Here is a 70,313-nt window from a genome sequence, read left to right on the forward strand (position 1 = left end):
AAGTGTTTAACCAGTGGGGACACTTGGACTACTTGAGTCCCGCTTCTGCAGCTACTCAGGGTATCCTTGGCAACTGGTTAGGCGAGAGCTGAGCTTCCCAGAGCTCGGCTCTCAGATGGAGGACACACAAAGGTTATACTTTCAAAGCTCTTTGTGTCTGTCAGCTAGTGTCTGTAGGCAATATGTGGTTTTTAGAGAGCCTGTTGAATTACAAGCAAGATGTGGGTGGCCAGATTCTTTCCCTTGAATAGAAATAGTATAGTCTTTACACTAATGTCTGATTTTAATTTAATAGCTCTCTGGTTAAGAGGTACCATATAACATTATCTTAACTCTAGTTTAAGAGAGACCTGAAGGGTTACTCTTTCTTTGTATCTTTATACCGGAATCCATCACTTCTCTGTTCACAGGCTCTCCCTGAAGGCCTTAGTGGGCCAATTGTAACGTCGAATCCAACGACTGGATTCTCTTGACTTTTCTTGCAGTCTTGGGTATTTGCTGGAAGCTGTTTTAGTACAAACTAGTTGTACCTAAGAGTATACCCCAAGGAAATCATTAGGAACACCTAAAAGAAGCTGAAGAAATTTATCTCAGCATCACTCATCGTAGGAAAACATTGGAAACACCTAAGATGCCCAGCAATGAGGACGTGGTTGACGAGGTTAGAAGACACCATAAGAGGGAGTTTTATAGAGCCATTCCAAGTGGCCTTTAGGGAAAGTTGTTTGTTTTTTTTAGATAATGAGGAGATTCTTTTTTTAAAAAATAAATTTATTTATTTACTCTTGGCTACGTTGGGTCTTTGTTGCTGCACGCGGGCTTTCTCTAGTTGCGGTGAGTGGGGGCTACTCTTCATTGCAGTGCGCAGGCTTCTCATTGCAGTGGCTTCTCTTGTTACGGAGCATGGGCTCTAGGCACGCAGGCTTCAGTAGTTGTGGCGCACGAGCTCAGTAGTTGTGGCACACAGGCTTAGCTGCTCCGCGTCATGTGGGATCTTCCCGGACCAGGGCTCGAACCCGCATCCCCTGCATTGGCAGGCGGATTCTTAACCACTGCGCCACCAGGGAAGTCCCTATGGAAAGTTTTTAATGGAAGACATAGGAAAATGTTTATGATATAGTTAACGCAGGACATAAAAATTGTATGTTGAGCCCGATCTTGACTTAAATTTGAGAAGATATATAGATGAAGACTGAAAGGAAATGGTCCAAGTGGATAATTGTACCAAAGTTGTTCCTTGGGAGTGGGACTATAAGTGATTTTTATTTTATTCTTTATATTTTCCCATATTTTCCAATTTTTCACAGTACATACTAATAACTTCAATTTAGGTAGAAATGTTACTTAGCAAAAGTAAAGGCAAAACCTCATAGGTCCAGGGAGGTGATCCTGGTAGAACCTTTAAATTGGAAATTGGTAAGAAGAGAAATCAGCTGGATATTAATGTTTAGCACTAAGATAACATTTCATGGGAGACTTTTAAGGTGTATTATAGCACCTGAGCTCATTTTCATGCCATCCCTGTGTGGTAGGCGATAGGAATTGTAATAATTTTGTGGATGGGAAAAAAAAAAAAACCAGGCACAGAATGAACACTGTATTTTGCTTCTACTGATGTTTTTAAGCTGTGAAATTTGGGCCCACATAAGGACATATTGCCACTGTTCCTCATTCATACACACACAGACATTTAGGATTGGCAGGAACCGTAGAAATAGCATGTTCTCCACTACCTCGCAAAGAGGAAACTGAGGGGAAACACTGAGTTAGCCTAGTATTTGGAAAGATCATTCCCGTGCCTACTTGTTCAGTATGGAGGATCTTCCAAAGGAGATTTTTGCTTTAATATATAACATTATTCTTGCTGAGAACCTTCAAAAGAAAAAGGAGGGACGCTGAATGATTACAGAAGTAGACTGGAGATGGGGCAAGTAGGAAGGCTACTGGCAGCTGGAGAAAGTAGGCCTGACTCCTGGATTCCCCACTGGGTCAGTGTCTCTGGGGCTCTTCTCATCCCCTTGTAACAGTCAGACTATCACATCTCCTCCTCAGTGGCCCTCCAGTCTCCTGCCACTGGTGTCTCCAGAACACTGGCCCATCTATGGTAACTCTTATATTTGAGATTAAGGTTATGCTCCCCTTAGAGTGATAACAGAATTCTAAGCTTCTCTCCATCCCAGTTTTCTGAGGTAGTTTTAAAAGGTGGTCCCAGTCCAGATTCAGAGAAGGCAAATACACATATTCCCCAACAGTTACCATCTCTGGTGTTTTTTTATCAGTGCTTAACTGAAGGTGAACTTTTTTCATGCATCCAGGAGTTTGAGGAAATTCCAGAAAAGGCAAATGTTCATGTGAAGATGGAACTTTTGGAGTTTAATAGGTATGTGGGTTTGAATGGAGGTTCTCTCTTTGGCTAATTGACCCTCAGTTTCTTCAAAGTGTAGAAAGAAGGTAATCAGGATAACATAATGGTGCTAGGTTAGTCAGGATAGGATGCGCTGTGCTGCAGTAACAAGGAAATCTGGAAATATCAGTAGTTTGGTACAGCAAAAATTGAGTTTTTGCTCATGTAAAATCTGATGTGCATTACCAAGTCCCAACTCAATCTGGTGACTCTGGAATGCAGGTGCTGTCCATCCAGTGTTGCCACCCTCTAACAGGTGGCCTCTAGGGTCACGAGTTGGGGAAGCAAGAGCTAAAGGGTCATGCACTGTCTCTTAAATGTTGTTCTGGAAATGACATGTCACTTCCTCTCATGTTTCATTGACTCCAACTAGCCATATGGCTTTGCCTACCTGCAAGGGGATTGGATATTTAGGAGAAAACATGGGCCACTGAGTGTGCAGTAAATGTTTCTGCCAGCTTACTGACATTAATTGAGCCCTTCCTATGTGTCAGGCGCTTTTATAAATGCTTTACACTCTGATCCCATTTAGCCTTAAGCCTTATGAAGTAGTTACTAATATCTCCATTGTACAGATGTACACTGAGCCACTGAGAGGTTAGGCTACTTGCCAAAGTATCACAGCTAGTAAGTGATAGAGCCAGGATTTAACACCAAATAGTCTGACTTCAGGGCCTGAGTTCTTCACCTCTATGCTTATTGCCTCCCTAAGAATATCTCTCCTGGAGGGGTTTCTGTAAAATTATAGGCAATGTAAATAAAACACCTGGCATGCGATGTCTGACATGTAATAGTTCCTCACATGAGACAACTCTTTTTTTTCTATTAGCATTGTTGTTATTGGCTACCTCAAATACTTTCGAGTCAAGACAGAGTATAATTATATGATTATGTGATAGAGCTTTATTAAAAGGTATCTCTTTTGTTGAGGCACGTGGGGCTGCAAGGAATGCTTTAATATAACCTTGCAGAGAAGTATCAAGTAATTACCATCATATGGAAGTATTTTAGCAAGTCATGCCCATTCTTACTCTGTCATGGCATGAAAGCAAAGTTTATATTTTAATTACTGGCCTGCCATGTCTCATTACTGGAATCTGCAAGGCTGCTCTGAGCAAAATGTAAGGACACAACAGTAGTTTATCTTGTATTCGTTTTAATTAAACATTAGCACTGATCCTGACTTGTTCTCCGGGTAGTTAGAGCAAAAACACTGTGCTGTAAAGTGATTTCTGAACCTCTTTGTGAAGCCAGCAATATATTTGGTGTTGAAGTGACTCCCTTGCCTCTTTCCTGCCAGGAGTTGATTGATAGCACTCCTGCCCTTTCTCAGGTAGCCTCAGACAGCCTGAGGTATGGGCCAGTGAGCAGGCAACACGACCCCGAGGAAAGGAACTGTTTTGAATTCTCTAGATTTGCATAGACCAGCAAAGGATATCACTGAGTCTGTAGAAGGACTGGGGCAGTCAATGGTGCAAATAAACGTGTGTGACTCTGGTGGTTGGTGACATTCCTCCCCAGTGGGAGATGGAAGGCAGAATCTTGGTACTTGAGAACTATTTCTAATTCTCCCCTCCCACTGGGAGTTGAGGGATGGCTCCTTTTTATTCCTTACCTCTCTCAGAAGCCCAATTTCTGCCATAGACCGCTGACCATTGTCTCTGACAAAAGAAGATGCACTCCTAGGAATCTCTCACTCATTCAACTGTGGACGGTGAGGTGCTCTGCTCAGCGATGGGCCAGGATAGAAAGAGAAAGAGACACACTGCCCCCGCTCTATCACACACAGATACATAAACAATAAACTAAGCGAGTTAGAACTTCAAAAGTGCTAAATAGAGATACCCAGGGGAGTGCAGAGGAAAGGGTAATTAACTCCAAGATCCGTCTATGGGATCACTAAATCACATATGTGGATACCTGAGAGTCCTTTTCTACTAATCAGAACCCACAGGTATTACTGTTTCTAAGGACTAAATAGGTCATGATCGGTAACGTAATTCCCCAGTATCATTTTAGCTTTCAGTGATTATCATTCTGAAGGATCTTCGGGTTAGGTATTGAGACTTTTGGCATTTTGGAAATAATGTCAGCCAGATATTGCATACATTTTGGCAAGTCTTTAAAAAAGGGTATTCTGCAAAATAGCATGTATTCTGTGGTTACGACTATACAAAAGTACCTATGTATCTGTCCAGCATCCAGACGGTAATATGCATGGTGAAGAGAGTTGTTTTTTGTTCTTTTTCATTTGGCTGTGCTGGGTCTTAGTGGCAGCATGCAGGATCTTCGCAGCCACGTGTGGGATTCTTTAGTTGTGGCATGTGAGATCTTTAGTTGCAGCATGCAGGATCTTTTAGTTGTGGTACGTGGGATCCTTTAGTCGCGGCAAGCGGGCTCTTTTAGCTGCAGCATGCAGGATCTAGTTCCCTGACCAGAGAGCGACCCCGGGCCCCCTGCATTGGGAGCATGGAGCCTTAACCACTAGACCACCAGGGAAGTCCCAGGAACAGTCACACTTAATGGAAATTCTGGCCTTTGGGCAGAGAACTTGAAAGGGGTTTTAAAACAGAAACACATTTTTAGGGAAAAACAGGAAGCTTTTTAGAAGTCAGTAGATCCGGGTCTAATTAGGGATCTGCTATTGATATTTTTCAAACATCAGAGCAAAACTAAGAACATTCTAAATGTAAGAAAGAAGAATTCCCCCATAACACACAAATGCCACAAACCAAACCATCTTGTGATTTGTTCCTTATACTGTAATATTGGCTCATATATATACACAACATTTAACACAGCTTTAGATACATTTATACAGTTTTCTTCCCGCAGAAGACTATAAGTATTTTTACTTATACTGTACAATATTGTTTCAAGTATTCAGAGAAGGATTTACTGACTACATTTTAAAACCTGGTTACTCTGGTATCCTTGTTGACGCACGATTTGACCTTGTCTTAAAAAAAAAATAATGTCGAGATTGTAGCTGAAAAAAGAAATGTCAGTCTTGTCATCTTTGACTTGAACGGACGTGAGGAAACGCGCCGGTCACAGGTGACCTGGACCGCCACCACTCGGGGACACCATGGCAGGGCTTCTGTGGCAGAGGGTACTTGGCCTAAGGTTCTTCCTAACACGTCTGAGCCTTTAATCTGTGAAGCTGACATTCTAGAAAGCTCAGCCGCAAATGGAGATCCAGCACAGAGCCCGCGCCAGAATCCTCTGGTGTCTTGTCCTGGTGAAAACAGGGTACGTGTTGGCAACACAGGCAATGCTGTGAGGTTCACAGTGCAGCCTCTAGGAGCCTGCCTGGCCTGTCCAACCTTAGCCTGAGCTTCACCGTTTACACCACGTCGCTTTTTGAAACGTAAGCTCCTGACCATTCCCTGTTCTGCTCTGATTCAACCTGCAGAGCCAGATCTCTCCATCTCCGTCTGGCCCTGGAAGAGCGGCCTGCACCCTCGCCTTTGCCGCGCTGGGCCAACTGGAACCGCCGAACAGACACCCACCGGATTGCCGCAGATCCCGGCCAGCGGCAGTTGGAGGCACGGCGCCATCTAGTGGAGAAACAAAATCCCCCATTGCTTTTTTTTTTTTAATTAGCAGAGCATCCTTGAAGCAGACCGAAGAATCAGCGGCCCTCATTTGATACCAAAGGTGCTTGAGAACCAGAGAAGGAAATGGATTTCCCGAATGTCACACAGCCGGCTAGTGGCTGCATCAACACTACAGAACCTCATCATTGGAGCCTTGGTTCAGCATTCTTTGCACTATCCCGCAGTAAAGAAACCAGAAGATAAGACAGCTTCTCGTTTCTGTTGAGCATTTCAGACCTCTTCCGAGGTGGAGGTGAACTCATGCGGCGGCCAGTTCTGAAGAGAAGGCTCACTGATGTATTGTCCCGTAGCATGCCTCGGCTGGACTGCCCGTGATGGGTGCAAGGCCGGAGCAAATCCAGTTGTCTGCCTTGCTCCCCTCCCCCACAGAGCTGCCGGGAAACTCAGCACACGATCAGACCACATCCATTGCACTGGGTTACTGAGCAGAAGATGCCACAGGTCACCTGTGCCCGGAGGGGAGCGAAGAGAAAGAGCGTGTGGGCCGCCAGCCCCAGGCTTCCCCAGCCCTTCTTCCTTTTTCCTTGGAGCATTTTTTGCACCTTCGTGGTGGTCCCCAGGTGCTTCCCGGTCCTTCCAGGTCCCCAGATCCCGGAGGAGGGATGCGAGTGGGAGGGGGTGTGGCACCCCTGTTTCTTGCATTCTGGAGACTGCTGTCAGGAATTGCGCGGCATGTGGGCTCCTCAGGCAGTCTACAGCCAAAAGGCAACCAGACCGGGTAGATCGTGGAGAGGGAAATGCACGCTGCATTATTCAGTGTCAGCTTGAGGGGTGGAGGGAAAGGTGAAAGCCGTTGCCTAACTTCATTCCCTCGAAATAAAATCCTAAATGTTGACTTGAAACATATGGCTGTGCTTTGGGAGAAATCTTTAAGTCTAGTTTCTCGTGGATGCCCTAAAATAGCCAAAGAATTTCTTGGTTGCATTCTCTTTCTTCAGAGTCTGGGCCTTCCCTTGACTCCTAGACCATCATTTCAGCAGGAAGGATGATCCCATCTTGCTTTAAATCCAAGGTCACTGGCAGCTATTAAGTTGTCAATGTGAGTATGAAGGGCGTGCTATTAACCTTGGTGCTCCCTCCTTTCATTTAATGTCTTTAAAGCTGATTAGAGGAAGGGGAAGTTTTCATTTGTTTTTCTAACCCAGGGAATCTGACTTAGGGACTTTTGTGGACTGGAATGTCCTGAACTGGCCAAGATTGATAAAACCTTCAGTGCCCAGGGCCCTGGCTGAGTCACGGTGCAGCATCACATGGCCTGGTTTACTCCGGGTGAAAACATCCTAAGTTCAGGAGATGACAGAACTCTGGCTGAGGCTGCACTGCAGCCCCCGAGCAGAAAGCCCAGCCCCAGGCAAGGTCCTGCATCCATCTGCCTCACATCTCCTCCCCAGCCTCACTGCCCTGTTCCCCAAAAGTCATCCTTCTCCAAAGCGTGTGGTTAAACCTGGGCTTCGTGGCCGTGTCCAGGAGTCTGCTGACATGTAGAAGCCTAGACAGTCCTGCTTTTCAGCCCAACGCATCCCTGGGAAAGGGGCTATAAAGAGTATTTTTGTGATGTAGATATTTCCCACAGGGACACCGTTATAATCAGGGCACCTCTCTAACCGGAGACCTGGCACCACACGAATCCCCATGATAGCCAGCAGCAGGTCATAAAAGCCAATATGTCCCCAGGCCTCAGTAATCATCTCTCAGAAGAAAGTCTCTGACAAGCCCTTTGCTCTGGATTCTGGCAGGGCTCTCAGCTCATTACTCAGTGTTCCTGAGCTGAGTTGTCCCTCCCCAGCAGCACAGGCCAGGGCCTCATCCCCCCCTCTCCTGGCTTCGATCTTCATCCCCTAGTTGTTCCACACTGGCCGGCGCTTCTCCTTTCCTCACCAAATGCCTTTAACTAAAAGACGTTAGAGCAGTTCACAATGTCCTATGCCCTCCTTCCCTACAGCCCCGTAACCCGCGTGACATAACCCACGCTGTGACGAGCAGCCCCCCAGATCGTCCTAACAGCCCCCCTCCCCAAGTTATTGAACCTGAACTGTGATTACGTGTACAGAAACCCCCTATGTAATGCACTTACAGGTCTAAAACAGCCAGAAAATACACCCGATCCATTAGGCTTTATGAGAAAAAGGTACCTAAATAGGGCATTCATTTATTCCAAAGATATTTATTGACTTCTTTCTATGTGCCAGACACTTTCCAAGGCACTCGGATGTAGCTGTGAATAAAACAGATAAAAACCCGAAAATGGCTTGAGAGGGGAAGGCATAATGGCATTTGTCTAATGACTGGAAAGACCATTGGCTTGGGAATCAGGAAGTCTGTGGAGCCGGTCCAGATGCTCCCACTAACCGGCTAAGGCACTTCTCCGTCTCTGATCCAGACTCCTCACCGGAGTCCTTCTCTGTGACCATCTAAGGGCACTTTGATTTGTGAGCCTCCTTCTACTGTGGAGTCTTTGGCTTCCCAACCAAGAGAGCAGAGCTCCCCTGCCTCTCCCTAAGTGGGGCATCATTCACGCCAGCTCCCCACTCTGCCCTCGCAATTCTTTTCTGCTTTGACTATTCTTTGGTCTTAAGAAAAAGAGAAAAGAGAGCACCTCTCTACCGGGTTACCCTGCCTGCCTTCCCGCCTTATCCTCCCCGGTAGCCTCCCTTCTCCGTTTTCCTGTGGTCACAAATATTTTCCAAGAGCACTCAAATGACCCCTTCTTCAAAGATGGTTGTTGCAGGAGGCCGCCTCTTTGGGGTCACGGTGATGGCTTCGGGGCCATCTGTTCCCCTGGGCACCTCAGGGAGGCCAGCGGACAGATTCCAGGGCGGGATTCTGCACAGTTGGTGCAACAGAACCACTGGAAACCAATTAACAGGCTGAAAACCAGAGAAAGGATGGTGGCCAAAGAACAGGCACCCCGTGGTAAACAATTACCAGTGTGGGCAGGGACAGCTATGTAGGTCAGCTCCCAGTCAGGAAATAGTTTTACAAGAGCAAAGTGCCAGTCCCTTCTGGAAGCAGAATCTAGGTAAAGGTTTGCTTTCTATCTTTGGGCAGATGACCACCTGGTTGCCCTGCAACTCCCCTTGGTTTCAGAGACATCTGGCCTTGGCTTCTACCTCCCTGCCAAAAGCAAGTGGCTCTGCTCCCTTCTAACCTTGACCTTCTGGAGGACGGTCACGAGAGCGAGTGCTACATCCTGCTTTATGAACCAGGTCCGGACAGGGCGCCTGTACTGCACTCTCACCTTCTGAGGACACTGGATGTTTTCTGGCACAGGTGTAGGAGATGCTTTCTCATTTGTTTTTGAGCGCCCATGCTCACCCTTGTAAAGATTTGCCAGTTTCAGATGAATATTTGGGGAACTCAGAAATTAAGATCAACATCCAAGCACTAAGGACTGTCCTGGCAGGGATTTGGTCAAGCAGGACAGGAGACTCTGGGGTTCAGATCCACTTGGGCGTGAAATCAAGTCCCACGAGCCATTTGGGGCTCATACTCAGAGGTTCAGGTGACCTTTAACCTCTGTGACCTTTAACTTCCTCACATGGCATGGGTACAGGCTTTTACAGGCTACAACGTGCTTCCATACTTATTCTCTCTCTTTGGATCCTCAGAACAGTTTTGGAAAGTGGGCAGGGCAGGTGTTAACATCTCCACTTTGTAGAGAAGGAAACAGGCTCAAAAATGCTGCAGGCAAATGGCATTATGTTGTTCTTTTTTATGGCTGAATAATATTCCATTGTATATATGTGCCACATCTTCTCTATCCATTCCTCTGTCGATGGACATTTAGGTTGCTTCCGTGTCCTGGCTATTGTAAACAGTGCTGCAATGAACACTGGGGTGCATGTGTCTTCTTGAATTACGGTTTTTCTTCAGGTATATGCCCAGGAGTGGGATTGCTGGGTTATATGGTATTTCCATTTTTAGTTTCGTAAGAAATTTCCATACTGTTCTCCATAGTGGCTGTACCAATTTACATTCCCACCAACACTGCAAGAGGGTTCCCTTTTCTCACATCCTCTCCAGCATTTATTGTTTGTAGATGTTTTTCGTGATGGCCATTTGCAGCAACATAGATGGACCTAGAGATTGTCATACTGAGTGAAGTAAGTCAGACACAGAAAGACAAATGTCCTATGATATCACTTATATGTGGAATCTAAAAAAAGGGTATAAATGAACTTATTTACAAAACAGAAGTAGAGTCACAGATGTAGAAAGCAACCTTATGGTTACCGGGGGGGGGGGAAGTAGAGGGGAGGGATAAATTGGGAGATTGGGATTGACATATACACACTACTATATATAAAATAAATAACTAATAAGAACCTGCTGTATAGCACAGGGAACTCTACTCAATGCTCTGTAATGGCCTATATGGGAAAAGAATCTAAAAAAAAAAAGAGTGGATATATGTATATGTATAACTGATTCACTTTGCTGTGTACCTGAAACTAACACAACATTGTAAATCAACTACACTCCAATAAAATTAAAAAAAATAAATAAAAGGCTCGGGGCATGTTTGCTGAGCTCATATGTGACAGTCAAGCCCTGGGGGGGGGGCGCGGGGCGGGGCCGTGGGGGCGTGGTCTCCTGCTGAGGCCGGGTCAGATAAGCAGTTGTACTCACGAAAGCATATGTCTGCCATCTCTTTTGACCTTATTCTAGGAAATTCTTTAGGTTTACTAGTAACTCATGGAGGCTGCTCCCAGCACATTGCTTGGTAGGCCAGAGCCACAGAACCCTGATGGGCATTTTTCCAGGTAGTTCCTGACTCTGCTTCAACAAGACCAGAGCGAAACTGCATCCCCTAAACGTCTGTGGTTTCCCAGGGAAGCGACAGCTGCTGTTTGCTAAGAGCTTCAGAGGCTCTGCTCTCTGGTCCCCACTCGGGTGCAGCTTTGCCCTGAAGCTGTTTCCCTCGCTGACACACTTTGGCCTCCGACTTATGTGGAAGTGTTGACCTAACCCCAAGACTCTCCCCTTCTCAGGCACTGCTCGGGGCAGCTCTCTGGGCAAACGGCCCTAGTGATGGTCAGACCTTCTGCTGGCCTTTTCACAGAAGAACAAAGAACCGTCATCCTCAACCCAGCAACATAAACCTCCCCCCATGAAAAACACCTGCTAACAGCTAGTCCTGCAGCCTTCCTTCAGATGATACATGAGGAAGTTTGCCAATGCGATTGTCTGGAATCCTAATCTTAGTCAACTTTGCCTTCCTAAGTGAGTTGTCTTCCTAAGTGAATTGCAGTAGAATCCTGCTTGGACTTACCTCCAACCAGCTGGACCAGCTGTAGCTCCCACTGGCCTCCCCCAATACTTTCCATGCAGTAAGTGCTCGGGTGAAACAGTTCGCTTTCCAGGCCCTCTCTAGGGCCTTGTTACCGAGGGGTAAATGTTCGGGGCCAAGAAATTCATTGCGTGCCTGTAGGAATCTAACGTCTTTTTAAAACCAGGAATTGAGAAGTGTAACTAATGAGCACACTGTAAAAGCAGAGTGACCACCTCATTAAAGCTCAGAGCCATTGCCCAGGTTGGGCAGAAATGAAAATCCCCAAAGAAAGGCCACCCCGTCCATTAATGAAGCACTTTACAAAAAAGTGTGGTAAGTATTCGGCAGACATTTTGATAGACAAAGAGCATTTACCAGAGGCCTTAAAAATAAAGCCCTGGGGCTTCCCTGGTGGCGCAGTGGTTGAGAGTCCGCCTGCCGATGCAGGGGACACAGGTTCGTGCCCCGGTCCGGGAAGATCCCACATGCCGCGGAGTGGCTGGGCCCGTGAGCCATGGCCGCTGAGCCTGCGCGTCCGGAGCCTGTGCTCCGCAACGGGAGAGGCCGCAACAGTGAGAGGCCCGCGTACCGCAAAAATAAAAAAAAAATAAAGCCCTGATTTCTGGTGGCATGTGTGGGGGGATGAGAGAGGAGAGGAGGAAGAGGTTTCCAGCATGATGTACTCTATGTATCAAAGAGCCTCTAGTTTGGGATTTCAGGGTTCAGATGATTCTCAACTGTTCCTCCCTTCTCGGCAAGGACTCTTCTTCCATGTTGGCATTTGCTGATTCTTCTGGAGCCCACCCCTGCTGTTGTCGTGCGGTTGAAAGAGAGAATCCACAGAAACCTTGAACTTGAGAGCCTGGCACACAGCAAGCGTTTAGGGTATTTGTTGCCTGGGCGATTCATGATATCATCTTTGGGGGAGGAGACATGTCCCTTTTGCAAATTGGGGAAGGAGAGGCAGGGGTCAGGGAGGCCTGCTGTCCACGGTCCCTGCAGAAGGTCTCAGCTGCCTCAGGCTTGTGTGTCAGGGCCAGTCTGACTGTAGCAACAGTGCTGGAGAAAGGCCAGCCTGCAGGGCGGTGGGCCGCTGGCCAGGGTGCGTCCCCCTGCAGCCCAGCCCTCCTCTGAGCACTCTGGCACTCTGGGTTGTGCTCAGACAGCAATGCTGACCCACCAGCATGGTTGTAAACAGTGAATCTCCACGCTGTCCTCTATAAAGAACCTTGTCAATTGTCGAGTGGCTTGGGGTGAGCTGTACGTACTTTTTGCTGCAAGAGCCTTAGCTCAGGGCCTCCAAACCTATCTTCCGGTCTCACCCTCCTTTATCCTTCACACAGTCACCAACAGGCCTTTCTAGAACCAACTTCTGATGATACACACCTCTTTGGAAATCTCTGCAGGCTCCCCTTTGCCTACAGGGTCAAGGGCACAGTCCTTAGCATGGACTTCAGGGTCCTCTACAATCACCCCACCAAACACTCCCCCAGAAGGACGCACCCCAGCCACTCTGTGCTCACCATTCACAGCAGGGCAGGACTTTCCCGGCACCATGCTCGTCCCACTGCCTGGAAGGCTGTCCCCTCCCCCCTTCTCTGCCTGGCAACCTCCTGCTTCATCATTCAAGACTCAGCTGCAAGGTGACACCTCCTCTATGTGGCCTCCCCTGACTTTCTCAAGCAGAGGTTCACACACTCCTTGGTGAGCAGGAACCTCCTGCCTGGTGAAGGTCAAGATGTTTCCTGTTATACAAGGGCCAGCTCCTGCCTACCAGCCACCCCGCCAGCCCCAGCTTCTGCGTGGGGCTTGGGTACCGCTGACCAGTGTAGCCTGGCCTTGGGAAATGTCACATGCTCTCTGTTTCAGCCTCCTTAGAAGACTCAGGATAAACATTTACCACAGAAATTGTCCTAGACCTGGAAATTGTAACTGAAGATTAGGGGATATTAAATACTGTTAAAACATCTCATCATTTTTGTGATAACGAAACAGAGAAGCACGGGGACCTAGAACTGAAATGTGCTCTGAACTGTAGCAGGGATTCTCAGCTGAGGGTGGGAACAGAGGCATTTCGGAGTCACCCACAGGGCTTTTCTTACACAGATTGGATGCTGGTGCCCCTCCCCCCAGAGTCCACCCACCCCTGTGCCCCGCTCGGACCCACCCTAGTCACTGAGCTTCAGAGTCACCTGTGTGCTGGGCACAGTGACGCTTCCTTGCTGAATCTCTGCTGCCTCCCTACAAAAGGGAGGGGATGATGTCAGCCTCAGAGGAATACCCTGAAGGTTAAATGAGAATCTACCTATGAGGTTCTTAGTAGGCACCAAAAAGAAGTTAGTTCCATTCTCCTGTCCCTCCCTCACTTCAGCTAGAAATTTGCCCCAGGTCCCACAGGCGGCCATGGAAGGGAGTCCTCAGCTGTGATGGGTGAGACCAGAGGGTGGGATGCCTGGGGCCAAATGCAGCCCCTTTTCCTCTTCTTTCTACTGCCTAGGGAAAAGCTCTTCCCACAGACACTTCATAGCAAGGGGTTCCGTAGATACTCACTCGTGTCTGTGACCGAGTACTAGGTGCAGAGGTGGCGCCTTTGCCCCACCATCTCTGGTCAGTGCCCTGTGGGTCCGCCGGCTTTCATCACTGGGGTGTAGACGGGCCTGGAACGGCTGAGGTGCTCTTCCAGGAAGTACACCAGGTGGCGCTGTGGAGTAACCAGAGGGTCCAAAGGGAGGGACCGTAGAAGGAGCACTTGGAGGGGCAGCAGCATCCCGACTAGGAGGCTATACTGGGGGTGACAGAGAGCCCTTGATGGCCCTCTGCTCAGGAACCCTGACGGAACACCCCTTTGACTCATTTGAGCACAAGCCAGAGCCCCTCCCTCCGTGTCCCTTGCAGAGTTGTTGACAAGAGCGTTGACCATGTGCCACATTCAATTCTAGGTGTGGTTTAACCCGTTTAATTCTCACAACCCTGAGAGCTGAGCACACAATCTGCCCTAATGAAAAACACTGGGCAGCTGAGGCACAGAGAGGTGACATAACTTGGCCCAGGTGACCCAGCCAGTAGCTGGGAGGCCTGGGATTAAGCCCAGGTGGTCTGGCCTCCTTACACAAAGAGCTGATTTCGCTCCCGCAGCCTAAATAACTTTCAGGTTATCTCCAGTGGTTCTAGGGTAAGTCAGCAGCCCTGGCTTCGGGAAGATACCTCAGGAGGATGAAGATTCCACTTCCTCTTGGATAATAGGCCTTTAGATTGCCATTTTCAAGAGGCCCAAACCCAGCATACCTGGGGCGCGCTCTTGGGCAGTGGGGCTCCCATTCACTTATTCCGTACAAGTTTACCATCCAGGCAGGGGGTGCCAGGGGTACAGACGGGCAAGGTCTCAGGCCTCGTGGACTTTATACTGGGGTTGGGGAAACAGCTAACAAGCAAATCCATAAGTAAGAAAATTTCAGGTAATAATAAAAAAGAAAGTAAAGGCAGGTTAACAGGGTAGAGACTGAACGATAGTTGGAAGAGGGGAGGGAAGGGGTGAGCACGTTGGTGCAGCAAGGTCACTCTGTATGAAGTCTGAACTGCACATTTCCTAATTCTGTGATCTCCTTCAGGCGGAGAAAATGTCATCGGACTTTTGCACAGCAACCTCTGCGTACACCCACTCGTATAATCACCCTCTCCTGGAGTAGAGTCAGCTTAGGCACAGGCTCTGCACTAAACGAGGGAAGACTTATTCTCTAAGTGCCAGAGGTTCTGGAGCTCGGGCAGGCTGTCTGTGTGCCTTGCTTGCCCACCTGGCCCCAGGTGTAAATGGTGCAGAAACGCAGGCCCGTTCGGGCTGGGTAGCTGGCCCTGTCAGAGGACAATTGTTGAACTTGAACCTCAGTTTTGAGCCTTTTGCAGGAGGAGCCTGTTCATGCTTACAGCTTGGCAGCAGTGCTTGCTTTTAGCCAAATCTCCAGTTACGAGTAATAAAGACCCAGTCCCTGGTGGGCAGCAGAGCCATAGAATTGAAGGGGTCCTGAGAGATTGCCCAGCCTCTGTCTTCAGACAGGGAATGTATAAACCACCCTGGTCCCAAGGCACTATCTCGCTTCCTGAATGTATCTAAGGACAGAGATCATAGAGGGACCCCAGATGCATTCACCCACTCATGTCCTCAGGGTGAGGGCTCTGCCTCCAGTCAGGGCGTCTTCATTCAGAAATGTGGTCTCTGAAAGGGACCCAGCAGGGCCCATTAAAGTATTGGGTTACTTATCCGGTGGCTGTCTCCGCTACTGACTGGGCTTCTGTTCTTGTGAAAATGGGAAGCCTATAGAGAACAGGAACCTCCCTGTCTTCACGGTCCCTCACTGCTAAGAATGTATTATCTTGATTAGGGTAATGAGAGATGTGCTCTGAAATATGTGGATGAGGACCAGAGCAGATGGACGGAATTAATTTGTGTTTGCCAGCTCTACCCAGAGCACTGCAAGGGCTTTGAAAACCATGCCAAGCTCCTTGGGAATGGCATCATGGAGACATGCCACTGTGAACTGGATGAAGGGCTTGGGTGACCCAAATGACCTGTCAGTTCTACGTCTTGGATGCTGAATATTTGTTTTGTTTTGAAAGCAGGATCTTTAACAGTTTCATTTGGGGAACGTTGGCACCTACCAGGGGCAGCCCCATTGCTAGGTACACAGAGAAGCACAGCATAAATGAGTCATGCGCCGGTGTTGAAGGGCCTCGCAAACTTGTCAAAGAGGCCAGCTGTGCGCCGGTTCTGGGACATCGCTGCTCCCTTGGCTGGTTCTCTCCTACCCGGCCCTCGGAGCCTTCAGAAGCTTCCCCCATCCTCCATCTGTGATTCCATAATATCCTTTAATGTGTTCATTAATCCCCCAAACACTTACTGTGTGCCAGGCACTGCTTAGATGCTTGTGCTAATCTGGTGATATGACAGTTTTCTGTGCACCCATCGGCCTCCCTTACTGCACGGGGGCTCCTTTAGGGCCGTGAGCACATCTTCCTTCTTGTGTTCCCAGTCCCTGGAGCAAAGCCACTGCTCCATAAACGTCTGTGGAACAAATGAAGAGAGAAATGACAACAAGAGGGGTAGTTCCTAAAATAAAAATGAGCACTTATCCCTATTTTTACGGGTGTCAGAACATTCTCCATAAAACGTTACTTCTTCTGATTCTTCACCACAGCCCCTTGGGAAGATGGAGGCTTGGGTCAAATACGAGCCCCCCAGGAGCAGATGGGGTTCTTGATGCCAAACCCTGTGCTCTTTTACTCCACATAGGAGTGTTTCTTCTATGAGAACTTGGAGGGGGGCGGGTATTGAGCTGGGGAAGCCCAGGGAAGAGAGAGTTCGCTCCCTGCAGAGAACTTCAGAGAAGGCTGGGCCTGAGGCTGCAACTGAGAGGCTGCTCCTGACAAGCAGAGTGGGGGGTGGGGGGGCGGGAAGCCCATGGCCCAGGGCAGGTTCCAAGGCCAGTCACTGGCCTGGCCTGCTGAGAGGGAGCTGAAGAGAATCAAAGACCGTAGGTGTTGGAAGGGACCTTGAAATGACCCAGCCCAGCAGTTCTTAGCCTGGGGACACTTAGCATTCCCTGGAGGCGGTTCTAAAAGGGTGGTTCCCAGGCTCCAACCCCAGGCACTTTAATTCAGAAGATCTGGGGCGAATCCTTCTAAAACTCTCCAGAGCCCTTGGGATGCTGAGACCCCTTTTAAAGTCCATTCCTCAGGGTTTTTTGTTTTTTGTTTTTTTGCCTATTGAACACAGCCTTTGAGTTCAAAAGCCGTTTGGGAGGCATCATGGCTACACCGCGTCAAAGGCTTGCTAGGGGTAGTCTGAATTTTCCCCAATACTTGCAGCCTCACCCTTGTCTGTCAGCTGCATCCCCCACCTCGTCCCCCACATCCCCCCCCCACCCCACCCCCCCCTCTACAAACTGGCCTTCCCACTCCTCTGGCTGAAAATGAAGGAGCAGCCTCTGCTGTTGACTGTCAGTGTGTATGTTGATTTGGTCTCTCTTGAGCACCGGGCTCACACCTGAATTTCCTGGAGACGGGACGGAGGACTCTAGACTGGTTGGTGCCGGATGCCTTGCCTGGCCTGGCCTTGGGGGAATGACTGCAGGAGTGGAGCACAGCCTGAACAGCCGGAACCAAGTCTGAGAGCATCTTCAGTCAGTCCTGGGAGTGTCTCCTTGATGGCCCTTTCCGGTACAGATAGCAGTGAGGGCAAATGCTCTCTGCAGGGTGAACTGATTTCCTGAGCTCCCACACTGGCCCTTGCCTCAGTCTGCCTCTTGTTCCTCCTCCATCTTCTTTTTAAATCCAAATTAAAAGGTGTTAGAAGACTGTGGCAGGGTAGCCTGGGTCCTCAGACTGATCATTCATGGCTTTGACCAGGCTCCTGGGCAGCTGAGCATGCAGACCTCCTTCCAAGACTATTTGTCGTAGATCATTAGGAATATTTTCTGCCACTATGGAGTGTAGCTGGTTTCAGACTACTGTCAAATGAGATAAAAGACGAGTATTATACTCACCACATATGATTTTTAAAAATTTATATGCCTCTTCCCTCTAGACGGGAAATTCCTGGACAGCAAAGACCCACCTGATTTCATCTTTATGCCCCGTGTCTGGTGCATGTACATGTCCATTTTGTTGGTTCAATGAAAAGATATGTATTTAAGATTTGATTCATAAAAATCCGATATGCGTACCGTTCAGTTCATGACTAAATATATTTTGAAAAGTGTAATGTTTATATCAACTATGATGCATATAGCAACAAATATGAATATTAAGAACAAATTTCTCTCTCAGCCCCCCACCATCAGTCCCCACTTTCATAGGGTCCCAGATTATGACAACAAATTAAATGCACCTTGAGGGACTCCCTGGTGGCACAGTTGTTAAGAATCCACCTGCCAATGCAGGGGACACGGGTTTGATCCCTGGTTGGGGAAGAACCTACATGCCATGGAGCAACTAAGCCCGTGTGCCACAACTACTAAAGCCTGAGCTTTAGAGCCCACGAGCCACAACTATGGAGCCTGCGTGCCACAACTACTGAGCCCGTGCACCGCAACTACTGAGCCCACGTGCCTAGACCCCATGCTCTGCGACAAGATAAGCCACCTCAATGAGAAGCCCGTGCATGGCAATGAAGGTAGCCCCTGCTCGCCACACCTGGAGAAAGCCCACGCAGAAATGAAGACCCAATGCAGCCAAAAAATAAAAATTAAAAAAAAAATTAAAGCGAACCTTGAGTTTTTAATCTTAATATTAAAAATATTTTGAAAGACATGCAAAAAGTGTTAATATTTAATAGTAATCAAAGACATGAAAAATATTTTTAGAAAGCATTTAGTTTCTTTTTTCAACAAAAGTAAAGAAAATTATAACAAGAAGTAACCTCAAAACTGAAGATGCTGCATGAAACTGTTAGGTGCTTGTTATATAATCCTTCAAAAAGCAAAGCAGAATCCATAAAGTTTATATATATATATATAAAATTGGACCTACCTATTCCTAGTCCTGCGAATCTGTCCTAAAGAAATAATTCAAAAGATGCAAAAAGTTACATAAATGAAGATTTTAGCATTGACTTCTGTAGAAAAACAAAAACAAAACCTGGAAATATGTAAATGTTCCCCAAAAGGGAAATAGCTTAATAAATTACAGTACATCAACATGTTGAAGTATTACTCAGTCTTAGAATAATTATGAAGACTATAGAAATTTGGAAAAAGAATATAAAACTGCTGTTTTTGCTAGGATTACAAATGCTAAAAATATGCATGTGTGCCTACTGACAAGAAGGTAATGTGCAAACTAACGTAATCTTTAAGAATGAGATAATATACATCAAGATGTTAACAACGGTTGTCTCTGACTGCAAGGATCATGGACGATTTTTAGTTTCCTCTTCAATCTTCCCTGTATTCTTCATGTTTCCCATTATTAAAAGAAAAAAAAGCCTGTGTTTTGTTTTGGGGGCAGGGTGTAATGGATCCTGCAGAGTAAACCTCTTCTGTCTGGAAAAGTCATTTATGATGACGGTGCATACTATGGGTTAGCGTTTACTTCACTACTGTTTTTACAGTAAAATTAATACTTCTTGAAAAAGTAAATGGATTCGATATCCAGAAGCTGACTGCTTCTCAGGACGTCTGTGGCTACCTCTCCAGTCTTCATTGCTCACTTGGATTGTAGAAGTAATAGCTTCTACTTGTTCTTCCATCTTCTGCGCTTGTCTGTGCTCAGCACAGCAGCCAGAGTGCTCATGTGAACACATATGTCCGTAGACTCCTCCGCCCAGCACCCTGCAGTGGCTCCCGTTCTACCCAGAGCTGCAGCCCCTAAAAGGTCCCAAATGATCTGTCTCTCCGCCCCCATCTCCAACAGCTCAGCCCCTTCCTCCCACCAGCCACACTGACTGCCCTTCCCTCCAACAGGCTAGATGTGCTCCCGCCTTAGGACCTGTGCGTCCCCTCCGCCAGGAGCAGGCTCCCCGCCCCCGGAGCCCCGCCCCCGCCCCCAGGAGCATCGCTGAGTCTCATTTTCAAGTTCTTCGCTCAGATGTTGCTTTGTCTGTGAGGTCTGCCTTGACCACCCACCCCCCCCCGTGTAAGATCTCATCCTCTGCAACCCCCATGCTCTCCAGATCCCCCTCACCCTCTGCTTTTCCATTTTCCATCACCTGTATCCTTTTCTATCATACTATATTATTTATTATGTATATTGTTCCTTTTCTGTCTCCAGGCATTTGAATGTAACCTCCATAAGGGCAGGGAATTTGTGCCTGCTCTGTTCACTGATAGACCTAATAAGTGCCTGGCCTATAGGTGCCTATAGATACATTTTGAATTAATTTGTTACAGCTAATTTGAATAAGGTGAGCTCCTGCTAGGAGCTCCATTAAGAAGGAGAAATGTGAGCTGAGGTCCAGGCCTGGGTTGGGGAAACTAACAAAGCTCTATTGGGTCTGGATCCAGAGTCTTTGGGACATGGCCCATTCAAGTATGATCTGGGTTGACCCTGCAGTACATCCAGGGGCTGTATGCAGGGCTGGCATGGAGACAGCAGGTGATTTCCAGACTGTGCTTCCCAGTAGGGAGGATGAAAGTTGCCACCATTCTCCCACGGTCTGTCGGCAGGTGGCTGGCCACTCTTATTAACAGTGGGCTGGGGCTAAAGCAGACCCAGGATGTCTGTCGGTGGTACTCACCAACCACAGTAGACCCACGATCCCCACCTCTCTGCTAGAGGGCAGATGCCAGAGAGGTGCAGCTCTCAGCAGGTCCAAGGCCCTACAGCACAGCTCTCCTCAGTGTAAAGAACAGAAGAACAGGTGGGCGTGGAAGTTATGAAACTAGGAGCTTTGTTAATTACACCAAAGGACAGTGGTTTTATTTGCCCTCATGAGAGGAAATGCACCCCAAATCAGCCGCTGGGTTTGGCTGAATGGAATGGAGGCAGGAGAGGGAGGGAGAGAAGAAGAGGTAAACAATGTATTATTTTACTGGAACAAGGATTTCTCATAAAGTAACCTTGGCGGTAATTATACCCCTAGAGTTAGATGGTAATTGACTTAACCTATACATTAAGTGAAATAGCAAACTTTTTAGTTGCATCTCTTGATTAAAGCAATTGACAGCTTTGAAATTCTCTACACACTTTGTCCAAAAACTTTCATGCATTTCCTTCCTCTGCACATTGCTTCTGGTCAGGGTTTTTCCCCTGCCTACCATGTATTGGTCTTGTGGCTGTCAGGTTTGTTTTTGTTTTTGCAGAAACAGTCCACATTGGTGAGGTGGTCAAGCTAAGTCCACTTGGGTAAATTCCAATTTGTCAAACTATCTTTCCTTTTCTTTTTCCTTAAGAAAATGGACTGTGTATCCAGCATCTGACCGTCTCTCATAACATTTATGGCTACGCCCCTGGCCCAAGCCACCACCATCTCTCCTCTGGTTACTGTCAACGTCCAGTAGTTGGTCTCCCATCTTCCACCCTGACCCCTACAGTCTGTTCTCAACACAGCAGCCAAAGCGCTCCTCTGAGCATGACTGGGAACGAGGCTCACTTCATTGTACCCATCGGCAGTTGTCCCATCAGTTGTTCAGCTTCGTGGGATGGGATTTAAATGGGTCCAAAAATACTTTCGGAGGTGTGTGCTTGTGCACCAGCTGTTCAGGATTTCTGCTGTTTCCTCAGCTCTTTGAAGGTAGAGGCACACAGAGGGACGTCAGCAAGGGCTGGTAGAAACTGTCCTCACCAGGGAAGGAAAATGTCACATCACCGGTGCAGACGCAAAATAAAACACCCAATTTTATTTTTTATAATTGAGTGACGGTCTTGTTTGTTGGTGAGTCACCAAAAGTCTGCTCCACTTGGATGGCCAACTCCTCTGCAGTGGCCCCCGACCCTCTCTGCTTCTATGGTGGGGTTTGGTCGGTTCTGATTTCAGGGCGAGGGTAAACGTGCTCAAAGTTTTAACTTTATGGTGGTGTGTTGCCTCGGTGGACTAAGAAAACGGATATTCCTGCTTAATTCTCAGAATGATTTCCACACGAATGAAGTAAAATGATCTAGTTTTCTTTGCAATTCTGTTTAAAAGGGATAAAAGTAGATCCACTGACCGTGTAAAAGGCTCGTCTAAAATATACCCCAAACCACGGGAAACTGAATACCCCTCTACCTCAACATATTATGAAGACAACTAAAAATCGTGTAAAGAGAAACCTTTTTGCCTCTTGGGGCAGGGTGGCTTTATTTGACAGTAGACACCCCTTTCAAATGGTGATAAGAGCATGAACAAAAGCAAAGTCTAGTGCGTGGAATGCCTTACTTTTGTCATGCCTGATAGTGAGACTGATCTGTCACTAGTCTTGAAAGTTTCTCATTGGAATGGAAGCCTCAAGGCTTGTCTTGCTTTTTTTTTTTGTTTGTGAAGGATTTTCTGTGGGGAGCTCAGGGGTGACCGTTGGCTCATGGTCCCGTTCACCTCGCTTCTTCAGCAGGGCTGCCCTGGATTCATGGCTGTGGGCTGGGTCCCCGGGTACTTTCAGGGCAAGGGCTGTTGTTGTGTTAGAAGCACCTGCCATCTGTTGGTGAAAATTTTTTGGATTCTACGTGATGAGTCACTTCTTTCTTGTGCTGTTCCTTCTGCTGCCAGGATGAATTTACCTACTGGATTTTATCAGGGGATGGAGTGGAATCTCTCATCATGAAGCTTTGTCCTATGCAAAGTCCATGTCCCTAATGAGTGATCTTCCTGGTGCCATCACTAGTAGAGGTGGGGAGGAGTGTCTTCTGTATTCCCGCAAGGTGGGGAGAAGACCCGGCAGCCATCCAGTCTGGCCCTCACTCTAGGGCCCTCCCAGATAAAGCTACAGCTGCTGCCCTCAGCTGGTTGGAGTTGACAGTCCAAGGTGGTTCCACATTGTCTTGCCGATGCTCCCTTGCTAGGGCGCCTATGCCTGTGAGCCGGTGTGGCACAGGGCAGACCCTCAATGACTGTGGGTTAAATGAATGACTCAGGTCTGTGACCGCAAAGTGGGCCAACTTCAGACCTACCAGGGCCACCAAGAGTTAGGCCCTGGGCTCAGCTTAGCTCATTAGGCCAGGGTACCTGATTGGCACTACCACCTACAGAGCCAAGAACGCTGAAGCTCTGATACAGTGTGTTCTTGCCAACCTCAAAAGAAGAGTACGTGGAATGATTTGGGGAAGAAATTCAGGCGTTTCTTCCCCTACAGGCCAGCTTAGTGCTCTGATATGAGCTGAAAGTAGGAGCTTTCGGAAGGGTGGGCATCTAGAGTGCCTGGGGAAGAGGACTTGGATCAAACAGCAGGGCCAAGTGCTTTGCCAAGGAGAGAACTGAAGATGGGGTTCACAACGCCCTCTGTCCATTAGCGTGGGTGGCCGAAGCCTTGGGCTGAAATAGGAAGATGCACTTCTCCACTGACTCAGTTTCACGCAAATCGGTTTTTATTATTAGTATTGTCATCTTTTGTCCCCGCAGAAAAAGTTTATTTGAAACAAAAGATGTGTTTCAAATCTAGCTTTGTTCACATATCCCCAAATATCCTAAAATATTCCTATGCTTTATGCCTTCCATTTTGTTCCCACTACCCCCAAAATTCTAAGCTAAACAGCAGTAGCAAACCCCTAAGTGCAGAACATTCTAACTCCTCCAAGCATGCTCCATTTCACTGCAATTTTCTAAAGATTTCCTGCCTGGAGAAATTACCAAGTCCCAGGTGGGTGGGATTTTATTCTTACCACAGAGTAGGTGGTAAGAATAAAATGTGGGAGTCTCTTCCCCCAGCCTCCTAGATCAGAGGCAGAGTTCCGTGCTCGAGTCCTGGGTAGGAGGCGAAATCCCTGGACTGTGCGTACCAGGCTCGAGTCACCAGGCCCTTCTGTGTGGTCAGCAGCCGGGGGATGCGGCCAGTGGCCTGGGCCTGCCCAAGGCGCCACCAGCCCCAGCTGACCTTTGCAGTCAGAGGAGCGGCTGACCAAATGGCATTAAGAAATTTTGCAAAACATTCCAAAATAACCTATTCTGGAACGATCTGGGTGGCGTGGGATGCAGTTAGGACAAGTCGAGCCTTCTTCAGAGGAAAGGATGTTGGTGTTCATCTCCAGGGCCAAGTATCAATTTGCTGGGAGTAACATTTCCAACCACAGGCCTCACCTATGCACGAGATGCACTCGTTGCTATGCTTCTAGAAGTCCTGCCTTCTCTGTGTACCTAGCAAGTAGGGGTGCGTATCAGTACTCAGGGCTTTGTGATGGCTGGGCTCTGGGAGGACAGGTGTTCTCCACTCTGAACGGTGATTTGGCCATAAAGGGGATCCAGGTGAGATGTGGGAGCCTTGCTGAGCTTACAACACGAGGGAACTTTGGAGAATTTCCATGTCACCATTTCAGAGCTGGAAAAGCAAGACTCCGGGGTCTGCCACACAGCTACGGGTGTCATGCTGATCGACCAGACATTTATTTGGGCACATGGTCTCAGCGTAGGCACAGCAAAGCGACACCAAACCGAGGCGCCCTCTTCCTCCGGGTGATTCGAAATCAGAACACGGGGGCACCCCTGTCATCTCAAGGGGGCGTCCGTGTTTGGAGTAGGGGAGACCCTGAAACTGGGGGATAAAACAATGTATCCACACCCAGATAAGCCAAAGGGGCCTTTCCTACAAGCTTGTGCAGACGTGTAGGTTTGTGCCATTTAAAAACAAAAGATGCCATCACTGACAAAAGCAAAGGATGTAAGATTACACTGGCTTTTCTGTTTGGGGAAAATTTTGTGCAGAGAGTAGCTACCAAAAATTGTAAACCTCGTCAGTCTCTATTAAAAATAAAGTAGCTCCTGGCAAATCCCTGCTTATGGGAGGGATTCACTTTCCAGTTCTGGGGCTCTTTCCGAAATGTTGGTGTATTGGGGGATTTGTATTAGCTGAAGACCTATTCTTTCCTCTGAAACCACTTCACACAAACGGTAATCCCTGAGAAACTCGAGCCACCGAGCTTGGCAAAGGGGCTGCTCCCAAAATAGGGTCAAGTGCCCGCTTCTTAAAGATGCTTGCAAGAAACACAAATGCCAGTGCAGTATTTCCTGAACCCTGGTTATTTACCAGACCAGAATCCTCTCTGGGAAGTGTTTAATCCCGCATCGAATACAGAAAGGCAAACCATTGGCTTCAAGGGAGCGCAAGTTCATTGTAAAGGTAAGCAGGTGCTTCAGAAAGGACCCAAGGAGGAGAGGAGAAGGCCTGGTCACAGCTGTTCCAGGAATAGCCTTGGTCACTTGCCAGTTCACTCCCGTGGTGGAGAGAACTTAACAACTGGAAGAGAATCCTCTTAACGCATTTGGTGCCTGCGTAGATTTCACTGCGTCAAAGAAAATGCTCTGAGGGTGAGTGTCCCAAGAGTCACAGCCGCGCCAGATTCACATGGCACTTGGAACCAAGCTGCCTGGGAGGCCGTGGCGCCCAAGCATGCTCCTTGCTCAGAGACCCAGGACCCCAGCTGGGTGGCTGCGGACTCAGGGCCATCCCTCCCCATCTTCCTGTGAGATGCCCAGCACCGACTTGTGGAGGATTCCGCACTCCTGCAGAGACTTGGTGAGGTCAGAGAAATGTCTCCTGGGCACCTCCATCGTTTCAATGCTGCGGTGTCGGTAGGTGGCCTTGTTCTTGTGTTCGGCCACGGCGACAACGGTGTATAAGTCATCAGTTGGCCGGAAATGGTGGACAAACCTCCGTCCGGATGGTGATCTGACGGCAAGCAGCAGCCTAGGCTCTTGATCCGACGGTTCCTCCAGGTCTCTGGCCCTGTAGGAGCTTTGTCTCTTGGTCCGCTCGATGAATTTCCTCTCCGGGGAACGAGGCTGAGCTCGGGAATCTTCTTCACTCATCTTCACGGTGCGGGTCTCCGCTTGGTAAAGAGCCTGGGTGCTGCTCAGCTGCAGGGAACCAGCCTTTTTAGCAACTGTTTCCAGGGCCCCCTCCTCCAGGGTCTTCCTGTTGATGGAAGGAAGGACTGGGTATTTATTGAGGGAAGAGGATGCCCCTATGGGCACCTGCTGCAGCAGCTCCGGGATCTCATCGGGGGCTCCCTGATTCGGAGATTTGGGTGTGCAGGCTCCCGGTTTCTGGCTGCTCGGCGACTCGCAGGGAATGGCTGGAGGTGAAGATGGCGTGAGGCTGCAGCATCCCTCCATGCCTGCGGGCTTACGCAGACTTGGCCGAGGACGTCTCTTGGCGGACTTGGGCCTCGTGACGCGCATGTTTAGTGAGTCTGGCTGCCAAATGAAGCTGTCAGCTGCTGTGCTGACAACAGTGCTGCATTCAGGGGGGGCGATGTTCACAGGGGCTTCTGTGGCCATTGCTCCTCAAGACCCCTAAGGAAGCAAAAGAGAGGAGGCTGTGGGTTAAATGTTCTAGGACTTCCGGACCTGAGCCATTCACTTCCCAGGATCCAGAATAAGGACCGGCCACAATGGGGGCGGGAGGGGGTGTGCAGAGGAGCTTCTCTCTGGATTTCTGGCATCTGGAGAAGGGCACCAGCTGCAGTTCATTCATTCCTTCATTCCAGGCATTGGAATATATCAGTGAACCAAAGTCCTTGCAACTTAAATTATTATAGTGAGAAGAGGCTGGTGTTAAATCCACAAGTAAATAGATATTTTCAACGACTACTAACTGCTATGGGGAAAATAAAGTATTGCACCAGCGAGTGACTAATTCTTATTCTTACAGGGGGTTGGGAGGGCTTTAACCTGAGAGACCAGATTGATGAGAAGGAATAAGCGCTGTTACAATAGAGAGCAGGGCTCAGCTAACTTTTTCTCTAAATGGTTTTGGCTTTGGGAGCCACGTGGTCTCTGATCCAACCACTCACCCCTGCCCCTGTAGCACAAGAACAGCCATAGACAATATGTAAGCAAGGGACTGCGGCTGTGTTCCCAGGCAACTTTATTTACAAGGACAGGGGTGGGCCCCATTTGGCCCACAGGCTGTGGTTTGCCCACCCTTGCTCTAGGGGGAAAGTGTCCCAGCTGAGGGAAGAGCCAGGGTCCAGTCCTGAGGGCGGAATCTGCTGGCTCCCAGGGTGGGGCGCTCCGCCCTACACTGTCCACAGACCTGGAGGCCCAGAAGAGAGCGTTACCCGTGGCTGCCTTTGCTCAGAAGAGAGAAAGTATCCCTGTTCAGTTACCCAGCAGGGAATCCAAGCTCAGCTTCACTCAAGAGCTGAGAGCTATATATATGTGTTAGCAGACGGTATTTGTTTTTCTCTTTCTGACTTACTTCACCCTGTATGACAGACTCTAGGTCCATCCACCTCACTACAAATAACTCAGTTTCACTTCTTTTTATGGCTAATATTCCATTGTATATATGTGCCACATATGGAATCTGAAAAAAAGAAAAAAAGGTTATGAAGAACCTAGGGGCAGGACGGGAATAAAAACACAGACCTACTAGAGAATGGACTTGAGGACACGGGGAGGGGGAAGGGTAAGCTGGGACGAAGTGAGAGAGTGGCATGGACATATATACACTACCAAATGTAAAATAGCTAGCTAGTGGGAAGCAACCGCATAGCACAGGGAGATCAGCTCGGTGCTTTGTGTCCACCTAGAGGGGTGGGATAGGGAGGGTGGGAGGGAGACACAAGAGGGAGGGGATATGGGGATATATGTATACGTATAGCTGATTCACTTTGTTACACAGCCAAAACTAATACACCATTGTAAAGCAATTATACTCCAATAAAGATGATAAAAAAAAAGAGCTGAGAGCTTGAGCTTCCTGCCACAGGTGGCGGGGGGCTCCCGCCCCGTATTCACTGGGGAATCACCACCCTCTGCCTCCCCATTTTCCCCGTTCCCCCTCCATATACTCCATTTTCCTTTCTACTGGCTCTTCATTCAACCTTGCTAGGCGGCTCTGTGCAAGTCACTTCATGCAACATCCCTCGGCTGCCCTCACTTTGTCATCAGGCTGGGGGAGAGGAGAAGGAGACCCCACTGCTGGTCCACCCACTGGCCAGATCTCACAGGGGGGCACTCGGCTTCTAGACCAGGGTTGGCAATCCCTTTCCGTAAATGGCCAGAGAGTAAATATTTTCGGCTTCGTGGGCCACAGTCTGTCACAACTACTCATCTCTGCCCTTGTGGTGTGAACGCCGCCCGCCATAGACAGTGTGTAAATGAACAGGTGTGGCTTTGTCCCAAGAGAACTGCCTTTATGGACACTGGCATTTGAATTTCATATCATTTTCATGCAGCACAAAATCTTCTTCTTTTTATTTTTTCCAACCATTAAAAGTGTAAAAGGTATTGTTAGCTCATGAGCCCAACCCAGGTCTGTGACACCCAGTCCTGTTCTCCAGGACCAGACTTGGCCTCTCCCCCAGCACTGGTCACATTCAGTCTCTTCGTTAGCTGCTGACATTTCTTCTTCCCAACCACCTTGTCAACACTTTGAGGGCCTCTGTGTTTGGACCTCCCACACCCTGTATTTGGGGGTGTGCACGAGTGCACTTCCTGAAGCACGGTGGGAGGCGTGTTTCTCTTGCGGGCCTGGAACTGCCAAGTCAGGCCCCCTCCCCTGTCCTCGCCATCTTCACAGCACCTTCGCTAACACGCTTCTGATCACCTTTTCTTCCCAGTCCCTGGTTACATCCTTCCCAGGACGCTGCAACGTGTTGGGCTCCCTGCCTCCTCTGAATCCTGACCACCACTGCGACTGCGGCTCTCTCCACCTGCAGCCTGACCAGCCCTCTCCCAGCCCTCGAAAGACCTTCTGGTAGCTTCCCAGAGCCTCCCCAGGAAGCAGCACGTTTGGGAGGTGTCGTGAGACCTAGGTTCTATTTCAGGCCCTGCCAAGAGCTAGCTGGATGACCATGGGACAATCATTCTACCTTTCTCATACATTGCTTTCCTCATCTATAGAATTAGCTGTATGACCTTGAAAACATTGTTTAACTGCCTCTAAACATCAGTCTCTATCTGCAACATGAGGACAGTAACACGAAACATCACAGGTAAGGCCGTGAAACCAGGCTTGGCACACAGTAAAGGCTTCATTTTTCTGCTTTTGGTTTTTGTTTTCTGTTTATTTAGTGCTTTCGATTGTTTTAGGTCCAAAAGTCTTACCTGTTGCTTCAGAGCTTTTCCCCAGGGTGTCCGTGGCGGGTCTACTCCCAGTCACCTCTAATCGGCTGGGTGACTCAGGGGACCCGTGCCTGCCCCGCCCACTGCACAGAAATGCCGGAAGGTTGACTCCAATGAGCTACTGCCTCCAAAAATGCATTCTAATATGTCCCTTCTGATCCCATACTTTTATTTATTTATTTAGTTAGTTAGTTATATATTGGCCACGCCACATGGCTTGTGGGATCTTAGTTCCCCGACCAGGGATCAAACCTGGGCCCTCGGCAGTGAAACCGTGGAGTCCTAACCACTGGACCGCCAGGGTCCCCCTAATCCCACACTTTAATCGTATACTTACCTCCCATTCACTTACTCCAAGCTACCTTCATCACACAATGCTGAGCAATGCAATTCAAGCCCCTTAGCTCCGCACCCTAATATTCCCATTCTGTGCATATTACCATCATTGTCTAATTTTAGGGCGTATCCCCTTCCTCACCACTAAAACCACAACCAAACAAAACACAGTATCCCTGTGTATTCCTGAAGGCCTACTCAGTTCAAAGTCTGCCCTGTCAGAAAGAGAAAAACAAATACCATATGCTAACACATATATGGAATCTTAAAAAAAAAAATGGTTCTGAAGAAACTAGGGGCAGGACAGGAGTAAGACGCAGATGTAGAGAATGGACTTGAGGACACGGGGAGGGGGAAGGGTAAGCTGGGACGAAGTGAGAGAGTGGCATGGACATATATACACTGCCAAATGTAAAACAGCTAGCTAGTGGGAAGCAGCCGCATAGCACAGGGAGATCAGCTCGGTGCTTTGTGACCACCTAGACGGGTGGGATAGGGAGGGTGGGAGGGAGATGCAAGAGGGAGGGGATATGGGGATATATGTATACATATAGCTGATTCACTTTGTTATAAAGCAGAAACTAACACACCATTGTAAAGCAATTATACTCCAATAAAGATGTTAAAAAAAGAAGAAAAAGAAGTCTGCCCTGTCTTTCTTGACTGCAAGGCCTCTGTGTTTGCTGCATTCTGCTCACAGGCCATGTCTTTCCTCACTCCCATTTTCCCACTTCTAGTCTTTCACACTCAATCTGGCTGCTGGGAGTTCGGGAGCCTTCTCCTTGGCATCAAACAAGCCTGCCCAGCTCCTTGTTAATTTAATCTATTTTCTGATCAACTGTGAAGAATGTGTGGGGGGGTTCCCTTTAATTTTAGTCAAAGTCTTTCACTTGTAATTAAGCAGCTCTGCACTTAACTCAGGGTGGCATGGGGAGGTCATAACTGCCCAACTGTTCTGCCAAAGAGAAGCTTAACTGGGAGACCAGCTCCCCCTCTCTGCCCACCCTTCCCCGTCGAAGAAGGGCTGTTAATTTGCCACAGCTTCTACCCAGTTATCACAGACTTGGCTTCTAATTCCCACACACGCCTCGGGAAGGCTTAACTGTCAGTAAGTTTGGTAACTTAGAAACCTCTTCCTTAACAACTTTGATGAGGAAAGTCATGTGTTCTCACAGGCTCCCTGCTGGATTATTTTTAACAGTAAAACTTGAGTGTGTGCATGCACTTTCTATACCTTTTGGTACTATATAATTATCCATGTTCAGGGGGTGTCATATCCAAGACACCCTGGTCATAAGATAACATGACTGTGAGCTATCTCGGAGAAAAACCTCAATTATGACTAATCCCTATAAGCCCACTCATGGTTATTTAGAGATTAACACCTCCTTCAGGTAAAACCGTTCCATCAAACCTGCTTTCATAACCCGCTGCCTCCTGCCGAGAGCAGGAACCATCTGTTACATGGAGGGAACATCAACTCTCCCCAGCTTCTCCCACATCGAGAGGGGAGGTGGGGGAAACAGGTGTTTGGGGACCTGGGCCAACGGTGTCTTTATATTCACACCTTGGGTCTCAAACTCTGCCTTCCCGCCTCACTCCAGGGAGGCTTCTGCTGCATCCATCATCAACCCTGCTCAGCTCATCTCACCACCTCTAGGCCTGGCAGACTCTCAACCACAAAGTGATTTGACAAGATCTAGGCATAGGCTTCCATCAAGCTGCCTGTTGAATAAGCAAGTGGCCTGTTTACTTAAACATAATAGCTGCACCCCAGGGGCCTGCTAGGAGTCAGGAAACAAACATTGATAACGGTTCCCAAGGAACTGCCAAAAGGGCAGGTGCCCATTCCTTAAGATTACTCACCAAATCAACTGGAAAGAAGAACTGGATAGGAGAAGCTAACGCCATCTTCCGGCTTTCCAAAGGCTCCCACCTCCCACCACGGAGTCAGACCACCCTATTTCACTCACAACCCAAACCTAAGCCTACAATAAATGCAATAAAATATAACTACCCACATATGATCTGCTGGTATATACCAAGGATGCATACATTTGAATTGGTCTTTTAAAAATGTTTGTCAGTTAATACTATCCTCTACCAATCCCCACCCCTCCTTGTGAGGCTTTGAGGATGAAAACGCTCAGGAGAACAAACCGGAGATAGTAGCTGGCCTGAGAATGAGAAAACTTTGGTACCATTCCCAGTTCTACCCAGGACTAAAGATTAGAATACGCTGTCCTACGCAGAGTGCCATGTTTAAAAGGGGGAGTTGAGAAATTGGACCACAAGCCACCAAGTGATCAAAGGTCTGGAAAAGGAACTGGGCATGATTCCAGCAGCAGTGGGGAGGGGGGATTAGAGGTAGGTGGAGAAGAAGAGCTCAGTTCTTTTCAAGTACTGTTAGTTCTAGAAGGAGGCAAGATTAGGCGGCAGGATGGATGTGGGGGAGGGGCAAGAAAGAGCCTCTAGAAAGTGCGAGTTGACCTGGGTGAAACAGCGGGGGTCTGGGGGGAGGCTCAGATCTGGTTCCGATCTCTCCGTGTGACAGGACATCCCCTTGTCCCTCGGAGTCTGTGTTCGGTCTGTACTGCCCAGCCAGGAGGCCATGACCCAGCGGTTTCCTAGGGCCCTCGGCTTCCGAAAAGCCCGGGAGCTGTCCCATTCCGGCAACGGTGAGCTCTGGCCGGGCTGGCTCTGCCCCTGGGGAGCAGCCGCTTCCCTCCTGGCCCCTGACCTGTCTCCCGGGCTTCGCCCCTGGGGCCGAGTCTGGGGAGGCCCGCCCGGGCGACAGGCCCCGGGGGACTCGGGGCTGGCCTCTCCCGGCCCCTCCCACGCCCCCAGGAGGCCGAGGACAAACCCGCGGGCCGGCGGCCGGCCGCGCTCACCTAGCGGCGCCGCTCCATCCGCCGCCGTCGCCGGGCACTGTCCCGCGGGTAAACAGCCTGGGTCTCCCGGGCAACCGCGCCGGTGGGCGGCCACGTGCTTCCGGTCTGGCCGGAACCGGCCCGGCCTGGGGGGAGGGGGAGGGGCGGGGTAGGGTTGGGGGGAGGGGCGGGGGTAGGGTTGGGGGGAGGGGCGGGGGTAGGGTTGGGGCTGGGCTCGGCCCCGGGAGGCGACGGGGTGGGGACTCAGGCCTGGCCTCTGCTGCCTCCTCTTTTCCTCACCTAGCCTCCCTGCCTTGCTGCACATCTCCTGGGGGAGAGGGCGTCCAGGGGTTGGAGAGCCCTGGCCAGGAGGCTGGGGGTGGCAGGCCCGCCTGCCTCAAACCCCTTTCGTGACCTTGGCTCAGGCCCTGACCCTCTCAGTGTCCCTGATCGGCAGATGAAGCTGCTGAGATGACTGATTCTTGTGAATCCTAGAATCTGAGCAGCTGCTTTTAGGGCATCTGTTTGAGGCCGCCCTTTCGACACCCGTTCCTTGACCTCCTCATTTCCCTATCAGCCTAGCACTCCCGGGCCACATCCGAAATCTTGCTGTAGCTACATCTGCACCTGCTTTGACCCTCCTGACCCTGACTTCTTCCGCAACTCCAGCCACTTCTACCATGCTTGTCATTCAACATCTTCCAGAGGCCCGTCCATTGCCTTTCTGCTTTCTCCATATGAACCTGCTTCTTCCCTACCTGGTTGAGTTCAAGCTCCATTACCTCAGCTATTCCCTTGCAAGAAGCTGTGCCCTTGTCTTGCTGTCTTTCCATCACTCCCACCTGAGGAAACCCCAACCAGTCCACCTACACCAAAGTCCTGAAGAAATCTTGACCAGCCACAGGCATTGATGTCATGGAAACATGGGGTCTCCAACCTCCTTTGGACGCTCAATCCTACACAGAAATCCTCCCACTTTCCCCAGCCCAGTTTTGACTCCTTTCTTCTCAGTGGCTATTTCAAACCTTGTCCTCTCTCCCAAAATCTCTCACCTCTCCTCGTTCCTCCTCCTTCTCAGAAGATATCCTTACTTCCCTCCTCAGAGAGAAGATAGAAGCCATCATATGGAAACTTTCTCAGCTTTCTGCCCTCAGACCTACAAACTTGCCTACTTTCGTCTCCTTGCTTTCCTTCCTCCCTCCTGTTCCGATGGGAGGGAACCCATCCTCTGATTCTGTCCGAGATTCACCGCTGCTCCAGGGCTGCCCTGAAGCCTGTCCCTGGCCACAGGGTCACACCTGTACGCACCCTCATCGTACTCCAGGCCCTTGCTCCTGCTGTCCCCTCTGCCTACAAGATTCTTCTCCACGCTCCCCAACTTCTCATCCTCTTTCTTTGCCTAATGGCCACTTACCCTTCAGATCCCAACTTAATAGACAAAGGTTTTCTTCCAAGATGGAATTAAGATAGCTTCAGAAGGAGTCCTAACTGGACACTTGTCTGCCAGGCCCTGTTCTAGACTCTTGGAATTTGCAGAGGAATAACTAGTGACTGTATTATTAGAAGATAATGTTAGGAGACATTCAAGAACCATATCATCAGATGAAAAAAATTCAGATTCACTACCTAGCATAATGGCAAAATGTTTGCTACCTTGTCTATCCCAGATGCATGGATACAGGACTGTAATAGAGTGCACCTCTAACCCTCCTGCAAGATGTTCACAATTGGCTGAGAAGACGAGTCGCACAGTCATAAGGAGCTACCAATCAGATTCCTTTCAGTACAATCGGAGCCAAGGGTGAAAGAGCAGCACAGGTTGGACATGATTATGTGCCACGTGATTGGCACGGACAGGAAGTTCTCTGGGGGCCTGGGAAAGATGGGATTGTTTCAGCGGTGGTGTTTCTTCCCATCTCAGAAAAGAAGAACCTGATCTGTGGGAGCTGCTGGTGAGGCCCTGGGTTGGGCAGGTCCCCTGGTAGGGTCACCCCCTCACCCACCCTGCACATCTAGGGAGGCATCTAAGGACCCAAGAAGGTGCAGGAGCTAGAGGTTTTAGGAGCTGAAGGTTTTAAAGCTCTGTGCTGGAGGCTTATTTCTTGTAAATGATTCTGTCAGAAATATCTAAGCAAGACTCTTCAGCCCTTCAACGCCCACCCAAAAAAGATTAAAGCGGATTCTTCATCAGCTATTTTAATATCACCTAAGAATTATGCAATCTTTTGGAAAATCAGATTGGCTTCTTACCCCATTTGTGTGCGTGAGTGTGTTTGTGTGCGTGGATGTGTCCCCATGTGTGCACACAGTGAAACGGTGCTTATGCCTAGGGTCTGTTTAGTCTTCAGCAGTGTGTGCCTTTTGCTCCCAGGGGCCATGGAATGCACAGCCCTAGGGGGAGGCTGGAGGGAAGGGAAAGAAAAGAAGCTGGCCAGACAACTGCTGTGCCTGCCTGCTCTTTAAAGAGAGGGCTGACTCCGCTACCTTTGTCTCTCCGCCTTTTTTGAAGAGGATGTCTTTAAAGGATGAACCCTTTAATGCCAGGTCTTCAGCACACATACAAAGTGGATTCTTAGTAAACGTGGCCAAAGGTCACTGCCCTGCCAGCTTAAATGTGGATTCACCTCCTTCCCATACATGGGTCTCTCTACTCCACAGCTCTCTTCCTGGGCTCCAGCCAGCTTGTCCCCCAAATGGGCCCTCAGCCTTTTCACCTCCAGGGTCTTTGCGTGTGCCTGCCTGACCCTGCTCCCTTCCTTGAAGTTAATCCAAATTTACTGATCCTTCAAGGCCCATCTTAAAAGTCACCATTTTCTTGAAGGCCTTTCCTGACCACACACACCCCCCCCACCCCGACACACACACCCCTCCTGTGCTTTCTCTGATCCCTTTTGGTCCAGTGGAAGATGCCCAAGATGGCTCCATGGACCCCCACTAGGTCAACTCCTCTAATCTTCAGGACTCTCCTCCCTGCCAATGTAGTTGTAGAAAACAATTGAATCTCAGGGCCCCCCAAGTTAACGATTGGCAGAGCACTTTTAGAACCCCAGTCCAGCTGATTCCAAAGCCCACCCTGTACCCCAGAGGCCCATCCCCCACCCCAGTATTCCCACCTGGCACTTTACCTGTACCTGCCTATTGCGCTGGTCATGGGGTTGCAGGCGTGACCTCTGGGGTCAAGGCTTGAGTTTTTTTTTGAACTAGCAACTTGTAGATTTTGGAGTCTGTACCCAGTGCCCTACTCTGTCTGTCCTCAATCCCATTAGACATGTCGATTGAGACCACGGATAACCTTCAAGCAGAAGGTGAACTGGGTGGATCTTCTGGTTAAGAGGCCAAGAGGCTGCCACAGTTAGTCATGCCTCCCGATGAATCAGCTTCCTGAGGGCACTGCAAGAGAGAAGTTTCTAGAAAATGAAATTCACCCCTTGACATACTGCAGTTGTTTTTTTCTTAAATATTATTTCTGCCATATTATTGGAAAACTTCCAAAAATGTATTGCCTACTCTTCCCAGTGTTCTGCAGCAAAACATACCAGACATGGTAACTCAACTTGGCTACTGTTGACCAAGTGCTTTTGCCATCGGGAGCTTGTTGAATCTTGCCGGCAATCTGTCGGGGGCCTGGACTATTGTCTCCATCTCACAGATGAAGACCCTGAGGCTCAGGGAGCTGCAGTGGCTGTGACAGGAAGTGGCATCTCTGCACACTACAACCTTTTCTCGGGGCTTGGAAGGCAATAACTACGCTCCAGGTGCAATACTGTTGACGTGGCTAGAGCCATCTGCCCTGCACTCCTGGCCCCAGGTTTACGGGCTTGGTCAGTTATCCTTTTAATCATTCCTCTCTCTCCCTTGCCTTCCTGCTAAGAGCAGCCACTCTTTTTTCTAATTTCTGTTCAACTTCTGGGTCTGAGCAAAAGAGGCTGATGCTCTTGCTAGAATTTTGTCTAAAATAAGAGCATTGTGCCATGGGCTTGGCTGCTCAGGGGCGTCTTCGGTTTTGTTTTCTCAGCTGTGTGTTGGATAGGTACAGGGTTTGGCCCAGTGACCCACAGGTAAGCAAGAGAACTGCGAAGGGGTTAGGGGTGCTGTCTTTGGAGTCAGACACACCTGGACTAAGCCCTGGCTCTGTCAATTTGCGGGGCAACCTACCTACCCTCTGCCCGTCTCTCTCCCCTCATCTGTGAACTGGGCTTGATCATCTGTGCCTCTTTGGGAGGACTGAAAGAGGATTCGAGGAGATAATCCACGTACCAGGCTGAGCCCCATTCTGCTCCTCAATGGATTGTAGTTTCGTTTTTATTTCTGTGACTTGAAGCATGATAGGCCTTGGATCATTCATTCATTCATTCACCCCTCAAATATTTATTACTGCCCATCTCTCAGTGCCTAGTTTCCTTTATCTTCAAAACGAGGATAATAACAGGAGTTATCTAGCTGAGGACTAGATATGAGGACTTAAAGAGTAAATATATGTGAAGTGCTCAGAATTGTGCCAGGTGTAAAATAAACGTGATACACATGTCAACCGTCATCACCATTAGTACCAGTTTGTGCCAGGCACTGTGCTAGTTAGACGCTAGGTGAACAAACTAGAATGACCTTTGACTTGTGGATCTTGTAGGCTCTTTCCTCCTTATTTTCTCCAGGGGGAGAAAAGCCAACAATTGTTTCATCACTGCCCATGTAAGATGAAGTAATGGGTTTGAGAGAGTCACTCCTAGGGACCTGCCAGCTTGCTGGCTGCTGCCCTAGAGGCTGGCGTAAGAGTCACGCCTCCCTCCCTCCGTCCCTCCGTCTCCCCCTTCATCAAGTCTCTGGGCCCCTAGCCCTGTGCTCTTAGCTTTGGTTCAGCACGATTCAAAGCATCCGTAAACGATTACTCAAAGGGAGAGAACCATGTCTGTCTTGTCTAAGTCACAGCTGTGGAGGTCAGCATCTATGAAAAGGCTCTGTAACTTTCAAGATGCCACCCAGACAAGAGGTTTAGGTAGGGAGCCCGGCGAGGTGGATTTGAAGTTAGGGAACAGAGCTTAGTCCTGGCCCCACCACTTGGTAGCCGTGTGGAACTGTTTCAGGTCACCTCTCCTCTCTGAGTTGGTTTCTCAATTGTCAAATGAAGAAGTGATAGGTCCTGCCTGGTAGGATTGTAGTGAGAAGGAAGTAGGAGCAGAATACAAATGTAAGGTCATTCAAGGCCCCCTCAAACGCCTCCGTCCTTTTGGAGGTGAGTCCACTGCTCCTTTCTCTGAGCTCAAAGGCATTTATGTATGCAACCACTAGAGCAGTGCTCATCAGTCTGCACAGGCTTAGACTGGCCTCCCCGGACACAGACTCTGAGATGGAGAAGTGCATTGCCAGGGGGCTCCCTGGAGAGACACCTGTGCGGATGTGAACCAGGCGAAGTTGGAGAGCAGGAGAAGCTGACACGTGGAGACAGTTGCTAAGGCCACAGCTGGTCCCCCAGCGAGCTCTGGAAGACCTGGGATGGCCTTTCAGAGCTGTCCTGAAGGACCCAAGGGGGTGGCCCTTTATTTATTTATTTTATTGAAGTATAGTTGGCATACAATATCATGTTAAGTTCAGGGGGTTACCAGAGTGACTGAGGAAATGCATTAGGAAACGATCACCATGATAAGTCTATTAACCATCTGTCACCACTCAAAATTATTACGTATTATTAACTATATTCCTTGTGCTGTATATTACATCCCCGTGATATTTTATAACTGGAAGCTTGTATCTCTTAATGCCCTTCACCTCTTTCATCCAACCCTCCACCTCCCTCCCCTCTGGTAACCACCTGTTTGTTCTCCATATTTATGACTCTGTTTCTGTTTTGTTTTGTTTGTTCATTTGTTTTGTTTTTTAGATACCACATATAAGTGAAATTATATGGTATTTGTCTTTCTTTTTATGACTTATTTCAGCTGGCCTAATGCCCTCTAGGCCCATCCATGTTGTTGCAAATGGCAAAAATTTTAATTTTTTTATGGCTGAGTAATATTTCATTATATATATATATATACTTAGGTTGCTTTCATACCTTGGCTACTGAAAATAATGAACATATGGGTCATCTGCGTTTTTGGATTAGTGTGGAATAGCTGGATCGTATGGTAGTTCAACTTTTAATATTTTGAGGAACCTCCATACTGTTTTCCACTGAGGCTGCACCAATTTACATTCCCACCCACAGTGCACGAGAGTTCCCTTTTCTCAACATCCTGGGGGTGGGGGTTTTGCCCTTTAAATCATCACCTCGACCAGGGGCTACTCCTCCCCCCATCACCTGGCGGAGTCATAACCTTCGACCAGACAGAGGCAATTCCCAGTGAATGAGTGACAGTGTCAGGAACAGCTGATATCCCATCCCTAAAGAGAGGACCTGCCAGAAGCTATGCCAAGCATTCAGGATCAATGGAGAATGAATAGAATTTCTGCACATGGGACTTTCGATCTATATATGGTCTATATTTACCTATTTGGTCTCTGGTCAGCTTGGAGGCCCACCTTGGGCCACAATCTTGTCTCATTAGAAGAATGCATAGTTAGTGCTTAATAAGGGTCTGTACCATCTCATTACCGGTAGTGCACCCAGGTCCCTTTCTTTGTCTCTCCAAAGTGTCACCACCCGATCTTTTGAAAGATATGAGTCCCTTCATCATGGGCTAAACCAACACACAGTTAATTTTTTCACACTCAAAAGAGACAAAGGAAGCCAGCCTGTAAGATGGAACCTCATTTAAAAACATCCCGTGCAGCATCTGAAACGAAGGCTGCCTGGGACCAGGCCCGGTCAGGGCCCAGCCTCGAAGCGTCCACCAGAAACTTGCCAACGAGGGCGAAAATGGCAAACTCTCCCAGGACGCTTCAGCAAGTCGCTCATTTTGAAATTTTCCTGGGAAACTTCGCCACGGAGTGCAAACCTAGCTGAAGCTCTACACCTGCCAAATCCTCTAGGCTCTGCTGAGCTAGGGTTCATAGTCCAGGTCTTGACCTTATCAGAGTTAGCCTGATTTATGATGGAGTGCATAAAAACCACTTGTATTTAAAGAGAGCTGTTGACTAACTAGTGGGGGCTCCATGTGAGGATGTGGGACCCTGAGCCCACATTCTCCTCTGTCGTCCTGTGGGAAGTGTGCTGGATATGGCTACCATTACCATTGCTAATAATATTGGTTTGGCCAAAAAGTTCGTTCGGGTTTTTCTATAAGATGCTATAATAAGAAGGGTGTGGTCGCCTGGTACAGCATTTTATAGTGCCAAGCAGTTTTACTTGCATTATTTTAGTTGGTCCCCACAAGTCTGTGCAGTAGGGGACTGTCTGAGCACAAGGAAGTTGTCCAAACTCTCTGGGCCTCAGTTTCTCCATCTCTAAGCTGATAATAGAGCCTCTTAGGTTATTGTGAGGATTAAATAATGTAACACGCATGAAGCCCTCTAGAAAATAGCACCTGGCATGTACGAATTTTTTTCTTTTCTCTCTCTCTCTTTTTTTTTTTTTTAAAAGAATTTACTTTATTAGAAATAAAAATGGGACTTCCTTGGTGGTGCAATGGTTAAGAATCTGCCTGCCACTGCAGGAGACCCAGGTTTGAGCCCTGGTCCAGGAAGAGCCCAAATGCCACAGAGCAACTAAACCCATGTGCCACAACTACTGAGCCCGTGTGCCACAACTACTGAAGCCTACATGCCACAACTGCTGAAGCCTGCATGCCTAGAGCCTGTGCTCTGCAACAAAGAGAAGCCACCGCAATGAGGAGCCCGCAGACCGCAACAAAGAGTAGCCCCCTGGGCTTCCCTGGTGGCACAGTGGTTGAGAGTCCGCCTGCCGATGCAGGGGACATGGGTTCGTGCCCCTGTCCGGGAAGATCCCACATGCCGCGGAGCGGCTGGGCCCGTGAGCCATGGCCGCTGAGCCTGCGCGTCCGGAGCCTGTGCTCCACAGTGGGAGAGGCCACAGCGGTGAGAGGCCCGCGTACCGCAAAAAAAAAAAAAAAAAAAAGAGTAGCCCCTGCTCGTCGCAACTAGAGAAAGCCTGCGCACATCAACGAAGGCCCAACGCAGCCGAAAAATAAAGAAATAAATAAATTTATTTTAAAAAAATAAATAATAAATTGTTATGATGCAATGATCTGCTAAGTGTTTTTTCTTTTTTTAATTGAAGTTTAATCAATTCACAATGTTGTGTTAGTTTCAGGTGTACAGTAAAGTGATTTAGTTATACATACACGTATACCTAGTCTTTTTCAGATTCTTTTCCCGTGTAGGTTATTACAGAGTTTTGAGTAGAGTTCCCTGTGGTTTATCTATTTTTTAAAAAATTTTATTTATTTATTTTTGGCTGTGTTGGGTCTTCGTTTCTGTGCGAGGGCTTTCTCTAGTTGCGGCAAGCAGGGGCCACTCTTCATCGCGGTGTGCGGGCCTCTCACTATCGCGGCCTCTCTTGTTGTGGAGCACAGGCTCCAGACGCGCAGGCTCAGTAGTTGTGGCTCACGGGCCTAGTTGCTCCGCGGCATGTGGGATCCTCCCAGACCAGAGCTCGAACCCGTGTCCCCTGCATTGGCAGGCAGATTCTCAACCACTGCGCCACTAGGGAAGCCCCAGTTTTGGTCTCTTTAGGAGAGGAAAGCCAGATTCAGAGGGGATAAGTTTATGAATAAGATACCTGGGCATCAAGGAAGGAAAACAGAGGGGGACTACCACGCAAATGGGGCCAGACCTTCCCACACTGGATTTCCAACACGAGCCATATAGCATTTGCCTGTCAACTTGGCAACAGAGGAAATACTGAATCTTCAAAAGAAAAAAAAAAAAAAAAAAGATGAAGGCATAGTGTTGCCAAAGAAAGAAATTAAAAAAAAAAAAAAAGCCTTGCACTTTTCAAACAATTGAGCCCTTCTCATCTTTATATTTAGGTCTAAATAACCGAGGGATTATCATATTCAGAGATAATTAGGTTTGAAAAAGGTCTCTTTGCTCCGAGCCCTCCACTGAGGGCTTTTGAAGGCCTGCACTGTGTTGGGGTTTCACATCCACGTGGACCCCCTCATTTTGGTTATTTCCTCCCCAAACAGAAGTTCAGCTGGCAGAGCCCTCGAAAGCAGAGGAAAGTGTGATCCTGGTGCCTCGGACCCCCTGGTGCCTCGGACCCCCTGGTCTCCTCAGGAATGAAGGTTTTCGGGGTTCTCGTGGTCTTTGTCTCCTGCCGTAAGTAGTAACAGCTGAGTGAGCTCAAAGGCGCTGTCCTGTCTGTGTGTCTGTGTCCGGGGTGGCCCCTCCTCAGGTAGCGTCAGGTGAGGGGAAATCAGGTGTCACTCAAAGGGGAATCGGGAGTGGAACGGCGCCCAGCAAAGTCCTCCTGCTTCTGCTTCTTCTACAAAATGGGTTGATCTTGGTGTTGGGATCTCACAGAACGTCTAGAAAATCAAAGGTTGCTAACCATTTGCTAAGAAAGAGGGCATTTGACAATTGTTTTACCACACACACACCATTCAGAAGTCTTTTTTTCATTTGAATGCTAGCTGTCTTTAGTTAAAGTCTTGTGGATTCCAGAACAAAAATGCAGACATATATCTAGCTAATTTAGGAATGAGTAATTCTCATCAGAAAGCCATTCTTACGGTGACCTATGGAATAATTAGTAATTATAAGTCATTGCTACCGGGAGATCCGATTACCTACCTCTGCAAAGTGAAAGAGAACTTACTAGGAAACCGTGTTGGGTTTGTTGGAAAACTCTTTGACTCTTTGGTTTGATTAGATGAGTAGAGTTTTGCTCAAATCCATTTTTCTATCTGTTTCAGCTGTGAAGCAATCGCTTTGGGCTTCCTAAGTCAAAATGTCAAAAATGGGGTTCCCTTTTCCCTTAGTGGTGGAATTTACAGTTTTCAAGATCATGATGTTAGAGGCAGGGGACCCATGTGTAGGAAGAGCCACTGCTGCAGCCCCCATCGTGTACGCCAAGAGCAATGTCTGAGTGTGGTCCTGCCCTCTCTCCAGGGGCTGCTCCGGCCCCAGAGACCACCCCCAGGCTTTGGCCCCCTCTGCAATGCTTTGTGACAACAAGGCATCCAAAAATCACGGTATGAGGTGGGAAGACTCCTGGGAAAATTTCCCCAAACCTCCTGTCTTTGGTTTTCTTCTTCAAGTTCATGTTTTTATTTTATTTTTATTGTAAAATTAATATCTGCTTGTAATTAAAAAGAAAAATACACAGAGTAACAAGAGTATAGAATATGGAGTAACAAGATAAAGCCCCTTCTCATCCTTCCCAGACCCTGATCCCTTTCCTACACTCAGATGTAAGCACTCTTCAGAGTTTGATATACATCCTTCTAGGCCTTTATATACATACATTTCAAACATTTCAATAGAAAAGTAAAACACGCTTTTTGTAAGAAAAAATATATATATGTATATCAGACAGCAGAAAAGTATTTAAGATAAATGTTGCCTGTTGTTTTTCTCCACCTAGTTCCTCAGTCCCATTGCCTAGTGATATTGCTAAAAGTAGTATGTTTTCAAGACATCATTTAGTTATGATCTCCCTGTCCGTGGGCATATGGGTAGTCTCCAATTTTTTGATATCACAAATAATGCTGCAGCAAACATCCCTGTATATATATATGTATATCCATATATATATGTATATCCATCCATCCATCCATCCATATATATATATATCCATCCATCCATACATACATATATATATATCCATCCATCCATACATACATACATATATATATCCATCCATCCATCCATCCATATATATATATCCATCCATCCATCCATATATATATACATACATACATACATACATATATATATCCATCCATACATACATACATACATATATATATCCATCCATCCATCCATCCATATATATATATCCATCCATCCATACATACATATATATATCCATTCATCCATACATACATATATATATCCATCCATACATACATACATATATATATACATAAACATACATACATATATCCATACATACATACATATATCCATCCATACATACATACATATATATGTATATCCATCCATCCATCCATCCATATATATATATCCATACATACATACATACATACATATATATCCATCCATCCATACATACATACATATATATATCCATCCATCCATCCATACATATATATATCCATCCATCCATACATACATATATATATATACATACATACATACATACATATATCCATCCATCCATCCATCCATATATATATATCCATCCATCCATACATACATATATATATCCATCCATACATACATACATATATATATATCCATCCATCCATCCATACATATATATATAATTTTCTCCCCTCACTTTCTTAAGCATTTTGTAGAAGTAAAAATTGCTAGGTCCATGTGTATTTGCCATTAAAAAAATGGATTGACGACAACTTTTTCTGCCTCTTGAGTATTTTGTTTCTCCTGTGAGGTTGTAAATGCCTGATGATATTTGCAAGGACTACATTTCTGGCTTTGAACATTTCTCATTAATGTTTAACATCAGATCTGAGAGTGTTTCTGCCCAGGATGGTGGCCTTTTACTTTGGGGAGAAGACTAGTTGATAGTATTGTCCTAAATGTCATGGAAACTGGGTTCTCATCCTGGGCTAGCGAGACACTAGCTGTGTGACACGGTAAGCATGAACCTATCTTGTCCCCATTAAAGGGGCTGATGCCCAGGCATCACATTTAGGGGTCTCCTGATATCTGAATGCTAAGCGCTCTGGCTAGGGGACCTGAAAGCAGCATCTTTCTCATCGCATCTTCGCTTCTTCCTTATTTTCTCCTTGACAGTGATGGCCCCCACCCATGGAAGCTTCTGGCAGTTTCAAAGGATGGTCAAACACATTACGGGGCGGAGCGCCTTCTTCTCAAATTATGGATACGGCTGCTACTGCGGGCTTGGGGGCATAGGGATCCCCATGGATGACACTGCCAGGTGAGTGCAGAGGCTCTGAGGCCTCCTGTCGGTTCATTTGCTTGAAGAGAGAGAGGGTGTTAGGTAGGACCCTTGCATTGTAAAGAACCGAAACCAATTCAGGTGAGCCTGAGGGTAAGAAAAAAACTGAATGGGAGTGGGAGGGTGGTCTTGAGGAACCCAAGGCTGGGGCTGGCTTCCTGTGGCCTATGCCCTATACAGGGCCCGCATGAGGTTCCCTGCTCTGTCACCTGCTGGAAATGCTTGACAATGTTTGAATAAGGGGCCCCTCGTCTTCATGTTGCACCAGGCTTTGCAGATTATGTGGTCAGCCCTGCCCAGAGCTCTAGTATGTTCAGCTCTCAGTCCTCATGGTAAACGTCGTCTTCTCTCAGGCCTCCAGTATTTAGGATTACAGATGCAGCAAGACTGACCAACTGTCTCCCAGTCCTAATTCCATTTTCCAGGAAAGAGGATCCAAGTGGCCCAGTTTGGAAAAGTTGTCCATCTGGGTGAGGACACATGGCATAAACTTGGCTGCCAGGCCTACTTCTAAGGATGGGGGTGGGGGAGGGCAAATTCCCAGAAAAGGTGGAGGTTGGTGTTAATCTGGGGAGGGAACAGGGAGGTAGGAAACTGGATGGTTTGTGTGTCTTTTTATTTGAAGAAAGAAGAAGCAAAATGTTCCTGGTCACTTTCACCATAGTGTGGATAAATATATCCCCATAGTAGGGCGTGAATATCACTCCTGGAGCTTGATTCCTCTGGGTCAGGCTCCTGAGACCATGGAATGTTCCAGCTGGAAGGACCCCAGAGCCCTTGAGGGGACCTGACACTGATGAAATGCCCATCACATCCTGAGCCCTGGGATTGATGGTTTGCATGCAGGGCTTGGTTTAATGCTCCCAGCACGTGGCTGAGGCCGTGCCACCATCTCCATTCTACAGGTGACAACAGTGAGGGACCCACTAAACAAAACAGCAGAGCCCAAAGACACAGAGCCCTTGAGTGGCAGAGTCAAGATTTGAGCCAGAATTTGCCTGTTTCAAAGTCCGGGCCCTTTGACACTCTGTGCCTCCCCTTCCAAGTCCTGTGGCTGATGAGGATTTTAATACTATTAGCCAACGATGACCAATGGCAAAGAGCCCACGTGCGGATGGGGACAGTGACTGAGGAAGACAGAGCGTCCAGCCCAGGGCATCGGCCAGAAGCTGATCCTTTTCATGTCTTAGAATCCAGCCCCAGAGCTCTGTGTTCCTGCCACTCAGACATGGTGGAAGAGGGGGGCCGAGGCCATCCCCCAGTTGTTTTCTCTCCTCCCGTGCTCTCCCTTCCCGGCACGCCCACCCCTCCCCTGGCCAAACTTGAGCCTCAGGAGAGCAAAGACTGAAGGATTATGTCTGATGTGCTGACCCTTGTCTGCTCAGAGCCTCTCCCAGGGCTGGGCACATATTCAGTGCTCAGTCAAAAGTCATTAAATGACTGAATAAGTCATGGGCACCTAGATTTGAGTCCTGACTCTATCACCTTCCAGCCGTATGATTTTGGGAAATTCACCTCTGGATCTCAGTTCCTCTCCTATAAAACGGAGACAAGGACCGCACGTCCTAGGATTACTGTGAGGCACTCATGAGACAGCAGTAGGTAGAGGAGGGCTCTTTGTGTGATTTTTATTTTTTTTTGGTACGCAGGCCTCTCACTGTTGTGGCCTCTCCCATTGCGGAGCACAGGCTTTGGACACGCAGGCTCAGCGGCCATGGCTCACGGGCCCAGCCGCTCCGCGGCATGTGGGATCTTCCCGGACCGGGGCACGAACCTGTGTCCCCTGCATCGGCAGGCGGACTCTTAACCACTGCGCCACCAGGGAAGCCCTCTTTTTGTGATTTTTAATATCATCAGGAAGTTACCTCCCTGCCTTCCGCACCTTCTCACCGGGGGCGGGGGGGTGTGGTTGGAGGGAGGTACCAGTTCCGCGTGGCCAACGGGACCTTGATCTGTGAGTTGCCTTCCCTGTAGGGAATGTCTTTGAAACTGGGCCTTTCCTTAAGGTCAGCCTTGTGGACCCAGAGAATTTTGGGGAAATGAGATTTTTTTTCCAAGTGCTTTGGGATGGAGAGCTGTAATTCCGAGAATCAGAGCTTCCCGAGAGTCCTGGCCCGGTCCCTCCCCGGTCCCCATTCGCAGCTGTGCCCCCAGCTCCCTCCAGAGGCGGGGTGCAGGGCACAGCACCCCCGCCCCCGCCCAGGCTCTTGCATGTGCTCCATAAATAGTTGCTGACTCGAGAGTGCAGTGAGTTTTGCAGCTTCGCGTTGCAGCTGTTGCCGTCAAGAAGCTTCTTCCCGATGTCTGTCATGTGTTAACAAAGCAGCTCAGCTGTCGTTCAGCTGAACAAATATTTGTGAAGGGTGATTGCGTGCCAAGCACTGGGATAAGTGCGGGGGTGGGGAGGGGCGGACACCAAAGTCAATAGGAGGGGGACGGGGAAGGGAGCCCACGTGTCAAGGAGGCCATTCAAGGAAGAGGGCCAAGGACAGGGTGGGCAAGTGTTGAGTGTCCAGCACGTGGGGAGGGGCCCCTGATCTCCCAAAGCATGTTCTGGGACTGCTGGGTGTGTAGGGCAAGTTGGATCTAAAGAACAAGCCCATTCACAGGTGCTGGGCCACGGCCTTGTCGTGAACGCCATTCATTTCAGCGCAACCGGTGGTTTGAATGCCCCTTCGAATGTGTGACTCGCCTTCCGCTTGGCCTTGGGGAGTTGCGTGAACCACTGTCCTCCCCTCATGTGTTTATTCAGAGCTGTGAGAGTGTCTTGGAGATCGCCTGTCTTCTCCTGAGGCCGGGGGACCACCTCCCTTCCACTCATCTCCCAGAGCCCCCAGCCAGGGCTCCGGCTTAGGACACACTGAGCATTAGGGTGGTGCAGTCTCCCTGGTCCCAGTGGTGAAACATGGCTCAGGCCCCTGCAGACAGGAGACCAGCTTCAGCGGAGTCTGCTTCTCGGCCCCCCCAAGCACACCACCGATGGGGAGGGAACCCCCTTTTTCTTATGTGAACTCAAGGAGACTTCCTGTGTTGGAGCTCTCTGGCTGTGACCGTCCTCAGACCTAAAGCAAGGCGTCCCCTCTGTGAGGCCCCCAAGGCCATGTCCAGGAGATGGGGAGGGATCAAGGTCTAGTGGAGGGGCGGGGGAGGGGGTGACTGGAGGAGGTTGTCCCCAGAGGATTGTTTGCTTTGGCATATGATGCCCTCTGGAGGCCAGGGACCAAGTTTCTGACGTCCTCCTCCCACCCCTCGTGGCTCCACATGGTGGAAGGCAGGGGCCAAGCCTGGCTGTCGGTTGGTGGCAGAGAGGCACACAGAAAAGCTGCCCCTGACTCCCCTCAGCCCAGCTCATGGTCTCACTTTCACATGGTTTCTTCTCACCTCTTTTCGCCTTGATCTTAACATTTGTCATGTTAAGTGTTACCTTAGAATGGTTGAAAAGCATCACTTTGAGAGAAAATATGCTCTAAGAGCTTTCTCCTCTGATGCCCCTGTAAAGCGCAGGGACCAATGAAGGAGGGAAACGGTGTTCTGAGGAGGGAAGTGGAATTTCAGTAAGTGCAAAGGACCTTCCCGCACTGTGGTCTCAGGCCCAGACCAAGCCTCCTCCCGCTGCTCCTGTGTCACGGGGGCCAGCCCGGAATCTCTGCACCTGGAGCAGCTTCCTTATCAACCCTCTTCACCCTCCCAGGTAGGGATCAGAGCGCAGCCCAGGACCCCAGGAAATGGAGGAGAGTGACCTGGGGTCAGAGGCTGGAGCCCCAGGAGGTGGCACAGGAAATGTTCTCTGCTTGGCACATCAGGCTGGGGGGTGGTGAGAGGTGCAGGCAGGGGCCGGGAGCTGGACTGGAAAGTTCGTGGCCTGGCCCTGCTTTCTGCAGATGCTGGCCCCTGCCAAGCAGCAGCAGCCAGGTGCTCCCGAAGCTTGGCCAGGGCTCCCAGAGCTCAACATCTTGCTTAGGGAGTTAGCACGGAGGGATGCTTCTCCGTCCTCACCAGGACATCAGCACCCCCTCCTCAGCTGACCCAGCTAGTTAGGACCAGGCTGACCCCCCTGTTGTCCCCACCCCCACCTTGCCAAACCCCTATTCCAGTGTGTGCTGAGACCCCAAGTGAACCCCGCACACATCCATTCACTTGCCCAGTATCAACTGAGCACCCATTGGGTGCCCATCCAGGGCCAGTGCTGTGCCAGGGCCAGGGGCACAGAACAAGGCAGCCAGCCGCAGGCCCTGCTGTCCTGGCCTTCTCCAGAGCTGAAAGTGCCCTTGGGACCATCCAAACCAAACCCTCATTGTAGCAATGGGGAGACTGAGACCCAGAGATGGGGAAGGGTTTGATCCAAGGTAACAGGCAAGATTAAAACTCATACGTCTTGAGGCTTTCCAGTGCTCTGGAACACACTGCTGGCCTGAGTTTTCTAGGCCTCAGTTTCTTCATCCATAAAATAGGTGCACTAACAACAGCTACAGTTCATGAGCATCTGACAGATGCTTTACACTCAGCACTGTGAATCCGTGATAAACCTTTGAGGTGGGCATTATTCTCCCCATTGTCGAGGAGGACCCTGAGGCTCAGAGAGGTTAAGTGAGATGGCCAAGGCCACACAGCCATGGAAAGAAGAGTTGGGATTCAGACCCAGGTCATCTGACCCCAGCTGGTGCCCCTGCCTCCCACCATCCTCCCCAGGGGCATGGGGCCGCTGGGAGGGCGATGGGGCTGCTCTTGGCTGGGGGCTCACACAAATGCATATCTTATTATCTACAACAGGCTTGTCAGAATGTTCAGCCCTGGCCCAAGGGGCAAAGAAGAGCAGAAGGAATTTGCCCCTCTGCAAGGACCCAGATCTTTCTGTTCTATCTCTATGTACCCTGCTAAGGGGCCCAGAGACAGCACACGCTTTGGAGTCAGGCAGAGTTGGGCCTGCATCCCAGCTTCACCTTTTCTAGCTGGATAATTGCACAGCCCCCCTGGGCCTTAGTCTCCTCATCTGTAAAATGGAGATGCTAATCAGAACTTCATAAGGTCACTAAAGGACTGACTAAAGTAACCCAGCTCGGAGCAGGTGCTTAGTTAGTTAATGCCCCTCCTTTTAGAAGTTGAGATTTCTTTCGTTTAATCTCAGTTTCCTTTTCCCCTTTACTTTGTGGGAAAGCACTGGGAGTTTTTTTTAGTACTGTTGAGAGATTTCTTGGAAACATCTCCTCTGCATTTGCCTCCCCTTGAGCTAATGTTATTAACCCCTTATAGGATAAAAGCTCGCCCACTCTACCCCCGGTTATACTGCAGTTCAAGGAGCTGCCTTGCAAGGGTTAACCACCTCCCCAGCCTCCAAGTTCTGAAATCGCGCACCCAAGCCTGGTCCCAGGTTGCCTAGCAACCAGTGGCTGCTCCAGGATGCAGTTGGTGTGAGCAGGGAAGGGAAAGGAGAAAAACAGCTTGGTCTGCCCATGTCTCTAAATGTCACTGGGAGCTCAGTGCAGAGAAAGGCCTGGAACCCAAGCCCTGGGGCCAATTTGCCGAGGGGCGAAGGCTCCCCTCAGGTAACCGGGGAGGTCATTAGCCCTCTGTTGAGTGGGTTTACATAAGTACTTGGCATTCGCAAGGGATTTTAAGATCTGCCAGTGGTGACGCCCCCTCCACCCACACATGAATGCATCTATAGTGCAGCGGGGAGCCCGGCCGTGGGCAGCAGAGCCCAGGTTCCAGCCAGAGGTATCACTATCACCTCCATCTCTGAGCCTGTGACTTCTCCCTCTGCCAAAGGGGGAGGGTGAAGCAGGTAACCACTGGAATTTGTAGTTTGCAAAGATCTTTCTCCTTTGCTACTGAGTTTCCTCCTCACAACACCTCCGCTCGCTGACACATCACCCATTTCCTCTCCTAGCATCTGTCTCAACCTGACATCATCTCATTTTCTTGTTTACTTATTTGTTTATTTATGCATTGATTCTCCCCTCGACTGGAATGTGAATTCCTGGAGAGCGGAGAGCACTTGTTGGGGGCGGCGCTTATCCTCATAAGGCCACAGAGGATGCCCAGAGCTATGCAGTGTGGGGTCCGCTCGCTCAGACCTGTACCTCCGCACTTCCTAGCCAAAGGGCAGGCAGGGGTTAGGAACTCAATACCTGTTGGTTTGATGAGCGAGTGAATGAAAAAAAATTCATGAAATAGTCAATGCAAGCACCCGTACCCTCATTTGAAAGCCGAGGGAAGATGCTCAGAGAGGGACAACTTGCCTGCCATGCTAGAACATGCAGGTGGCAGATCTGGACCGAGAAACCGACTCCCTGTTTCTTGGGATGGGGGCTTCATTCACTGCCCCGCAGGCCGTGTAAGCCCAGCCAGTAAGCCAGTAGCAAACTGGGATGGAGCGTTTACAACGTGTCTGGGGCTGAGGATCTGCAATGAAAAGACAAACTCCCTGCCTGTGTGCAGGGAGAGAGACAGCCCATAAAATATTCAGAAAGAAAGATACACTTAGGTAGTGACAAGTGCTATGAAGCATCTAAAATAAGGCCACAAGCTAAAGGATGAGGATGGCAGTGGGCGGAAGGGCAGGGGGTGTGGGTGCGCGGGGAGGATGGCTACTTTATGTGGCTGTAGAAGGCCTCTCTAAGGAGGTGGCATTTAGCTAGTACGGAAGGAGACGAGGGGCTGGGGGGTGGGCGTCCCACCAGGAGTGAGTCCGGTGGGGCCTGGCCGTGGGGTGAGGGGCTCACCTTCTCCTTCGGTTGCCGGGGAAGCATTAAAGCAGGAAGTGATCTGCTCAGATTTTGCTTCAGAAATATCACCCTGGCCCCTGTACAGAGACGTTGGGGAGCAGGGGAAGAAACAGGGAGCCATTAATGGGTGTTTCAGTAGCACTGGGGAGAAGCGACCGTTGCACAGATCGATAGCTGGGGAGAAGTGCCAGATGCTGCGTGTGTTTGGGAGGTAGATTGATAGAACCTGCTGATGGATTAGATGTGGGGTTCGAAGGTAAGGGAGGCTGACTCTGAGGTTCTTGGTCTGAACAGTGATGGATGGTGGTGCATCTACGAGCTTGTGCAGATGGGGGAGAGCAGACTCTGCAGACACAGCAAGAGCCTGGCATGAGCCATGTTGGGTTTGAGATGCATATCAGACACCCAAGAGGGAGTCACGTGAACACAAGCCTATTGGCATCTAGAGCTCAAAGGAGATGTCTAGGCTGAGGTGAGAACTGGAGAGTCAGCAGAGCTCGGTGGTATTTAGAGCCCTGAACTTCAAAACAAAAGCTCCCGGGCTTCCCTGGTGGCGCAGTGGTTGAGAGTCCACCTGCCAATGCAGAGGACACGGGTTCGTGCCTCGTTCTGGGAAGATCCCACATGGCGCGGAGCGGCTGGGCCCGTGAGCCATGGCCGCTGAGCCTGCGCGTCCGGAGCCTGTGCTCCACAACGGGAGAGGCCACAACAGTGAGAGGCCCGTGTACTGCAAAAAAAAAACCAAACAAAACAAACAAAAAAAACCCACAAGAGCTCCCAAGGAGAGGGTTTAGAGACCAGGCCGGAGGCCGGGCACAGGGAGTAGCAGCATGGCAGGCAGTCTGGGTTAGCCCAGGCAGGAACGTAGACCTTCTTGCTTTGTCTCATTGGTGGAGGTATATTTCATGGAATGAGAAAGCATATCCTAAAGCTGTCAGTTCCATTCTTCATGCCTCAGTTTCCCCATCAGCAAATTGGAAGATGCAGGATCTGGGTTTAGGCTTGTTTTTAAAAGATGACTTCCAAACATGGCATTTCTTGGCCCAGAGCTGCCTCTTCTTCCGGCCCATGACTGGCCTGATGCTACAATGGCTGTGGGATGTCCACAGCAATAGACTGCTGCTCCAGGTCGGTCCTGACAGCCTGCACCCTGGGCAAGCTGTTAGATGTAGAATTAGACAGCAGGAGAGAATTCTACTCCACGCTTTGGAAAAGAGCGGAAGACAAAGCAGGAAAAGAGGGTGGTGAGAAAGGAAGAAGGAGGTTTGGTGAATTGAGATGGAAGAAAGAAAAGATGTTACAGACCAGGAACAGGAGACAAAGAGATAAACAGAGAGGGAGATGGATGAGAAAGAGGAAAGGGTGAGAAAATTGCCTCGCTTCCAGTTTCCTGAGAAGCAGCACCCGGGTAAGTGAGAGCACCAGGTGCCAGGCCCTTTGGGAGGGAAGCGAGGTTGGATGGGGCATGGCCCTGTGCCCAAGTAGCCCTGGGCCCCGCCAAGGGCAGCAGCCACACAACCCGGTGAGCCCCTGCAGACCATGGCGGCTGCCGGGGGAGGGCAGCAAGGGGCATGCTGGGCGGAGGTGAGAGACCTGGACATGGAGGCTCTCAGGGAGTCCCTGCAGGAGCTGGGGCCTGATCGGTCTTGAAGGATTGTCACAGATGGAGAAGGGAGAGCGCGAAGGCAAAGGTGATCCAGGCGCCAGGAACAGTGGGAGCGGCAGGAACCATCCCTGGCACATTTCCTGAGGGTGAGTGGAGAGGTACAGCTGAGGCGTAGGGTGGGTGTCAACATGTCTTCAGAAATCCAGGCTCCAGTGAGATGTGGGAGGACAGCTTCCTGCAGGAATTGTAGACTTCGGAGAGGGGGAAAAGCAAACAAACAGACGATAGCCAGCACTGGTCCAGTTTCAAAGGGCCCTTCTTTTTCCAACATGTGAAGCTAAGGGTGCACCATCGTCATGATAACAAGCATTTATAGAGGCCTCTCTGTGCTCTGAGCACATCCAGACCACTCCATCTGTAACGACACCAGTGAAAATCCTTACAACAGTCCTGTGAACTAGACACCATTGTTTACTTTTGATACTATTGCTTTTATCACCATTTTTAAAAAATTTATTTATTTTTGGCTGCATTGGGTCTTCGTTACTGTGCGCAGGCTTTCTCTAGTTGTGGAGAGCGGGGGCTACTCTACGTTGCGGTGCGTGGGCTTCTCATTCTGGTGGCTTCTCTTGTTGCGGAGCATGGGCTCTAGAACGCAGGCTCAGTAGTTGTGGCGCACGGGCTTAGTTGCTCCGCAGCATGTGGGACCTTCCTGGACCAGGGATCGAATCCCTGTCCCCTGCATTGGCAGGCGGATTCTTAACCACTGCGCCACAAGGGAAGCCCTATCACCATTTTATAAATGATACTGAAACTAACTTGCCCAGGGCCAACACATCAGGGAGTCTGGCCACCTCACTTCCTCACCCCCACAACCCTCAAAAGAGAGTGGAAATGGAGTGGAGTTATCTAGAAGGAGGCTGCCTTAGACATCCCCTACACACACACACGCATGCACGCACACACACACGCACATGCACCCATGCACAGAGCACTATAACTCTGACTACTAAATGAAAGATGCCCACCTAGTGGTCACCTGGCCACAGTGCAGACACTCAATCCCAAAGGCCCATTGAGCTTCATTCACTTATTCAATGACTATTGAGCACCTACTATGTGCCAGCATAGTATCCCAGCTAGGGATACTGGGAGGGACAGGACAGAAAAAGCCCCAGTCTCACAGAGCTTACACTTTGTTGATGAGAAACAGACACAAATAGGAGAAATAAGAGATATGAAAAGTATGGTGGATCAAACAAATGGGGATGTGAGGGAGGGTGGCTGGAGAAGCTTTAGAAGGAGTGGGCAGGGAGAGCCTCTCTGAAGAGAGGAAATTTGACCAAGACCCAAAGGTGGGATGGACCCAGCCACTTAAAAATCCTGGAGAGAAGTGTTTCAGACAAAGAGAATAGCAAGTGCAAAGGCTCTGGGACAAGATCAAACAAAACATGTGACATAAAGAGGCCATTGGTCCTGGAGCAGAGTGAAGGTGAGAGAGTGGAGGTCTGTGAGGATGGAGAGGTTGGTGGGGACCCCATCATGGCAAGCCTGCTTCGGAGTCCATGGCAAGGATTTGGGATATCTTTGTCCAAATAGTAGGAAACCACAGCAGGGCTTTCAGCAACAGAATGATCCTAATTCAAGTTACATTTAAAGACAGTCTTGGACTTCCCTGGTGGTGCAGTGGTTGAGAATCTGCCTGCCAACACAGGGGACAGGGATTCAGCCCTGGTCCAGGAAGAGCCCACATGCCGCGGAGCAACAAAGCCCGTGCGCCACAACTACTGAGCCTGCGCTGTAGAGCCCGCGAGCCACGACTACTGAGCCCGCGCTTTGCAACAAGAGAAGCCAGTGCAAGGAGAAGCCCGCTCGCCGCAACAAGAGAAAGCCTGTGTGCAGCAACGAAAACCCAACGCAGCCAAAAATAAATAAAAATTTAAAAAAAATTTTAAAGACAGTCCCTGTTTATTTCCTTCCATTAGGGTGGAATTGCTGGTGATGACAGAGATTGGGATTGTGGCCAAGAAGATGGAGAGAAGAGGGCGGAGTGAAATATGCTAAACATAGAGACATCAATGGAACTTTGGGTGGATGGGCTGTGAAAGCGAAAGGGGGGTAGGAATCAAGGTCGGCTGCTAGTTTTCTGGCTTGAGTGGGAGGGGCTGCCATTTCCCAAGCCGAGAGTGTGGGTGGAGGACCAGCTCAGTGGGCGGGGGGCCGGAAGGGGACCCTTACATCCAGAGCTTCCTTTGGGGCGTCTTACACTGAAGATGCCTGCGACATCCAGGTGAGATGCCAGGTAAGCTGTTGGAAGGAGGGGCTGAGTTCTGATAAAATAGGTTTCGTGCCCTTGGCCAGGGTAGTGCCTGGCCGCACTAACCCAGGGCCCGTCCGTGCAGCCCACACCTGCTCCTCTCGCTTCCTTCCAGGCTTCTCCTTGGGGCATGTCCCGGTGTGGTGGGGGAACGGCTTGGGGACAAAAGAAAAGAACTCCCAGTTCCTTTCCTTTCTATTTTCAACCCTTGACCCCTTGCAGCGAGCTCCCAGCTCTCCTCAACTTTAGGATCAAACACTGGGAGTGGATGGAAGCCCCCTGTGACCCTCTGTCTCCCTTCAGTTGAATGCGCCCTTGGTCCTGGTGTCGGCTGCCTCTGTGGGCTAAGAGCCTGCGAGTGTGACACGCAATCCGCTTCAAAGAGAACCTGCCCAAACTTCAAGCGGTTCTTCTCCAGCTGGCCCCGCTGCGGCAGGAGCAAACTCCAATGCTAGTGAGGCCACGGGTCCCTGTTCGGTCTGGTCTGGGATACTCCTTTGTCACTCAGCATTAGAGGGCTGGAGATCCACAGTGGAAAAGACAGAATCCTGGCTTTCAATGGAGGGAGACAGACCATAAACATACACATAAATAGTACCTTCCAATAGCAGTAAGCACTAGGAAGCAATAAAACAAGGTGAGAGGGTAGAGAGAAGTCGCCTACCCCCATCCCAGGAAATTTCCAGGAGGGGAAAGGCCCCAGGATCCGCCTTAAACTCTCCCTCCATCCCCACGTCAAAATCAGGATACAGGGTGGGTTTGGGAACCAGAGCCACAACCCAGATCCAGCTGGAGCCAAGCAGGGATCCTGGAAAACAAGGTCTCGGCCACATGCCAAGGACCCGAGAAGCACACTTGGACTCTGTTTCTCATTTGCTGGAGTTCTGCCTTCTCCAGAAAACCCCGAGGTAGGAAGAAGTCGATGCCATTTTCCCCTCCCAGGAGACAGAGCATGAGAACGTCAGCCCCCACGGCTGCCACCTGGATGTCGCGCCAGGAAGATAACAAAGAAATGAAGAAAGGGCAAGGGAGAAGGATTTGGGGGTATCCAAGATTTCGATCCACATTTAGAAGCCCCTGGTTATAAGGCGTAAATTCTAATAAATATTAAAGTGGTCCAGTCAGGGTGGATGCTAATCGTTCTGATGCCCTGGGGTAGATTGCAAAAATGACCACAACTCTTCTTACCTCTCTGTATCCTCACCTCTCACGATGTAATGCTCAGCTTTTCCCACCAAGCGGTAGGCTGTTTTCCCCACCCCCGAATCTGAACTCTGAACTGGCCTTGTGATTTACTGTGGTCAATAGAACAAGGTGGAAGTGATGGTCCACCAGTTCGCCAGCAAGGCCTCTGGAGGCCCGACGCACGTCCCCTCTTTCTTGGAAACACCTGCCGCTGCCATGAGAAACACCCTGGGCCCACCTGCAGGAGGGCAGGAACCCACCTGGATCAGGGTCGTCAGGCCAGCTGGCTGGCTGAGGACCTCAGACCTGTGAGAGCACTCGGCGGGGATCAGCAAAGCCAGCTCACGGCTGACCAGAGACACCAGAGAACCTCGCTGAGACCAAAACAACTGCCCAGCTGAGCCCCAGCTAAACCACCACCTTGCAGAAGTGCAAGCTACATAACGGGCCCATTTAATGTCATTAAGTTTTGGTGTGGTTTGCCGGGCGCTGTAACTCACTGATGTCGTTGGTCTTCACTACCCGAGGCTCTAGGGTTCTCAGCACTGTGCCGAGCTTGGAGGCCACATGAACAGCATAGACGTGCCCCTGCCCCTTACCTGTCAGGCTTGGGAGGAGAAAGGCCATCCTCGTGCAATACTGGAGAGCACACAGAGGCTGTGGTCACTCACAGAAGTTCATTGAGCCTCTGCTAGGCAGCAGGCACAGACCTGGGCGGTAGGGACACAGACGTTTAAAGAAAACAAACAGAGAATCAGGTGTAAATATCCTGGGGAGAAAGTTGAGAGCCAGAGCAGCTTTTAGAAGTTCAAGTTCAGGCACTTACAATCTGGATTGAGTGACGCTGTCACGGGTGTGAAGACAGGGAAGCCAGAGGTGGGTGGTCAGCAGAGGGTCTGGGAACTAGGGCTCCGGGGCTCTGCCTGGCTCACCTGGCAGGTCACGGGGGAAACTGGTCTGTTTTCCCACCTGCCCACGCGCTGTAGTAATCGCTACTGCAGAAGGAAACTTGGGGTTGACGGGCGTCATGGTTAAGGTTGTAAAAGGTGGTGAGGGGAGTGACCATGGAAAGGCAGGCATGGAACCAGGGTGGCTGGGCACCTCCCCTCCTTGGGGACTCTGGACCACAACAGAGACCAGCTCAGGACTGGCCAAATGACACAGTGGAGGGAGGGAGGCCAGGGCTGGGCTCAGCATGGGGGCAGGGATTTCAGTGTGAGATCCAGGCCGTGGTCCACCGCCTGGGCCTTCGATTCTAATCTGTAAAATGGGGCCCGTGGTGGTATCGAACTGCTGCCGTCGATGCCCTGATTCTGGGAGGACAGGACGGTGGTGGGACTGTCGTTGGCTTTCACTGGGAAAGCCCGCTCTCCTGGAAGGGCGATCATTCATCCCCTCAACAAATCCACATCAAAGGCCTGCTGCAAGCCAGGCCCTGTGCTAAAGCAGAGAAATAAAGCTGCATCCGACTCCAAGTTGCTCTCAGATCAGGCAGAACACAAGTCAGCGGGTGATTACAAGGCAGGCTGGGAGATGCTGAAATTGGGGTCAGCTCACGAGCCATGACCACCATCGGGGCAGGGGGTCAGCATTCCCCGAGGAATGCTGAGGGTCTGATGTCTCACCTGAGAGCTGAAGATAAGGGGGAGTTGGGGTACCAAGTGAGGTAGAGGGATGGAAGGTGATTCAGCAAACCTGCTTGAAAGCGCCACTGCCACGTCTCCCCCCAGATCAGCTGAAGGGCCGTCCTCCATGTTTGCCCCTCCCCCAAGCCAAAAACATGCATGTCAAATTCTTTTTCTCATATCCCACATCTAATGTATTGGCACCTTCAAAATACACTTAGATTCTATGTTTATAAAATACTTCAGTAAAATGTACACATTTTAAAAAAGACAAAGATGAGAGGGGAAAAATTTAGAACCACCTGGGCCACCTTCAGGGCTGCCATCTTGGTCTGAGCCACCATCGCCTCGTTCCTGGGCTACTGCTTGCCCCACATCATTCTCTCCACTTCCACCCTCAGCCTCTGCAATCTCTCATCCACCAGCTGCTGGTCAGCAGGGTGCCTGGAGTCTGATCGCGTCACTCCTCTCCTCACGCCCTCCCCGTCTGCCTCTGAGTAAGAGCCGATGTCCTTCCACAGCCCCGAAACCCCCATGACCATCCCCACGCAGCCTCGCTTCCTATCCTCTCCCGCTCACTCCCTCCACCCCAGCCAATGGCCTCCATGCTGTTCTGTTCCTTGAACATGGCGGCCACGCTCCCTCCCAGGACCCTGCCCACAGTGGCTCCCTCTGCCTAGAAGCGGCATCCCACGTGCCTGACTCCCTACCTCCTTCAAGTCTCTGCTGGAATCTCAGCTTCCTGATAAAGCTTATGCGACCCCCCCCTTTAATACTGCCCACCCTCCGCTGGCCTTTCCCATCCCCTTCATCCTGTTCTCTGTTTCCCCATGCATCGTACACTCATGGATACCACTGCTCGTTGTCTGCCTCCCCACTGGAAGATGAGCTCCTGAGGACAAGGATCTGTGTCCTTTTCTAATCCCTGGTGTATATGTTGAATGATGTGAGGTCAATGCAAAGGGGATTGCATTAGCTCAGAGTGGGGAGCATGGAATGTGGGAGTCGATTTTCAAGCGAGCAGGAGATGAGGCAGGCAAGGCCAGGTCAAGGAGAGCCTGCGGCCACTCCAAGAGGTCTGGGCTCGAGCCTGGGAGCAGCGGGGCTCCCAGTGCTCTGAGCCATCACCACTTTCCACCTGGGAGAGCTTGGGCAGCTCAGTGTCCTTAGGGGAAAACAGGCAGACGGTGGACGGCGGAGACCAGGGCGCGTGATGACTCACATGGGGAGGGCTGTGGCGATCGCGGGGACGCACGCAGTCGTGTCCCTTCCTTCCACCTCGGCACTGTTGTAGGAGCGAACGCCCTGCCTCAAAGGGGACAGACGTCAAGTGCAGATGCGTTTTTGCGGCAGCTCTGTGTCTGCACCTTTTCCTCAGCTGCATTTCTTGCCGTCTGGGTGAAGCTGCCAGGCGGTCAGGGAGGGGTGGAGCAGTGGGCACGCCCTCCACCAAGGGTGGGCTTTGGGCTCAGTGCCTCACAGGGAAAGGCTGTCACCGCTTGGGAGTGACTGTGTGCATGGCAGGCAGAGCCATTGTCCCCCATCCCCACTTCCGGGGTGCCTGCAAAGCTGTGAAAGGCGCGGGGATGAGCAGATGTGGGGAGTCTGGCATAAAGCAGCAGCGTGGGCATGGCTGGGGGCCTGGAGTGGGGCAGCCCGCCTGGCGGGGAGAGAGGTGACTGGGTCAGCGAGTACAGAGGCTCTCCCGGGGTGCCTGGGATGGGCCAGGCATTACTGAGCTCATCCGGAAGCGAAATCACGTCCGGTGGGAGAACAGAGGGCTGGGGCAGGGGGCGAGGCCCAGGCCCCGGGACCCTGAGCGGGGAGAAGGGGAATCCAGATGTGCCCTCAAGCCTTGGTTGCTGCAACAAGCAGCCTCCAGGTCCTGAGGCTCACCTCGTCCAGGCACAGCGTTCCCTTTGTGCATACTACACCCGACCTTCCTCGGGCCGTTGCTGTTAAGTCCCCAGCTGACTGAGGCTCAAGGCCACACCGCTAACGCATAGCAAAGCAGCGACTAGAGCCCAGGCTGACTCTCCTTGCCCTAAGGTTCCTCTCCCTGAGCTCATCTCGGAAGGAATCCAGTACTGGCGAGACTTGGGGGAGGGGTAATGGAGGAGGCTGTTCCCCTGGGGTTTAAACACTTGCCCTAGAGGGAGGCCCAGGTTCTGGTTCTGGCCAAGCCACTAAGTCGTTGTGTGGTTTCATTCATTCATTCACCCAGTGCACAAATATCCAGTATGCCGAGACGGGGTGGGCACTGGATTCAGTGGGAATAGGAGGGTACACCCCTGACACCTAAAGCTCACAATGGAGCTGAAGACAGACAAGTAACCAGGTGATAACAAGACAGTGAGGGGCAGGGAGCCCGGATGCAGGCATACCTGGGGGGCACCGCATCCAGACCTGCCGGTCAGCAGAGGCTTCCAGACCTGAAGGTTAGGTGGAAGGCGGCCAGGCAAGGCGGAGAGGAGGGAGAGGGCACCAGGCAGAGGGAACGGCCTGCGGCCGGGAGGCAGGCAAGGGAGAGGGGGCAGCCCGTAGCTGAGATGAGTGTGAAGCAGGGGTGGGGCTGAAGCGGGCTGGAAGGAGGGGAGCTAGGAGGCCAGAGAGAAGGAATCTGGGGTGAGGACCCCCTCACATAAGCCCCTTCCTCTTCCTGGGCCCCAGGTTCCTATTTGTGTACATCTGACCCTTCCTGAAGCTTTTTCTCACCCAACTTGTTGATCATCAGTGAGACCTCAGAAATTATTCATTCCCTTTTCACAGATGAAAATGGAGGGTCTGAGCAGGCAGGTGGGGCTGGAATGGGAACCCATGTCTTCGGATTCTAAGTTTCTTTTTTTTGGCCACGCCGCACGGCATGCAGGATCTTAAGTTACCTGACCAGGGATGGAACCCATGTCCCCTGCAGTGGGAGCACGGAGTCTTAGCCACTGGACCGCCAGGGAAGTCCCAATTCTAAATTTCTTGTTTCCCATCCCCTTTCTCAGAATGAAGGGGTTGAAGGGATGCTCTCTGAAGCTAAGGCTCTGGAGTCAGGGTTCAAACCCTGCTTCTGTTGCATGACCTTGAGTAACTTACTTGGCTTCTCTGGGCCTCAGTTCCCTCCTTTTATAAACAAAGCTATGAATAGCCCCCACCTCATAGGGCTGCTAGGAGGGTTCAGTGAGATGGCACACACAGAGCTCTGAGCCCTGTGCTCAGCATATAGTAAGTGCTTAATAAATCTTGCTCTACTCACAGGGCCCCGACACGCTGAGGTACCAGATGGCCAGCCCAGGAGGCAGGGTGTTCGGCAGGGTTGCAGGGCCACGTGCCCGGACCTCTGTACTGTGCACCCTTGCCTCCTAACGGCCAACTCTGCTTGTTGTCACAGTTGGTGGCATCAGCTGCTTGTTAGAAGCCACAGCTGGGGAAGCTGACGGCAGTGTTGCCATGACAACCGCTGGGGAGGACAGGGCCGCCTCCCTGCGTTCATAGTCGGGTCCTGAGCATGAAGAGAGGTGGCTCCCGGGCCCAGCTGAGACCAGGGCCGGACAGGCACCAGGGACCTGGCTGTGCAGCTGGGGCACTAAGTTGCCCCCTTCCCTTCTCCTTCTGCCTCTCTCCTTCCCCTTCCCTCCCCCCAACACCCACGTGTAGAGAGCCGGATTTTCTTGGTAAACCACAGCTTTGCTCTGCCAGGTTTCCATGTGGGGGAGAATGTCCCAGGCCATACACTTCCATCAGCATCTTCCTTCCTTCCACCTACTGCCCTTTGCCAGCCTGGCCCTGAGGACCTTTGGCCCAACATGCAGTCAAGGGCCACAGTCTCTGCACCAGGCCCTGTGCTGGGAGCATTCTCCTCCGAGGCCTCATGCAGTCCTCAGACCCAACGACGTGCTCTTCATTATTACACACATTTTACAGAAGGGGGAGATGGAGACTGGGAGGAGTGAAGCAACTAACCCAAGGCCAGTGGCCCCATGAGCGGCAGAGCCAGGGTTGCACACAGTCTGCTCCTTGTGAGAGGCAGTGTCGATGGCAATGATAAGGTGGAGGTGACAGTGATGGCTTCCTAGTGCTCTCCTGGGCATTGCCAGCCTGGGGCAGGGTCTCTCCCTTTGGGTTCAGACCCAGAGGGGCAGGAGGTGTGGAGCAAAGCATAGGTGGTGACCTATCATGACCAGTAGGTGTCGCCCAAGTTCTAGAAAAGAGTTGACAGCCACTCCCTCGGGGGGGTCTGAAGAATGGGGGCAAGGGGCAGTGCTTCTCCGAGAATGGAAGACTGACCTAGGTCTGGGCAGAGATGGTGTGTTGTAGAAAATCAGAACTGGACAGAAGTTAAAGCGGTAAAAGTAGATTTTATTAACTATTGCAGTGGGGGTAAAGAGACGGTATAGAACTGGGCTCAATTCTTAATAAAACAAAGAGAAGTGGGGATTTCTAACTAAGGAGCAGGGTGGGTGGGGGTAATCAGTGGCTGGAAAATTGCTAAGAGAGTAGGGGATTCTTGATAAACTGACCTAACAGGATTCTTGCCGAAGGCAGGTCGTGGTGATCAGGTATCACCTGCGGACTAGTGAGAGGTGAGAAATTTGATCAGATGTTGAGGAAGGGTGGGGATTCTCCCTAAACTGATATAGCCGGATTCTTGCTGAAACACAAGAATGATGCAAAGATGAACACAGAAGCCCACAGGTTGAGGCCAAGTTGAGAAAATTCTCAGAGGAGCCCAAAGTTTGGTCAAGGGGAGAGTCTTTGCCAGTCCCTCCTCTGGTTCAGGGAAAGAGGAGGTCTTCTTTCTTCTGAACAATATGAGTTCCTTTCTCGATTGGTCATTTTTTGTTCCTTAGTAACCAGTGGAACCATCTGTTGAGACTTGGTGGTAAAGGGTATTTTCTCGATGGTGTGAACCATCAAGCATTTAAATGAGGGGGATATCTATGAAAAAAAGAAAAACAAAGATTAATGATCGGAGCAACTAAACCCAGTTTCTGGGTTCAGAGGACAGCCAGTTGAGACTTCTAGATGTTGAGCTTGAAGCATCTGTGGATGGTGAAGTGAGGCGAGCAGTGGCAATCCGTCGGTCTTCCTGGTTGCAGTCTGCATGATCTCTGGTGATGGCACCGACATAGGTGTCATGGTCATGTTTGTTTCTTGGAGAAGGGCATGGACGCATCCAGCTTCAGCTCATAGGGCTTCTTTAGAAAGTCCCAGTAAGGATCTGGGCAGTTGGGTTTTAGTTCTCAGTGACTCCAAGTCAAGAGGGTGGGAGAAAAATTGGAAACATTCATCTGAAGAGTTGTAGCCAGATTTTTGAGAAAATTAGAAGAATTAACTAAATGTGCAGGATGGCAGGATTCATTCCGTTTACAGACAGGTAACAAAGCAGAAAGGAAAATGGAATCTAGCCAAGAGGTGAAAAATAGCTCAAAGACAATGAACAGGACTGTAATGTAATAACCCACGAGGCTGTGCTATACTTTCCCACTGAAAGTGAGAGGTGTTGAATTTTTAAAAATGCACACGTGAGAGTTGCGAGTTAAGTTTTATTTGGGGCAAAATGAGAACTATAGCATCTCAAATAGCACCGAGGAGCTGCTCCAAAGAGGTAAAGGGGGGAGGGGTCAGAATATGTGTGATTTTTGTGCAGTCAGGCACGCATTTTGACAAAAGTTGCTATTAGTCAAGAAGGTTGCTGCTAGTCACAAGGAGCCAGATGTCTCTGTTAATGATTTTAGTGCTTTTCTAGATATGAGAAGATGCAAGAAATTGAGCTCATAAAATCTTCTCCTGAAAATATCTAACTACCTGAAGACCTGTTCTGCCAGTTTTTCCCAGAGCACAGAGGGCCTCATTCCTGATCTCCACCCTGAACTCCTTTCAGGGGGTGTTGAAGGTCAGAGGCTGCAGTGGCTGGTGAGTTCATTCTTATAGAAACAAGAATGGCAAGCGACAACTTTTAGTTGGCAGAGATCCCGGGGTCCAATGATGAATCTGATTCCATCTGAGTCACAACTCCTAGAAAACCAGAGCCGGACAGTAGCTTAAGGGGCCAAAACAGGTTTTATTCAAGAACTATTGCAATAGGGACCAGTATAGAATTGGGCTCATTTCCAAATACAATTTCAAATCCTTACATTTCTTAAGTGAGGGTTTATAGCAGGGGTTGGGGGAGGTGGAAAATTGATAAGAGCTGGGGAATTCTTGCTTAACCGACCTACCTGGATTCTTGCAGAAGGCAGGTGGGGTAATCAGGTGTCACCTGGGGGTGGTGGAGGCTGAGAAATCTGATCAGGTATTGAGGGTGGGTAGGGATTCTCACTAAACTGACATGGCAGGATTCTTGCTAAAACGGGGCAATAGAAACCCAAATGTTGAGACCTAGCTGAGAAGAGATCTCAGAGGAGCCTGACTAAATTTTGGTCAAGGAGAGAGTCTTGATTAGTGGCAGCCCCCAGACCAGTGGGAAGCAAGTCCAGCCCCCTCCTCGAGCCTCTGCATAAAAGACCTCACTAACTTGAGGAGAGAAAGACCACCCATACTGTAGAAGCAAAGAGCCCTTCTTCAAACACTGTGACCCCACTCCCCCTCGCCACCTTCAGAGACATCAAATACACATCCCATCTCCACCCCATCCCCTTGGGGGCCACTTCCAGGATTGGCTGCATCCTTCGTGCTCCCCGACACCACCTGGCACCCTATGTCAAGGGTATCGGTCCACGTGTCTGCCTCCCCCTCCCAGGCTGTGGGGTCCTGGGGGCAGAGGCTGTGTCTGATAAGTGGTGTCTACCCCGAAGCCCAGCCTCATGCCTGGTCCACAGGAGACCATGGGGATAGGTCCGTTGAATGAATGAACCAATGGATGATCATGTCCAGGGCTTTTCAAAATGTTAGCTGAAGACTCCCTTTTCTTCTTACAGTAGCTCACGTGAAGGATCAATATGTAACACAGGAAAAGCACGGCTGCCCATGGAAGAATGAGGTGGGGGGCTCAGACCCCCATCTTCTTAGCCTCCCCTTCCCCAGAGATCACCCCTAGAAGTCCCAGGAAAACCCATGGCCGTGGGGAGCATCTGAAACATTGGCTCTGATCTCTCTGCACTTGGGGAAACTGATGCCCATCACAGGGAAGAGGCTAAGGCCAGGACCCAGGACCTGGCGCCCTGCTGGACTCTCAGTCACTTGTCCCACTGACCCCAGCTGCCCAACTCATCATTAAGAAGGTGCGAAGAGATGACATTAAAAGTCAGATGCTGAGAATTCAGATCCCAGCCCCATCACTAATGACCTGTGTGACTTTGGGCAAGTTACTTACCTTCTCTGGGCCTCGGTTTTTTCAACAGAAAAGGATGGGGCAGAGGGAGAGCATTGTGGAGATGGATGCCTAGTAAGTACTCAGCCCAGTAGTTGTTATCATTGTCCGACCGCTGGACCACCGCCCCACTTTCCAACCCTCCCAACAGTTTTATCTCTGCTGGAGGAGGGCTTTTTCGCCCAGGCCAGGAGCGGGAAAGGGATAGGCCATGCCAGTGTCAGGGAACCCACTTTCCCCAGAGCTGGAGACCCGGGAGGGAGTCACTGTGCTCTTCCCTGGCCAGTGGGTGCCTTGCCAAGGAGGACTCAGCAGTGGGCAGTTGAGGTAGGAGGCCTTTATTAGTTTGAGGAGGGGTGCCACGTCCTGTGGACAGTCTCTGGGGGTTGCAGTATCTGGGAGAGTCTGGGGTGAGGCAGGGGGCAGGCAGGACCCCTTAGCAGCAGAATCCCATCCCAACACCTAGACTTTTAGGAGGGGCGGCTGTCTGCACGGGTAGAGGGGCACAGCCAGAAACCCAGGCTCCCACAGGCAAGGGGTCCAGGCCTCTGCTGCCCCCGCCTCTGGGGGACTCCCCATCCTGGCTCCATTCCTGCTGGGGGGGGCGGGGCTTCAGCTCAGAGTTGATGGGGTCAGCTCAGGAGCAGGTGGGCTCCTGAGAGCATCTCGATGACTGGGCAGGTCGGGTGCGGGCCCACGGGGCACCACAGCCATCACCTCACGGCCAGCAGGACAGCAGGGGTTGAGCAGCAAGGAGGCCTCCCACACACAGCGACAGCTGACTCCAGAGCCCAAGGCGGGTTTCTAGAAGATGCAGCTTGGCGGGGCTCCGTCCAGTCCTACCGTCTTTTTTGTAGATGTTCTCCCTACCCCCACGTCCCTCCCCGCCTGTGCTCGTCTTGACTGTCCCTCCCCCCGTGCCAGTGGTCCTCGGTGGCCGCAGGGTGGGCCGGGATTCTTGGCGGATGTTCTCAATGTCCCGGGGGGTCAGTGGCCCTCAGGGTTGACGCTGGCTGAAGGCAGAGGGTGGAGCGAGGCAGGGTGCGCTGGCTACTCGGAGGCCGCTGACCCTGAGGTCAAGAGGTGAGTTGAGGAAGGACTGGGAAGCTGGAGAAACAGCAGTGCTGGGGCAGAGTCAGAAAAGCAGGCCCGCTGAGGCCTGACCCTCCTCCTGTTCTACCCGTAATCCCACAAGCCCCAGCGGGAACCTGGGCCCCAGGGGCGACCCCACCCCCAAGGCTCCTCTGCCCCCTCTTCTCCTGCCACGACCTCTCTGGTCTGGACGTCTGGCCCTCACCTTGTGTCACTTCTCCCACTCTCTCGCCTCCCTTCCCTCTTCACATCCTGCTGCCTTCTGGAATCTTCCTCACAGCCTCCTGCCTGGACCTGGTCTCTCCTGCCTTTGTCTCCTCTTCACGGAGGTGGGTCCCAGCTCCCGGCTTCCTCCCCATCGAGAGGGCTTCTGTGGCCAGGCTGCAGCCTCGCCTCTCCTTGCCCGGGGAAAGAGTGCTCTGGTCCCTTCCACGCTCTGGCCTGGTTGCTGCGCGGGGAGAGATGCAGGGGGAGTGCCTGGAGGCCTGGGGCTTCCCCCTCCCGTGTTTGTCAGGGACCCGGACAGCCTAGGGTCAGGGCGCCCCTCAGAGCAGTTCAGCGTTGCAGGGCGGTGGCCAGGGTGTTCCTCTGACATGAATGGGTTGGCAGAGGACCCGAGTGGTGGGGACACATCTGAGTGTGCTCCCATCTCGGTCCCTGTGCACCTGGGGGCGGTTCATGTGGGTTCTGTCAGTGCCCAGTGCTCTGAGGCTCTCTGGGTAACTGAGGCCAGACTTCAGGCCTGGGACCTTAGCCCCGTGACCATCCTGTGGTGTCTGGGCTGGGACTCATGTGCTACTTTGACAAAGGCCAGGATGGGGCCACCTGCTCTTTTCATGGGGCTTTGGAGGGCTGCAAGGCTCCCAAAGCAGGGGTCACCCTGAGTCATCCCCTGGGAGCAGCCGAGGGGCCCCAGAGCCAGGCCTGTGACCAGCGCTCTGTCTGCCTGGGAACCTGGTGCTAGGACACGCCAAGCTCTGGGCCCATGTTGGCCGCCCCAGGTCTGGCTCTCGAAGACTCCGGGCCCCCGCCTTGAGGGTCTGGCTGAGGACGTCAAGCTAGTGTCAGTGAGAGGCCCCCCTCCCTCAGAGGCCCCCAGTCTTTCGCAGGTCTTGCCTTCCACACTTGGGAGAGACCCCAACAGGGCACATGCCCCCTGCCACGTCCAGGATGAAACCACACCCAGGTCTGGGCTGGAGGAGCCAGGTGGCCAGGGCCCCGGCCTTTCTGAGTCCTCTGGGGCCAGTCTCGCTGGAGGGCTCCAGGGAGGAGGGCAGACCAGGGGCCCCCGCCCCGCCCCCACCTCCACCTGCTCCATCTGGCTGGTCCCCAGGACTGGAACCTCCAACCCTCCTCTCTGTCAGCCCCCAGAGGGCGCTAGGGAGGGGTGGGGGGCGTGGCCCGTAGATGCTGCAGTTGGGCGTGGGGCTCTGGCGGTAGATGTTGAGGTAGTTGCCATGCTCCTTCCTCCCTGTACGTCTGCTTCTGGAAGCACAGGACCACGCTCTTGTCACACTTGCACGTCTGCTGGTCACGCTCCGTCTGGTTGAGCTTGCCTGTGGGGAGTGGAGCACACAGACTCTGAGGTCACAGTGGACCTCAGAAGGTGGTCTCGGGCCAACAGCACCAGCACCGGCATCGGGCCCACCCCAGGCCTGCAGGCTCAGACACTCGGGGCCCAGCCTCTGCATTCACAGCCCTCCAGGTGCCCCTGGTGCATGGGAAACAGAGAACCCCTGAAACCCAACAGAACAATGTCAAGAGGGGGAAACTGAGGCCCAGGAAAGGGTGCGTTTGCCTAAGTCACCCAGCAAACCCAAGGCAGAGCTGGGACGGAAACTCAGGCGTCAGGAGCTCAACCCCCAGCCCAGTTACTTTCTACCATCGCAGGCCTCTCTCAAGCACAGAATCACAGCACAGCCACCCTGGAGGGAGTTCGTGGTGAGGACGGAGTGAGAAAAACACTTGTAAAGAGCTTAGCTCGGTGCGTCCCGGGGAGCAAATGCTGTCGTTGTTGTTATGGGCCTTCAGAAATCATCTACCCCATAGTTCTCATCCTTAGGTGCACATTAGAATCAGCTGGAGGGCTCCTGAAAACCAAGGCTGCCCGACCCCACACGTAGAGCTTCTTCTAACAAGTGCTGTTGATGCTGCAGGTTTGGGGAACACCTTTTGAGAACCACCCACTAGCCCAATTGTTTGCAAACTTGCAAATTCTCCATCAGCAGAATACCTTCTCTGACGTGAAACTCTTGGCCAAAGACTAATATATCAAACAGCCGAAACAGGGGACTTCCCTGGGGGTCCAGTGATTAAGACTCTGCGCTCCCAATGCAGGGGGGCCCCGGGTTCGATCCCTGGTTGGGGGACTAAGATCCCATATACTGCAACTGAGCCCGAGAGCTGCAACTAGAGGGGCCCGCACGCCGCAGCAAAGACCCAGTGCAGCCAAAATAAAAAAGATAAGAATAAAAAAAAATTTTTTTTTAAACAGCTGAAAGAGAAGCCACTAGAGCTACAAAATACATTAAAGAGGCAGCTGGACCACCAATCCAGGGATAACCGACCCCCCACTAGCTCTCACAGCAGTTGACCTGATGACCCCAGAAATCCCCAGAACCCAGTGTGAAAACCACTGCTTCGGTTAGTCCATTGTCTTGGGGGTTGAGGAGGGAGATTCCTCTCCTCGAACTGCTTAATGAACTCCTCTCTCAAGCCAGACCCTCCACCGCACATCTGAACAGCAGAATATAAGGACCAGACAGCCCTGGGCTGCCAAGGGTCCCCAGATATGCCCAGTTCCCCACCAGACTCCTTCCCAGAGAACAGGAGTCTTGAGTATCTTTGCAAAGCTGGCACTGCTTGTGAGCTCTTAGTAAGGGATGACACACAGCCTGGTGAAGATAAGGAGACAAAGGGAGCCCAGGGCTGCCCACGGGGCTGGGCCAAGAGGCACCTGCTACCCCAGGGTGGGGCACTAGCAGGAGCTGGGCAGGGACACCTGGGCCATCAGCTTGGATGCTGTGCCCCTCAGGTGGGGAATGCATCCATGGTAAAGGAGGGAGCCTGCCAGGCCTGGCTCCAACACCTCGAATCCCTAGAAACTCTGGGTGTCTAGGATGGGGCCACCTCATCTGCTGGGGTCCCAATGACAGAACTAGAAGGGAATGGGTCTGCTCAGATCCAAACCCCTCAATGTACCCATGGGGAGACTGAGGCTAGGTGGGAAGGACCCTGCCCAGGGTCATACATGCTGGGAGAACATGGGTTCCAACCCAGGTCCCCTGACTCCCATGCCAGCCTGACACAAAGTTTCAGGATCACCTGAGGATCTGATTAAAAACAGAGAGTCTTGGACCCCGCCAAGACCTGACCCACTGAATCAGGATCACTCCCTAAGCTCTCCGAAGCTTAAGAATCTCGGGGACTGGAGAACCTGGGGACCAATTCAAGCCTGGGGGCTCCGAGCACATCAGGGAGATGTGCCAGAGCCACAGCCAGGGTTATTAGATTTGGCAAACAAACAAGCAAACGATAAACAAGGTACCTGGTTAAATCTGAATTTCAGACAATAAATATTTTAATATAAGTATATCCCAAATATTGCATGGGATATACTTATGCTAATTCTTCATTTCATACTAATACTTACTAATTTTATGCTAACATTTAGTTTTTAGTATAAAACTAAAGTATTTAGGATATACTTACATAAAAACATCTTTCATTGTTTATCTGAAATTTGAATTTAACTGGGCATCCTGTATTTCATCTGGTAACCTGGCCCACGGCCCTAGCACAAGCTGAGGGGGCTGGCAGTACACACTTCCGTGAGGGGAAGGGGCGATGGTGGGAGAGGGACTCACTGCAGACAATCTTAGTGTTGTTCTCGATGGTGTAGTCGTAATGGTCCACATAGGTGTGGCAGCCCAGGTCAAAGAGCTTCTGGGGCTTCCCTGGTGGCGCAGTGGTTGAGAGTCCGCCTGCTGATGCAGGGGATGCGGGTTCGTGCCCCGGTCCAGGAGGATCCCACATGCCGCGGAGCGGCTGGGCCCGTGGGCCGTGGCCGCTGGGCCTGCGCGTCCGGAGCCTGTGCTCCGCGGCGGGGGAGGCCGCAGCGTTGAGAGGCCCGCGTACTGCAGAGAGAAAAAAAAAAAATTTAAAGAGCTTCTGGTAGCAGCAGTCGTGGGCATGGCAGCACGTAGGGGCGGGGAGAGGAGAGCAGGCAGGCATGGCCAGGCTTGGCCCGTCTCCCACCGGCGGTGACC

At 50.5% G+C, this 70,313-nt stretch overlaps 3 protein-coding genes across 3 annotated transcripts in view; 1 reads left to right on the forward strand and 2 right to left on the reverse strand.

Annotated features, from left to right (window-relative positions):
• Positions 1-24,973: 24,973 nt before the first annotated feature.
• On the reverse strand, positions 24,974-26,220 carry UBXN10 (UBX domain protein 10). The gene has a single exon (XM_089898225.1). It carries the CDS (start codon positions 26,187-26,189, stop codon positions 25,347-25,349), a length of 843 nt encoding a protein of 280 aa, XP_089754351.1. The 5' UTR covers positions 26,190-26,220; the 3' UTR covers positions 24,974-25,346.
• Positions 26,221-40,173: 13,953 nt separating this feature from the next.
• On the forward strand, positions 40,174-55,361 carry PLA2G2C (phospholipase A2 group IIC). Its single transcript, XM_089915727.1, has 5 exons — positions 40,174-41,404; positions 44,030-44,174; positions 44,564-44,665; positions 46,115-46,149; positions 55,147-55,361. The coding sequence occupies exons 1-5, from the start codon at positions 41,365-41,367 to the stop codon at positions 55,296-55,298; spliced, it is 474 nt and encodes a 157-aa protein (XP_089771853.1). The 5' UTR covers positions 40,174-41,364; the 3' UTR covers positions 55,299-55,361.
• Positions 55,362-67,130: 11,769 nt separating this feature from the next.
• The window catches only part of PLA2G2F (phospholipase A2 group IIF), an 8,008-nt gene continuing 4,825 nt past the window's right edge, over positions 67,131-70,313 (reverse strand). The window contains 4 exon segments of the mRNA XM_089915794.1: positions 67,131-67,508; positions 67,510-67,601; positions 69,912-69,994; positions 70,220-70,246. Coding sequence (XP_089771920.1) covers positions 67,131-67,508; positions 67,510-67,601; positions 69,912-69,994; positions 70,220-70,246 — 580 coding nt within the window.

Source organism: Delphinapterus leucas, chromosome 1 (genome assembly GCF_059928025.1).
Source record: "Delphinapterus leucas isolate spDelLeu-1000000601 "Yukka" chromosome 1, BTC_Dleu_Yukka2, whole genome shotgun sequence".
NCBI lineage: Eukaryota > Metazoa > Chordata > Mammalia > Artiodactyla > Monodontidae > Delphinapterus > Delphinapterus leucas.

Bases quoted from the DNA above. Each gene is read 5' to 3' on its own strand.
- UBXN10 (XM_089898225.1), bottom strand. From the start codon at position 26,189: ATGGCCACAGAAGCCCCTGTGAACATCGCCCCCCCTGAATGCAGCACT.
- PLA2G2C (XM_089915727.1), top strand. From the start codon at position 41,365: ATGAAGGTTTTCGGGGTTCTCGTGGTCTTTGTCTCCTGCC. The intron at 44,175-44,563 runs GTGAGTGCAGAG...TCCAGTATTTAG, and splicing joins CCCATGGATGACACTGCCAG to GATTACAGATGCAGCAAGAC. The intron at 46,150-55,146 runs GTGAGTTGCCTT...GTCTCCCTTCAG, and splicing joins GGCCAACGGGACCTTGATCT to TTGAATGCGCCCTTGGTCCT.